General features: G+C 44.3%; 1 protein-coding gene across 1 annotated transcript; it reads right to left on the bottom strand.

Moving 5' to 3' along the window:
• Positions 1 to 24819: 24819 nt before the first annotated feature.
• Positions 24820 to 56323, bottom strand: TOMM40 (translocase of outer mitochondrial membrane 40). Its single transcript, XM_040327458.1, has 10 exons — positions 56216 to 56323; positions 53119 to 53322; positions 46284 to 46351; positions 44418 to 44510; positions 40007 to 40108; positions 38056 to 38161; positions 34295 to 34417; positions 31550 to 31626; positions 27695 to 27797; positions 24820 to 25874 (listed from the first exon to the last, which is right to left on the bottom strand). Exons 2-10 carry the CDS (start codon positions 53315 to 53317, stop codon positions 25735 to 25737), a joined length of 1011 nt encoding a protein of 336 aa, XP_040183392.1. The 5' UTR covers positions 53318 to 53322; positions 56216 to 56323; the 3' UTR covers positions 24820 to 25734.
• Positions 56324 to 72089: the final 15766 nt, after the last annotated feature.

Raw genomic sequence — 72089 nt, 5'->3', positions numbered from 1 at the left:
CCGAGTGCAGTACATTCGGCCAGGCTCGGCTTCGCTCGTAGTCACGCTCTGTGACGTTTTTGCGTGAGAAGTCGAGCCTGGCCGAATATACCCGGGTGTACTGCGCTCGGTATATGTCGGCGGAGGCTTCAAACTGAGCGCGGGAAGCGGGGATTCGACATGAAGACAGCGTGGGAGAAGCCGGGAGGACACCACTGAGGCCGCAGACGAACGCCGGACTGGACGAGGCCGCCGATGGACGCCGGGCAAGACACCAAAACTGTAAGTAGTAAAATGTAATAAAATGTTTTTTTACAGGATTTTAGGGTCAAAATTAGGGGTGCACTCTATACGCCAGAGCACGCAATACCCCGATAAATACGGTACTTTAATTTTTATTTTATTTTACAATTTAAAAAAAATGTATATACATCACTTTTATTCCTATTACAAAGAATGTAAACATCCCTTGTTACAGGACTAGTGTGTGACAGGTCCTCTTTATGGAGAGTTGCGGGGTCGATAAGACCCCACATCTCTCCTCCAGGCTGGAAAGCATGAGATCAGGAAAAAAAATTCACCGATCTCATGCTTTCAGCCACAATTGAGGCTTTGTTTACTTCCGGGTACCCAGGCGTGACGTCATAACGTCACGCCCGATCCTCCGACGGTCATAGAGATGACCGGTGACCATCTGGTCACCAGAAATCTCTATGCTCTTAATTCAGCGGCGGCCAATTGGTTCTCCGGGGCTCCGATTGGCACGGGAGAGCCCAGAGAAGCACCGGATGGTGGCGGGAGGGGGGATTTCCCCTCCGCCACCTATAAGAACGATCAGGCCGCGGAACCGCCGCTATGATCATTCTTATGGTGTGCAGAATCACACCATAAGAAGCTGCAGGCATCATTCAGATATCCCCCACTGAAGTCCAGGACGTCATATGACGTCCTATGGTACAGAAGTGGTTAATATTGTTTTCATATTGCCAGAGTTTGCATTTTAATTTTGCTGAAGAAAGGAAAATGTAGCTTCTCTGATTCATGTGTAAATTTATAGGGCGTCTCCACTTTTGTAGGGAAAAAAAATAGCCAATAAAGAAAAAATAATACAGCATATACAATTTATTAAAAATAAAAAAATATCATGTACATAAGTATTCACAGCCTTTGACATGACACTTGAAATTTAGCTTAGGTGCATCCTGTTTCCACTAATCATCTTTGAGATGTTTCTACAATTTAATTGGAGTCCACCTGTGGTAAATTCAGTTGGTTGGACAATATTGGGAAAGACACACACCAGTCTATATAAGGTCCCACAGTTAACAGTGCATGTCAGAGCACAAACCAAGCCATGAAGTCCAAGGAATTGTAGACCTCCGAGACAGGATTGTATCGAAAAGAAAAAAAAGAGAGATTGTATCGAGGCACAGAAAATTGTCTGCAGCATTGAAGGTCCCAATGAGCACAGTGACCTCCATCATCCATAAATGGAGGAAGTTTGGAACCACCAGGACTCCTCCTAGAGCGGGCCGCCCGGCCAAACTGAGCGATCGGGGGAGAAGGGCCTTAGTCAGGGAGGTGACCAAGAACCTGATGGTCACTCTGACAGAGCTCCAGTGTTTCTCTGTGGAGAGAGGAAAACCTTACAGAAGAAAAACCATCTCTGTAGCATTCCACCGATCAGGCCTGTATGATAGAGTGGCCAGACAGAAGCCACTCCTCAATAAAAGGCACATGATAGCCTACCTGGAGTTTGCCAAAAGTAACCTGAAGGACTCTCAGACCATGAGAAACAAAATTCTCTGGTCTGATGAAACAAAGATTGAACTCTTTGGCCTGAATGGAAAGCATCATGTCTGGAGGAAACCAGGCACTGCTCATCTCCTGGCAAATACCATCCCTACAGTGAAGCATGGTGGCGGCAGCATCATGCTGTGGGGATGTTTTTCAGCGGCAGGAACTGAGAGACTAGTCAGGATTGAGGGAAAGATGAATGCAGAAATGTACAGAGACATCCTTGATGAAAACCTGCCCCAGAGCGCTCTGGACCTCAGACTGGGGTGAAGGTTCATCTTCCAACAGGACTACGACCCCAAGCACACAGCCAAGATAACAAAAGAATGGCTACAGGACAACTCTGTGAATGTCCTTGAGTGGCCCAGCCAGAGGCCTGACTTGAACCCGATTGAACATCTCTGGAGAGATCTGAAAATGGTTGTGCACTGATGCTCCTCATACAACCTGATGGAGCTTGAGAGGTCCTGCAAAGAAGAATGGGAGAAACTGCCCAAAAATAGGTGTGCCAAGCTTGTAGCATAATACTCAAAAAGACTTGAGGCTGTAATTGGTGCCAAAGGTGCTTCAATAAAGTATTGTGCAAAGGCTGTGGATACTGGGCCATATTCTCAAAGATATCCGGCGGCGTAACATATCTCGTTTACGTTACTCCGCCGCAAGTTTAACGGGCAAGTGCCTGATTCCCAAACCACTTACCTGTAAACTTGCGGCGGCGTAGCGTAAAGTCCACCCGCGGAAGCACTCCTAATTCAAATGATCCTGGTAGGGGGCGTAGATCATTTAAATTAGGCGCGCTGCCGCGCCGATCGTACTGCGCATGCTCCGTCGGGTAAATTACCCGACGTGCATTGCGCTAAATGACGTTGCACGGACGTCATTTGTTTTGACGGTAACGTAAATGGCGTCCAGCGCCATTCACAGACGACTTACACAAACGACGTTAAATTTTCAAATTGCGACGCGGGAACGACGGCCATACTTAACATTGAGTACGCCACCTAGGGGGCATGTTTATCTTTACGCCGCGTATCGCTTACGGAAACAACGTAAAAACACTACGACGGGCAAGCGTACGTTCGTGAATCGGCGTGACTAGTCATTTGCATATTCTACGCTGACCGCAAAGGAAACGCCACCTAGCGGTCAGCGTAGATATTGCAGCCTAAGATACAACGGCGCTGGCCGTCGTATCTTAGGCATGTTTAAGTGTATCTCAGTTTGAGAATACACTTAAACATAGGACGGCTTTAGAATCGGACTTACGTCGGCGTATCTGCTGATACGCCGGCATAATTCTTAGAGAATATGGCCCACTTACTGTATGTACATGTGATTTTTGTTTTCCTTTTTAATAAATTTGCAAAGATTTAAAAAAAAAAACTTTTTTCATGTTGTCATTATGAAGTATTGTTTTGAAATATATATTTTTCCTGCACAATAAATAACAAATGTAATAGCTAATTAAGTAACACAATTCAATCAGGCTTTGAAGAAAAAAAAAAACATTTTGCATTAACGTGACTTTTTTTTCTCCACTGCTTCCTCTGTCGTTGGGAAAGAAATGGGTCTCTACATGTACACAGGCAACAATAAATAATAAAAAGTAACCTTTTCCATCCCATTAAAAAAAGTGCAAGATATATATTAGGTTTTTAACAAATAGACAGATTTTGCTAAATACAAAGAAAATGGATAGTATTTATTTAAGACTGCATGAGAAATTTGTCGTGTAAAGTTATTACAGTATGCGGCTCTAATACAGGGACAGCACCACCTAGTGTACTTGATGATTATTGTGGCTTGGGAAACCAATAATGGGCGCGCGATTGTGGCTTATTCTGCTGGACATCAAATTACGTAACTTAATTACCTTGTGCACGTCATTCTGCTATATGGTGGGTGGGAAGTGGTTAAAGTAGTACAAAATGCTAGGCGGTTTTATTTTTTTACCTCAATGCAAAGGTATTGAATTAAAATTTATGGAGGTCTGCTCAGTAAAACTCTCTGGCAGCAAAGGACATAATCTCATGTTTTGTACAATGACTCAGATCCTTCACATCAGCACCTCTTTTAACATTAGTGTCCTTATTTCCCTTTCACATTACAGTCTCTCCCCATCAACATCACAAACCCCCTTAACACAGTCCTCCATTTACATTAGTGTAGTTAGGCCCCCCTTCACATCACAGTCCCCCCAACAAACCCTGTTCACATCACAGTCCCCCAACACCTTCCTCTTTACATCAAAGTCCCCCAACACCGCCACCTTACATCACAGCCCCACCCTTACATTTTAGTCCCCCAACATCCCCCCCTTACATCACAGTCCCCCCAACATTCCCCCTTCCATTACAGTCCCCAACATTCCCCCTTCTATTACAGTTCCCCAATATCTCCCCCCCCCCTTACCTCACAGTCCCCCAACATTCCCTCCTTACATCACAGTCCCCCCAACATCCCCTCTTACATCACAATCCCCCCAACATCCCCCCTTCCATTACAGTCCCCCAAACCCCCCCCCCCCATACAGCACAGTCCCTTTTACATCAGTGTTATTGGTCCCCCTTTACATTACAGTCCTCTTTTTATCACAACCTCCCCTTCACATCACAGCCCTCCCTTCATATGAGTGCATGCATCATACATACTAGGGGAAGTACAACCATGGAGATCTGTAGTGGTGAAGGATGAATGAATGAATGAATGAATGAATGACTTTTATAGCGCAACTCATGCGAACTGAATCGCCTCTGGGCGCTTTTTCCAGCCAGATTCTGCTTGGCTGGTGCGGTCATTTTACCCCATAGGATCGTGACACACAGTCATACATATATATACAGGCATACCCCGCTTTAAGTACACTCACTTTACATACACTCGCGAGTAAGGACATACCCCCGAGTGTATGTAAAGTTCCTTACAAGTACTGTACAGACATTTTGCAGCTGCAGTAGAAGGAGCTGAAGCTTCGAGAGCATAGCCCGCTCTGTTCCAGTGTGCCCCTGACACCCCCACTACAGCCCCTGAGACCTCAACTACAGCTCCTGACACCCAAAATACAGCCCCTGACCCCCTACTACACCCTAGAAGTGAAAAAAGGTATTGTTTCACTTTAAGTACATTTTCGTTTTACATACATGCTCTGGTCCCATTGTGTACTTAAAAGTGAGGTAAGCCTGTACTGGGCCAATTTGGACAAGATCCAATTTACCTACCAGCATGTCTTTGGAGGATCTGGGGGTTTTGGTAGATCATAAGCTCAATAATAACATGCAAAGCCAAGCTGCGGTTTCCAAAGCAAGCAAAGTCCTTTCTTGTATTAAGAGAGGTATGGACTCCAGAGACAGAGATATAATTTTGCCCCTGTACAAATCATTAGTAAGACCTCATCTGGAATATGCAGTTCAGTTTTGGGCCCCAGTTCTCAAAAAGGATATCGGGGAACTGGAGAAAGTGCAGAGAAGGGCAACCAAACTGATAAGAGGCATGGAGGAGCTCAGCTATGAGGAAAGATGAGAGGAACTGAATTTATTCTCTCTTGAGAAGAGGAGCATATATATATATATATATATATATATATATATATATATATATATATATATATATATATATATATATATATTTATTTTATTTATTTTTATGGTTGAACAGGATGGACTTGTGTCTTTTTAACCTAACTATGTGTCTTTAGTCCCCTTTACAGAAAATCCCTCCGTTCTAATCATAGCCCCCCCTTTCACCAGTTCTACCATTGGCTGCTAGGACCACCCCACATCCTAGTACCCAATCACGTGCTTGTTAAAGCAGAACTAAACTCAGTGATACTCACCTTGGCTTCAGGGGTCCAACCACCACGAGGTCCCTTGCTGACATCTTTTCTCCAGCTTCTTCCAGGTGGTGGTCTTCGCCCACCTTGATTGGGTGGTGCAGGATGATGTCCCTCCCACACATGCACAGAAGTGCATTCATCCCAGCACACAGGCTCTGTGCTGGAAAGTACAGCCGTGGCCAAACGTTTTGAGAATGTCACAAATATTAAAGCAAAAAAGTTTTGTTTTTGAATGTCAGCAGCTACAGTCAGGTCCATAAATATTGGGACATCGACACAATTCTAATCTTTTTGGCTCTATACACCACCACAATGGATTTGAAATTAAACAAGATGTGCTTTAACTGCAGACTTTCAGCTTTAATTTTATTTACATCCAAATCAGGTGACCAGTGTAGAAATTAGGCTGGGTTCACACTGATACTAAATGACAGTTATACGACTTTCATCCTACTTTGCTCTGCGAAGTCAGTCCTACATTGGTCCGACTTGAATGAACAGGATACTACTTTGATCTAACTTTGTGATAGTCTGACTTATCTTTTAACCAATCAAAACAATCCCAGTGTGAGATAAATTCCTTTTACTGCTGCTGTAATCGCCATGTCGGATGTCAAAAGTCAGATGGTTAGGGCAAGGATCCTAATTTGATCTGACTTTAATGATATTCAATGGGCTGAAGTAGGATCAAAGTCGGACCAAAGTAGTACAGGGAGCATTTTACTTGTGTCGGACCAGTTAAGACGGCTCTCATAGGGAAACATTGATTTTCACACGTCATGTGACATGAGCTCCCAATGTCGGAGCGTTTGTCGTACCAGTGTGAACCCAACCTCACAACAGGTTGTATATGTGCCTCCCACTTTTTAAGGGACCAAAAGTAATGGGACAGATTAACAATCATAAATCAAACTTTCACTTTTTAATACTGGGTTGCAAATCCTTTTCAGTCAATTACAGCCTGAAGTGTGGAACGCATAGACATCACCAGACGCTGGGTTTCATCCCTGGTGATGCTCTGCCAGGCCTCTACTGCAACTGTCTTCAGTTCCTGCTTGTTCTTGGGGCATTTTCCCTTCAGTTTTTTCTTCAGCAAGTAAAAGGCATGCTCAATCGGATTCAGGTCAGGTGATTGACTTGACCATTGCATAACATTCCACTTCTTTCCCTTAAAAAACTCTTTGGTTGCTTTAGCAGTATGCTTCGGTTCATTGTCCATCTGCACTGTGAAGCGCCGTGCGATGAGTTCTGAAGCATTTGGCTGAATATGAGCCGATAATATTGCCCGAAACACTTCAGAATTCATCCTGCTGCTTTTGTCAGCAGTCACATCATCAATAAATACAAGAGAACCAGTTCCATTGGCAGCCATACATGCCTACGTCATGACACTACCACCACCATGCTTCACTGATGAGGTGGTATGCTTTGGATCATGAGCAGTTCCTTTCCTTCTCTTCCCATCACTCTGGTAAAAGTTGATCTTGGTCTCATCTGTCCATAGGATGTTGTTCCAGAACTGTGAAGGCTTTTTTTAGATGATGTTTGGCAAACTCTAATCTGGCCTTCCGGTTTTTGAGGCTCACCAATGGTTTACATCTTGTGGTGAACCCTCTGTATTCACTCTGGTGAAGTCTTCTCTTGATTGTTGACTTTGACACACACACACCTACCTCCTGGAGAGTTTTCTTGATCTGGCCAACTGTTGTGAAGGGTGTTTTCTTCACCAGGGAAAGAATTCTTCGGTCATCCACCACAGTTGTTTTCTGTGGTTTTCTGGTGTTGCTGAGCTCACTGGTGCATTCTTTCTTTTTAAGGATGTTCCAAACAGTTGATTTGGCCACACCTAATGTTTTTGCTATCTCTCTGATGTTTTTTTTTTTTTTTTTTCAGCCCAATGATGGCTTGCTTCACTGATAGCGACAGCTCTTTGGGTCTCTTATTGAGAGTTGACAGCAACAGATTCCAAATGCAAATAGCACACTTGAAATTAACTCTGGACCTTTTATCTGCTCCTTGTAAATGGGATAATGAAGGAATAACACACCTGGCCATGGAACAGCTGAGCAGCCAATTGTCCCATTACTTTTGGTCCCTTAAAACGTGTGAGGCACATATACAAACTGTTGTAATTCCTACACCGCTCACCTGATTTGGATATAAATACCCTCAAATTAAAGCTGAAAGTCTACAGTTAAAGCACATCTTGATCTTTTTATTTCAAATTCATTGTGGTTGTGTATAGAGCCAAAAAGATTAGAATTGTGTTGATGTACCAATATTTATTGACTTGGCTGTACTAGTTCTGTAGCTGCTGACTACATTTACCTGTCCAGGGAGTCGGCGATGTGCAATATTTGCAGTGTTGATCATTCTTTTTCAAGACCTCTGCAGTTCGCCCTGGCATGTGGTCAATCAACTTCTGGGCCACATCCTGAATGATGGCAGTCTATTCTTGTTTATTCAATGCTTGGAGTTTGTCAGAATTTGTGTTTTTTTTTTGCTCACTCGCCTCTTGAAGATTGACCACAAGTTCTCAATGGGAGTAAGGTCTAGGGCAGGTGTCTGCAACCGGCTCTTTTGAACCTTTGCCGCGGCTCCAGGGCACCTTTTGAGGGGGGGCAATGTGGCCACAGGCCTGAGCTGGCCTGTGATTCGGTCACGGCGCGTCATGTGACTGGCCACAGATCTGGCCTGTCTGTGCTCGCGGCCCGGGTGGCGCATGCACCCGCACGCGCCTGGAGTCTCCCGCCCGCCTGTCACGACGAGAGCTCTTCGCTCAGCCGCCGACATCTCCCCCGCAGAGGCTCCACTCCAGATCAAAAGACTCAGCTGAGCTTATCAGCACCGACTGTGGCCCCAGTGCGAAGTGAGAGACGAGACAACACAGACATCAGTAAGAGCAGCGTAGGTGAGGACCGGCATGTGTTTGGAAGTGTCTGGGACTGGGGGGGGGGGGGGGAGAGCGGCCTAGTCTAAGGCTGGGCATGTGGAGGTGGAATCTTATCTGATATTGTACAGTATGGCATGTGAAGGTGGAATCTTATCGGATATTGTACAGTATTGCATTTGCTGGACATGTGGAGGTGAAATCTTATCTGATATTGACAATATCAGATAAGATTCCACCTCCACATGCCCAGCAAGTTATTTTTATAATGACGAGGATGACATTGGGCCCTCATTATTAATTATTATTTACATCAGGCACTGATTATGATTTATGGTACACTGGGGCCCTGATAAATTTTCTATGGAATTTTGGGGCATCGGTCATTTTCTCTGGCACTTTGGGGCAAGTAATTAGTTTTATATGGCACATTGGGGGCATTGTTATTGGCTGTGTAATGTGCTGTTCAATTGCATTCTTTTTTTTGGTTGGAGTGCACGATCCTGTATATAGCATTAAGGTAAGAAACAATATATGCAGTGTTATATTTGTTTTAAATGTCGCAATGGTTTTGCGGCTCCCAGTTTTTTTTTTCCTTCGGAAACGGGTCCAAGTGGCTCTTTAAGTCTTAAAGGTTGTAGACCACTGCAACCTTCGATCAGCCATGGATCAAAAATGTCTATGTTTAGTCCTAATCAACAATGTTTCACGGAATGAAAGTGAGGGTAAATCTCAAATTTTACCGGAATAGCGAAGAAAACTTCCCTTCGAGGACACTTGTTTAAGAGGGAATCAAACATTGAACTGATATTCTCACTTCCTGTTAAAAGGGGTTGTACAGGTTTGTTTTTTATTTTCTAAATAGGTTCCTTTAAGCTAGTGCATTGTTGGTTCACTTACCTTTTCCTTCGATTTCCCTTCTAAATGTTTTTTTTTTCTTTGTCTGAATTTCTCCTCAGTAAACTTCACACCATCATCCAAGCGGTGGTTAGTCAGCCAGAACAGCTTATTCAGCAGCTTACTGAGGAGGAACAGGAAGTGAGAAATTCAGACAAAGAAATCAAAGAAAAAAAAAATTATTAGGGAAATCGAAGGAAAAGGTAAGTGAACCAACACTGCACTAGCTTAAAGGAACCTATTTAGAAAATAAAAAACAAACCTTTACAACCCCTTTAAGTCTACAGGACAGGAAGTGAAGGGAAATCTCCTTAATGAAATAAAACATGGCCAAAAAAACTACGAGTGGGTTTAACCCTACGATGGTTAATTTAATCTGTGTGCCGTTTCCCGGAGTTCAGGTTTCGTTTTTGTGCTACCAGATTCTGGATCTCGTCTTCACCTAAAGCTTATCTGTGATAACCACTTGATGACTGGCCTATAGTAAAAAAAAAAAAAAAAATACATCATTACTAGCTGCCATAACCCCAGTATTTTTTTTGTTCCTATGGCCAATTCTCTTTCAGATAAAAGCAGTTCCATGGGCAGATTTGCCATGGGATCACTTTTAGGAACGGCAGGAGAGTTACCCCTCCCCAGCCTCCCGATTGTTTCTGGGCTTACTTAATGGATCGGTGAAGCCTGGGAGTGATCTGATGTGGCTGTTAGCTGGGCATTAAGAAAAAAGAGACCAAGATGGCCACCACTTGTCTCTATGCCCTTGGAGGACCGGAGCAACATCTGATGTCATTTCCACTTGCTGGGCCATAGTGAGAGATTATATTATATATGAGAATGTTATATACAATTGATATTTTTTTTTTCTTGAGTGAAAGTTACAATAAAAAAAAAAGAAAGAAAGAAAAATATAAGGTAAAATGGAGACATTTTTGACCGCTCAATAAAAAGGAACAGTCATCCTTCTATAACAAGGAATGTTTTTTTCTTTGTAATAGGAATAAAAGTGATCACAAAAATAAAGGAACAGTGTAAAAATAAAATAAGAGGGAAAAAATGTAAAGCACCCAATCTCTGTGCTTGTACTGTACCTGTCGCCGAGAATGTGTTTCCAGCACGACAGCATCGCGCTGATTTTCGGCGACATGGTGCCGACATGTCGCTGGAATAGGAAAAGCACATTCCAGCGAGCGCGTCATAGAAGCGACGGGGATCCGACTTGGATTCCCGCCAATTTTAGCCGTGGCGTTTGGTATGAATCATGAGGGGGAACTCCACTCCAAATTTTAAATAAAAAACCGGCATGGGTTCCCCCCAGGAGCATACCAGGCCCTTAGGTATGGTATGGATTGTAAGGAGAACCCCCTACGCCGAAAAAACGGCGTGGGGGTTCTCCCACAATCCATACCAGACCCGTATCCAAGCACGCCGCCCGGCCGGTCAGGAAAGGAGTGGGGATGAGTGAGCGCCCTCAACATGGAGGGGTTGGGTGCTCTGGGGCAGGGGGGCCCTGTCCCCATGTTGATAAGGACAGGGCCTCTTCCCGACAACCCTGGCCGTTGGTTAGCGGGGTCTGCGGGCGGGAGGCTTATCAGAATCTGGGTGCCCCCTTTGATAAGGGGGCCCCCAGATACCGGCCCCCCACCCTAGGTGAATGACTGGAGGCAAAGTGTCAATAAAATAAACACACAGCACAGGGTTTTAAAATAATTTATTAGACAGCTCCGGGAGTCTTCTCCGCTCTACGGGGGGTCTTCTACCATCTTGTCCGCTGTCGTCTCGGCACTCCCCGGTTCTTCTCCCGCTCACTCTCCGGTGCCTTCTTCGGGGCTGGCCGGCGATATCTTCTTTTTAGCTCTCTTACTAGAGGCGGCGCAGCCCGCTCTTCTTTGCCGTCTTCTTATGTTGACGCGACGCTTCCTCCCGCTGTAATGCTGGGTGCATGGCTCGCACCGATTTATATAGGCCTCTTATGACGCCACAGTCCCATCATGCTCTGTGGGTCCCGGCTTCTTTTTTTTTTTTATTGTCGCTCGATTTTTGTCTATAGCGCAAAAAATAAAAACCGCAGAGGTGATACCAACAAAAGAAATCTCTATTTGTGGGGAAAAAAAAAGGATGCCAATTTTGTTTGGGAGCCACGTCGCACGATTGCACAATTGTCAGTTAAAGTGATGCAGTGCCGAATCGCAAAAAGTGACCTGGTCTTTAAGCTGCATAATGGTCCGGGGCTGAAGTAAATCTCTAATTTCCACTACGGCCTGTGTCCTCATGCTGTTATTGGAGGCGGATCATCCATTAATCAAGATGTGACATCCCACCCACTGTGCTCTTTTTTAGTTACTGGGCATGAAGGAGGAGGGAGGGACGGGGCTGTAATTTAGTGGTTAAAGTGTATTTTCCCCAAAAAAATTGCGCTTGAAAGACTGCTGCGTAAATACTGTGCAACATAAAATATTGAAATGACCGACATTTTATTCTCTAGGATCTTTGCAAAAAAATAATATGTTTAGGAGTTCCAAGTAATTTTCCTAACCAAAAAATTACTGGTTTAAACTTTTAAATCAAAAAGTTACAGAAAAGGCCTGGTCAGCAAGTGGATGAAGAATGGATTTGTCAGGTCACTATGGGCATCTTTTACCTTGTGTTTCTTCTTCTTAAATCCCCTTATTGTACCCTTTAGGCCTCACAGAATTGGCATGTAAAATCACATTACCATATAAATTAAAATTGGTATAATTATAGAATAAGGGCACTTTTTCTGAAAACAAACATCAGTGGATTCTGTGCAGATCTTATGTACATTTCACAGTATTAGGCAGCAGCTGTCTGGCATGTCTGTCACTCTCGCCATATGGGTAATGGAGCTGAATCACTGCCATACACATATGGCAATGAATTTCTGCTAATAACAACTATCATCTGTTACTGCATAAAATGAGTCTACGTCAAGTACTGTGACAGCTTACACTGCTCATGTACAGCCCCCGCTGTCTAAACACACAAGTAGCCTTTTTATGGTGTGGACCAGTACTTAAAGAAATGCCGTCTACGTAAAAATATTGGGTAGAAACAAACTATGCGCTAGACACAAATCTTCAGACTGCTGAAAATCGTCGGTATTTCAGACTGGTGGCTTGGGTTTATCTAAGATAGGGGGGGGGTCACCAAGATTGAGAAATCCACATAGCAGGGATGTCAAACTGGCGGCCCTCCAGATGTTCCGAAACTACAAGTCCCATCATGCCTCTGCCTGTGAGAGTCATGCTTGTAACTGTTAGCCTTGCAATGCCTCATGGGACTTGTAGTTTTGCAACATCTGGAGGGCCGCCAGTTTGACACCCCTGCTATAGAGTCAAGCAGAGCATCTATACGTCACCATTAGCCCCGGTTCACACTACAACAGTAATGGCGAACCTTGACATCCCAGATGTTTTGAAACTACATTTCCTATGATGCTCAACTACATTGCAGAGTGCATGAGCATCATGGGAAATGTAGTTCCAAAACATCTGGGATGTCAAGGTTCGCCATCACTGCACTAGAACGTGGTGAGGAAAACCTGCAATCCATGCACATTTCCAGCACCCCATTCAGGATGTACTGCCTGCGAGATCTGCAGTGGGTGTCAGTGCAATGTTGGCAACACATAGTTACATAGTTAGTCAGGTTGAAAAAAGACACAAGTCCATCCAGTTCAACTACAAAAAAAACAAAACAAAATAAAAAACACAGTAAAAACCTATACACCCAACTCCATACCCACAGTTGATCCAGAGGAAGGCAAAAAACCCCAGCAGAGCATGATCCAATTTGCTACAGCAGGGGAAAAAATTCCTTCCTGATCCCCCGAGAGGCAATCGGATTTACCCTGGATCAACTTTACCTACAAATCTTAGTACTCAGTTATATTCTGTACATTTAGGAAAGAATCCAGGCCTTTCTTAAAGAAATCTACTGACACCTCACATGCAGAATCGCAAACGCAGTGCTTTTTCCTGTACCAGATCGCATGGTACAGATAGGGCCATTTGAAGGAATTTGGGGGCCCCAAGCAAGGGGAGGGGGTGTTGCTGAGTTTCAAGTTGAGAAGCGGGGGGGTGTAAAAAATTATTCTGCTATAAACCAGATAAGCGGGGGGTCTGCTGCTGCCAAACATCGGCTAGTACGTCTTCTCACTGCCCCCATGTTCTTTTTTTTAACCCCCCCTCCCTACCGCATACAGCTGCTGCCGAACGTCAGCTAGTACTTTTTCTGACTGCCTCCCCTGCTCCCCCCCATGTTCTTTTTACCCCCCCTTGCCGTATACCGCGCTGCAGAAGATTCAGTTTGCTGTTCCCGGCCGGACTGAAAGGAAGTGAGCACGGAGTGTGTGCATTTCCTGTCAGTCCGGCCGTGAAACAGGAAACTGAATCTCCTGTACCACGCGGTTATGGTACCCGGCCGGACTGCAGAATTAGGAAAGGAGCTCGGCCACGTTACAGGCTGCAGCATTTAGAGGAAGCGGCGGGGCTCTGCTGGGGCCCCCAAGCAGTAGCTTGTTTTGCCTGTCCTGTTCTGACGGGCCTGGGTACAGAACAACCATGTGATGCAGTTACATTGAATTTCTAAACGTAGTGCATGAACTCCTTTGGTTCAATTTGAGCACATTCAAAATGTATGGGCTCCATTCATAACAATACTGAATCACATGTAAATTGCATTACAATGATTGTACAACCTAAGATTTGCCATTTATTGTTTAGTGCGAGAGCCAAAATGGATATAAACCAACACATTTACCAACACATTTGTTGGTAAATCTAACAGTGGCTTTCTGATTGGAAGACAATATGTGGGTACAAAGTACCAAAACTTTGTAGCTTGATAGCTTACCTAAACAGTGCATTTATTATGTATCCAATCGGGCATATTCTTGTAATGTAGAGCTGTTGGTAGATCTAAGGGTCATGGCACACCACAATCCTGCCACTGGCAAGAACTGTTCAGTAGAGGCACAGAGAAAATACCCACCTACCTCCATGCATTTCTCTCCTTGTCCAGATTAGCAAGCTATCACTACTCTGCCAAACTAGTAGTGAAGTAGATGAGTATTTTCTTTGCATAGCAATCCTGTCCTTGGCAAGTTGTCACCAGCAAAATGATCACTAGCGTGCCATGGCCCTAAAGAAGACTGAATGATCAGATTGGAATGTGTTCTGCATTACTTGCTCTGGTTGTAAACAGGCTCAGTAACACTAAAGCAGCCTTTTCTTAAAGTGGTAGTAAACTCTCCATTTATTTTTACCTAAAGGTAAGCTTATGATATAGCTCAGGGGTCTCCAGTCTAAACAAAGTTCCGGTTTATTGTCCTTCAGGTTCTCGGAGGGCCGGACTTTGGCCAGCAGGAGTGAACATAACATCTGGTATTAGGGGGAGGAATAATGCCCCATTAGTGGTGTCAGAGGGAGAAATGGTGCTCCATTGTCGGTGTCAGATGGCAGAATAGTGTCTCGTATCAGTGGGAGGGATAGTGCTCCAAGGGCAAGCAAAGGGCCGCCGTTTGGAGACCACTGATTAGCTTATCTGTAGGTAAAATGAATATCTCTTAAAGGGGTTGTAAAGGTAAATATTTTTTCACCTAATGCATCCGGAAGCTCGCTCGCATGAAGGTGGAAAGCTCTTGTGGGGGGGGGCCGAGACATCCGCCGAGGGACCCCAGAAGATGTGGATTGGGGCCACTCTGAGCTGCACAGTGGAAGTATAACATGTTTGTTATTTAACCACTTAAGGACCGCCTCCTGCACATATACGTCGGCAGAATGGCACGGCTGGGCACATGTACATCCTGTACTAGTACCCAGCCGTGGGTCGCGGCGCGCTCCCGGGACCCGATGGAGTCCCGCGATCGCTCCCCGGAGCTGAAGAACGGGGAGAACCGTGTGTAAACAGGGCTTCCCCGCTCTTCACTGTGGCAGCAGCATCGATCGTGTCATCCCTTTTATAGGGGGACACAATCGATGACATCAGACCTACAGTTGTAAACATACTTCAGGTCACACATAACCCCATCAGCGCCCCCTGTGGTTAACTCCCAAACTGCAATTGTCATTTTCACAATAAACAATGCATTTTAAATGCATTTTTTTTGCTGTGAAAATGACAATGGTCCCAAAAATGTGTCAAAATTGTCCGAAGTGTCCGCCTTTCACAGTCACGAAAAAAAAAACGCTGATAGCCACCATTAGTAGTAAAAAACAAAAACAATTATAAAAATGAAATAAAACTATCCCCTATTTTGTAAACGCTATAAATTTTGCGCAAACCAACCGATAAACGCTTATTGCGATTTTTTCCCCCAAAAATAGGTAGAAGAATACGTATCGGCCTAAACTGAGGAATTTTTTTTTTTTTTATATATATATATTTTTGGGGGGATATTTATTATAGCAAAAAGTAAAAAATATTGAATTTTTTTCAAAATTGTCACTCTATTTTTGTTTATAGCGCAAAAAATAAAAACCGCAGAGGTGATCAAATACCACCAAAAGAAAGCTCTATTTGTGGGAAAAAAAAGGACGCCAATTTTGTTTGGGAGCCACGTCGCACGACCGCGCAATTGTCAGTTAAAGCGACGCAGTGCCGAATCGCAAAAAGGGGCAAGGTCCTTTAGCTGCATTTTGGTCCGGGTCTTAAGTGGTTACATTTTTTTTTACTTTAGTGTCCCTTTAAATGTTTACCGTTTAGGAGATATTTTAGTGAGCAGCAGCTGGTGACATCACCTGTGCATGTGCTCTGAAGGAGCAGAATGCCCGACTGTGTGCCGGGCTTGAGACTCCTGTGCACGTGTATGGGCGTGACATCATCACGCCTCAACCATTCAAGCCGCAGCAGACCATGAATCCAGATGGAAGCCGCTGGACTGGTTACAGTGCGCCGCTGGAGGGCTTTGTTTCAAGAGAAGTCTTTCATAATGTGCAAGTAGGCAGTGCCTACTAGCACATTATGATATTGCCTTGTAAGAAGAAACTTTTTTTTTTTTTTTAAGAGTTTACTACTGCTTTAACCAAGGTTCCTTGAGCAAATTCTACCGATCAGATAAGCAATCCTCCAGCTGTTGTTGTGGAACTACACATCCCATACAGCATTGTAAAGCTATAACATTCACAGACATGACTAGGCGTGATGGGAATTCTAGTTCCTGAACTGGGAGAGCCGTAGTTTGGAGACCCATGCTCTAGATGTAAAGAGTGCCTCCTTGTCCTCTGTGATGACCTTTAAATGAATCACTCAACACCAAGTTCACTATATGGACCCCTTATGTATTTGTACATGTTTATCACCCCCCCCCCCCTTAATCTGCTCTTCTCAAGAGAGAATAAATTCAGTTTCTCTAATATTTCCTCATAGCCAAGTTCCTCCATGCCTTTAATCAGTTTGGTTGCCCTTCTCTGCACTTTTTCAGTTCCCAGATATCCTTTGACTGACCAATGCAATTTCTTTTTAAATCATTTTCCTTTTTTTTTTCCCAACATAACTTATTAAGAATAAGGCCAGTTGTGCACAGATGTAAGAATTTACTGATATTTATACTCAGAATCTTTTTGACAGAAAGATCCTGAGTAAAATGTTCTGTAAAGACCTTGTGTAAATAGACATGTACAGGCAAGTAAAATTCTTCTTCATTGCCAGTGTTGTAATATACTCATTTATGCCGACAAACATGCTTATAGATGCACAAACATGCATATGCACATAAATTACTGCACTCAAATGTAAAATGTTCTATTTGTGTTGTATGGCTCTGTACTCATTGTTGCATTACTGATCCTCACTCAGCTGTGCGCATTGTTCCATAAACAATGCATCTAATTTCACATCAGTAAAAAAAAAAAGGCGTTTTTTACTCCCGTGTGTAAGAGGCTTATCTAATATTGTGGTAACGAATTTCTGCAACTGGAACTTTTATGTCTATTTGCATACATTTGAACGTTCACTGGCTACATTGCTTGCTCCATTCTTACCATGTAGACTTGGTTGAAAAACTATTTTGGGTCCATGGAGTAGAAATCCCAATAAAGGAATATAAAACTCAATGGTAATACATATGATAAATGCCGCAAAAAGTATGATCCCCAAAAATTGGAAAGAAGTAGAAAGCCCAAAGATAGGTGAATGGTTTGATAAGATAGGAGAAATACAGAATATTTAAGACATTGTTACGAAGATACAAGGGTGGGGTTTGATAAGAGATGGGAAGAGTGGAAAAGGTTCAAGCTAACGAAATATGGTAAAATATGGTGAAATTAAGAACATGTAGTGAGGTATAGGTGGGGGGTGCATTAGGGGTATAAAAAGGTAAGATAAGGTAAAGTACATTTTTTTTTTACCTGTTTTCTCGTACTATGTATGTGCAAGATAAAATTGAATAAAAAAATATAAAGTAAAAAAAAAAAAAGAAGAAAAAGTTTTAGGGAATTTGTATGTATGTTTATTTGCACACATTCAAACTTTCATCTGCTTGCTCAATTTATAAAAAAATAAAGAAAAAATTGCGCTAATCATGTGAAAAGATAATTTTGCTCAATTTATATTTATTTTTTGTTTTGTTTATGTATTGACAGCATTTTTAGCAGTTGCTGGATTTGATCGCGCTGTGTTTTTTTATCTTTTTCATATTTTTTTACTTCATGAACAGCAGCATCAAGTATTCCACTATATGTTAGTTTATACAGCGCGGGTAATTTATCATTTCATATTGAGATAAAGAGCTCCCCTGGGTGTCCTATATGCCCAGTATGGCAGATTAAAAAAACAAAAATCTAAGGAATCTGCCATTCTTAGAAATACAACTTACTGTTTACACCAATGGCACGAGAGCTGTAGATATAATTATAGGCAGGGGTTCCCCCCCCCAAAAAAAGAAGTCCAACACTGCATACTAGCACTTTATGACAGACTTACCTGTAAAGTGGGTCCCTCCAGTGGCACATTGTCAATGATGACAGAGCTTCCATCTTTACCTGGTCTTATTTATGGGTTTGGGCGCTTCGGCCTTTTGAATGGCATCAAGTTGCAATCGCAGCACATCGCTCTGAATGGACGGCACACCAGAGTGCCGTCCATTCAGAGCCCAGTGCACCGGTGATGTCATCAGCCGCTACAAATGTGAATATCTCCTAAACGGTACGTGTTTAGGAGACATTCACTGTATGTACAGGTAAGCTTTATTATATGCTTACCTTTAGGTACAGATGAAAAAAGAGATTTTTAATACAGCTTACCTGTAAAATCTTTTTCTTGGAGTACATCACGGGACACAGAGCGGCATTCATTACTATATGGGTTATATGGAGTACCTTCAGGTGATAGACACTGGCAATCTCAAACAGGAAATGCCCCTCCCTATATAACCCCCTCCCATAGGAGGAGTACCTCAGTTTTGTAGCAAGCAGTATGCCTCCCAAAATGGTCCTCAAAAAGAGGGGTGGGAGCTCTGTGTCCCGTGATGTACTCCAAGAAAAAGATTTTACAGGTAAGCTGTATTAAAAATCTCTTTTTCTTTATCGTTACATCACGGGACACAGAGCGGCATTCATTACTATATGGGATGTCCCAAAGCAATGCTTACAATGAGGGGAGGGAGAACATCTCCAAGACAAAAGGATTTAATTTAGAGGTATACTCAAATCATAATAAATCCAACTTAGTTGAGAAAAATAATCTTAAATTTTAAATTTAACTCAAAAAAAAGAGGAGCCCCCGGAATCCGAGGGTCTCAAACTGCAGCCTGCAGCACTGCCTGCCCGAAGGCAGTATCAGTATTCCTTCTTACGTCCAACTTGTAGAATTTTGTAAATGTGTGGACAGAAGACCAGGTTGCCGCCTTGCAAACTTGAGCCATAGAGATCTGGTGGTGTGCTGCCCAGGAGGCGCCCATGGCCCTAGTAGAATGAGCCTTTAATGATACTGGAGGAGGCAACCCTTTCAAGCCGTAGGCCTGAGTGATTAATTGCTTAATCCACCTAGAAATGGTGGATTTTGCAGCTGCCTGCCCCTTCTTGGGCCCATCCGGTAGAATGAACAGCACATCTGTCTTCCGGATCTTCTTTGTAGCTTTAAGATAGGCCTTCATGGCCCTGACAATATCCAAGGTATGCAGCAACCCTTCCTTTCTGGAAGTAGGTTTAGGGAAGAAGGATGGTAATACCAAATCCTGGTTCAAATGAAAACTGGATATAACCTTCGGTAGGAAGGAAGGATGAGGGCGGAGAACGACCCTGTCCTTATGAAAAATAAGATATGGTTCCTTACAGGATAAGGCCGCCAGTTCCGAAACTCTTCTTGCGGAAACTATGGCAACCAAAAATACTAACTTCCTTGTCAGTAAAACCAAAGGAATTTCAGCCAACGGCTCAAACCGTTGTTTCTGTAAACTTGACAGAACAAGATTTAAATCCCACGGACAAAGCGGGGATTTAACTGGAGGTTTAATACGTAAGACCCCTTGAAGGAAGGTCTTAACCAGCGAGTGGGTGGCCAGCGGCCGCTGAAACCACACTGACAGAGCAGAAATCTGTCCTTTGATTGTGCTTAATGCCAATCCTTTATCCACTCCTAGCTGGAGAAAACTTAAAACTCTATCAATGGTGAACTTGCGAGGAAGCCACAGCTTGGACTCACACCAGCCTACATAGGCCTTCCAGACCCTGTGATAAATCACCCTAGAGACCGGTTTCCTGGCTCTGATTAGGGTAGAGATTACTTTCTGAGACAGACCTCTACCCCTGAGAATCAGGGATTCAGCTTCCAGGCCGTCAAATTTAGATGCCGTAAGGCAGGGTGGAGGATCGGACCTTGCGATAGCAGGTCTGGCCTTAGAGGCAGAGTCCAAGGGTCTCCCACTACCATCCTTAGGATTAGTGAGTACCATGCCCTTCTGGGCCATGCTGGAGCTACCAGGATAACTGGTATGTGCTTCACCCGGATCCTGCGTAGCAGGCGGGGTAGTAACTGGAGCGGGGGAAACGCATAAAGAAGTTTGAACTGATGCCAAGGACAAACCAGCGCATCGGTTCCGCAGGCCATCGGATCCCTTGAGCGGGACATGAACCTGTCTAGCTTCTTGTTGAGTCTCGATGCCATGATATCCACGTCCGGCACTCCCCATCTTTGGCAGAGTGCTTGAAAGACTTGTGGATGCAGAGACCATTCCCCCGGCCATAGAGTCTGGCGGCTTAAGAAGTCCGCCTGAAAATTGTCCACTCCTGGAATGAATATTGCCGATATGCAGGGCACATGAGCCTCTGCCCATAGGAGAATCAAGCTCACCTCTCTCTGAGCGGCTTGACTCCTGGTTCCCCCTTGGTGATTTATGTATGCCACGGCCGTGGCATTGTCTGATTGAATTCTCACCGGGAACCCCTGCAATTTTGACGTCCAAGCCCTGAGGGCTAGTCGAGCAGCTCTGAGCTCCAAGATGTTGATGGGCAACTGCTTCTCTGGCTTTGCCCAAGTACCTTGGCGAGTGCAACCATCCAAAATTGCTCCCCAGCCCGTCAGGCTGGCGTCTGTGGTCACTATCTTCCAAGCTACTGGGCTGAAAGACTTCCCCTTCAGTAGATTCTGAGGGTCTAACCACCAACACAGACTTTGTCGGACTCTTGATGAGAGCGGCAACGGGATATCCAAGGCCTGTGGCCTTCTGCTCCATGCTGACAGGATGGCTGCCTGCAGGATGCGAGTGTGGCTCTGGGCGTATGGTACCGCCTCGAATGTGGCCACCATCTTGCCTAGTAACCTCATACTTAGGCGAATAGTCGGTTCTTTCTTGCTTAGAACCAGTAGGATTAATTCCTTGATGGCTTTGACCTTCCTCAGAGGTAGGAACACTCCTTGTTGTTCTATGTCTAATCTCATGCCGAGATATTCCAACTGCCTTGTGGGCAGGAAAGCTGACTTTTCTCGATTTAGGACCCAGCCGAACCTCTCGAGGTATTGGACCGTGAGGGCCACTGCTCGCTCCAAGCCGGGAGACGAGTGGTCTATGACTAGGAGGTCGTCCAGGTATGCTAGGATCGTGACCCCTTGGATCCTTAGCTTGGCTAGGATTGGAGCTAGGACCTTCGTGAACACCCGGGGGGCCATAGCCAACCCGAAGGGAAGCGCCACGAATTGGAAATGACGCGAAGCCACCATGAAGCGTAGATATCTTTGATGTGGCTGATAAATTGGAACATGAAGGTAGGCATCCTTTATGTCTATGGACGCCATGAAGTCGTCCTTTTGGAGTGTGGCAGCTGCTGACCGCACGGATTCCATCCGAAATGAGCGGACTTTTAAGTATGCATTTACCATCTTTAGGTCCAAAATTGGCCTGACATCTCCATTGGACTTTGGGATGATGAATAGGTTGGAGTAGAAACCCAGCCCCTGTTCCAGGACTGGTACCTCTACTATTACTTCCTGGGAAAGTAGATGATCTAATGCCGATCTTAATGCGGCTCCCTTCTCCGGATCGTTTGGAATCCTCGACTCCTGGAAATGAGGAGGAGGAAACTTTAGGAAATCTAATTTGTAGCCCGTGGCCACGGAAGACCGTACCCACTCGTCGGGAATGCTGGCTTCCCAAATCTCTGAAAAGAGTCGCAGCCTTCCCCCCACCTTCGTGGGTGGGGGCGCCCCTTCATAAGGTCGACTTGGGGGCTGGTTTTGCTGGTTTGCGAAACCACTGCTTTCTGCCTCTAGCAGCCTGTCCTTGTGACTTGCTGTTGAAGCCGAAGTTTGCTTTCGCAGGAGGCCGTCGATACTGCTTGGCATTAGAGGGCCCCTGCCCAGGGGAATACTGTCGTTTAAACGCAGGCCCCTGCAACTTCTTCTTAGTTGGCAAGAGAGTACTCTTGCCGTTTGAAATGGTCTGAATGTATTTATCTAGGTCTTCTCCGAAGAGTCGTCCTCCATGGAAGGGGAACCCTACCAGGAGTTTCTTGCATGGGGGCTCAGCCTCCCAGCTCTTTAACCATAAGAGTCTTCTCATATGGACAAGGAATAACGATAAACGTGACGCTTGCTGGATAGAATCCTTAATTGCGTCTACCGTAAAACATATGGCCTTAGGGACGTCCGAAAATTCTTCTGCCTGCTGGGCAGGAATAAGTTTAAGCATCTGCTTAAATTGATCCGATAATGCTTGAGCGACCCCAATCGCAGCCACAGCTGGCTGTACTACTGCCCCTGCAGTAGTGAAGGAGTTCTTAAGTAGTGCTTCCAAGCGTTTATCAACTGGATCCTTGAACACCTGTATGTTTTCTACAGGGCATGTTAACGATTTGTTAACACATGAGATGGCTGCGTCCACTGCAGGAGTAGCCCATCTTTTGGAAAATTTATCTTCCATAGGATATAGGACAGAAAATCTTTTAGGTGGTAAGAAGATTTTATCTGGCTTGTTCCAATCTTGGAACAAAACTCCCTCTAATAGAGGATGGATCGGAAACACAGCCTTGCTTTGAGGCGCCCTCAGTGAGCCCAAAGCTGAAACCGTCGATACCTGGAGATCTGGTACTGGCAAGTTGAATGCCTTATGGACCAAGTCCGTTAATCCTTGAATCCACCAGCTCTCCCTCAGGGAGATTGCCCCAGACTCCTCTGTATCCGGATCTTCGATCCCTGAACCTTCTTGGTCCTTGTCCAAGAGGTCGTCCAATTCCCCTGAGGAAATGACCTCCTCTTCTGAGGGTCCGCGCTCGGGCGACGGAGATCTACTCCGTTTACTGCCCCGCATAGCTGCGGCTATCATTTTTCCCATTCTTTTCTCCATCTCTTTTAAAGAGGTGAGTAATACCTCGTCAGTGACCGTCTTAGGGTTGGACTGACCCGCGTCAGCTCCAGCCCCAGATCCCGATGGCCCCAAGGCTCCCTGTGGGGAAAGCAGCGGCATAATTTTGTCCGAGACCTCAGACTCTCTGGGGGAATCCCCACCTCTTGTACCCTCTGACCCGGATGCCATGGTACAATACCGAGGTACACCTGCTAGCTTATTGGTACTTGGGACTATAAATAGTTAATTGCCCAAACACCTGTTTGGGGGATAAAAAATGCTTCCTCTCCCCTAGATGACTTTTTTTTTTTTTTTCGTTTTTGCAAAATCTTTTTCTTTTTTTTTCGTTTTTGCTTCAAATCCAGGAAAGAAAAAACATTCTGTCCCCCTGAGTAGTATTGCAAGAAAAAACTATGAGATGGAAAAGAAACAGCCTATTCCTAGGCTTGAAAACAGTCTTCTGAAGACTGCAATATTCTTTCTGGCCACTGTGTGTCCTCGGCGCCCCGTGCTGCCGCTCTGGTCTTTCCTCCCCAGTTCCAAAGTATTGAATGAGCTGTATGGTACAAACAAGGAAGGGCCGCCCCTTCCTTAAGCTACTGACCCGCCCTCCCCCCCCAGCTAAACGGCGCCAATTGCGCCTATAATACGTGAACGCGCGCCGCGCGCGCGCCCGCCGACAGGGGGGGGGGGGGTTGGGACCTCTCAGCTCCAGCAAACTGCAGCCTGGAACCACGAGGAGGTCAGCGTTTTGCCTGCTTTGCAGGCTCTGAGGAGGAAGACTGAATGGAGCATCGCCTGGAGGCTTGCAGGTAAGCACAGCTCTCTGACACACACATATAGTTTTATATCACACAGGCCCCACTCAATGCTTTTCCAACACTACAAGGGAGGTCACATTTTATGGGGAATAATACACATAGAGCCATCCTATCTTTATGATATGTGACTAGTTTGCCAGATGCAGCGCATAACTTTAGGCATGTCCCCTGTGACCCCCCAGAAAAAACCTGCTAAGAACCAAGTTCCGCAAGTTTTCCCCTCACTTACCTGCTCCATGCCGCAGGACTTTGCCAAGCAAGAGGCCCAATCTTCCCCCATCTCGGTGGGGATGTCTAGACCTTCAGGCCCTGGGTTCCTATGAAGGATCCACTGTCCTGGGCCCATATAGCACTCTGGCAACAGAAAACATTAGGCACCCAAAGGTTTCTAAGTTCTGGGCCCAGGGTCCAGCTCTCTAAAAAGAAAAGCATTATGGGCTATACCCCAAGGGTTTGGGGTCCGGTTACTGACCACTTTAGCGCTGAGGCCTTTGGACAGAACCGGTTAGCTCACCTAATCCCAAGGATGCGGAGGCAAGCTAAACCATGACTAACACCTAAGACACTGGCGTAAAAACTGAGGTACTCCTCCAATGGGAGGGGGTTATATAGGGAGGGGCATTTCCTGTTTGAGATTGCCAGTGTCTATCACCTGAAGGTACTCCATATAACCCATATAGTAATGAATGCCGCTCTGTGTCCCGTGATGTAACGATAAAGAAAAGTGGATTTTGCTACCACTTTAGCAAGTGTTCCCTCAGACTTCAAGATGGCTAATGGTAAAATAAACCACACAGACAAAAACAAATCCCGTTGCGGAAGTCAGTTTATTGGTGCTGTACATGCCCGGTCATGACTTCGCTCTGGGCTCCACATCTGTTTTGTGTAAAAGATCAGTGTCATTATTCTCTTTATAACTTATAAACATGAATTTACATCCAAGCTCCTACAGAGAGAGGTCAGGAGGCAGCAGGACTGAAGCTTCCCTCCCCTCTCCAACAGCAGCACAAGGCCAAGGAGGACATAGGGCTCAAGCAGGTCCCATGAGAAGACCCTCTTCCTAGACATGATACCTCCCTACCCCAGAAGCCATAAGCTAGAGCAGAACAAGATGGTGGATCAAACACACAACATGGGGAAGATCAATCATCCATAGCATCACACTCAGACAGGCAAGTCACATTCATAACATGGATTTGTTGAGAAAACTGCATTAATGGCTTTAAAGGTACAAATAAAAATAATGAGAAAACAGTCTGAACAGGACACAGAAAGAAAACTCACTCAAACCAGACTAACTGCTGACCTCGTGATCCAATATCTGATGACAGAACTTTTTATGCACAGAGCAACCAACCCAATGTTCTCTCTCTATTCCATACCATACTTCAAACATGATTGGAAGAATCAGATTGGTTTCTACAGACAAGCTAAATTCTTCCTTCAGACTTTACCCAACCACGAGGTCCCTGATAAGAGACAAGTATGGCTTCCTCTCCACGCTAGGTACCTACATTAGATAATCGGGAAATTCCTCCACTGCCTTCCTTACCCCAATGATAAAATAAAGTCCATAAAAAAAAAAATGTGCCTGGCAGGAGTTTTGGGGTAGAAGGGCGAGTTAAGAAACTGGGGAGAGGGAGAAGGCAGTCAGAAAAGCAGAGGAAGAGGCCACATGTCTAGGTGTAGAGGGGAGACCATAAGCCGTGTGCGGTAGCTGATGTTAACCGATGGTCAAGCCGAAGCCGCACTGGAATTTGTTCTTCTTGTGGTTGAGGAAGGCTCCCATGGCTAGCGTGAGAGGAAGTGGTGGAAGTTTCTTTTCTAAAGTTGCCCCGACTATCCAATTGCTGTCCACTGAGCCTGCCAGAAAGGAACATACAAAGTTAGCCTAGGACAAAGGTGTAAAGGGGAAAAAATATACCAGGAACAAGGAGAAAAGAACGTAAAACACAAGATGCATCAGCTGTTCTGGTTTCAGTAAAACAAATTTACTATTTTGCATTCCATACAGAGAGAAAGGAACTGGTCGCATGTGTCATGCCTAATTTTCCTTTCCTGTGAACTCTAGATTTCTCTTTACAGGAGGCAAGAAAAAGTTGAACTAAAAAGAAACTAGCTCCACCTGCTGGCTACAAAGAATACAAAATATTATCTGGCACTGGAAAACTGCTATAAAAAAAAAAAAGAAAAACACACAATGGGGTTGATTGTGCAAAATCTGGTGCAGCTTCCCATAGAAACCGTCAGCTTAGTAAATCCCCCCTTACCCTCTCACCTTCTTCTGTGTTTGACTTTGTTTTCTTTTCCCGGCCACTGCCCCTCCCCCATCACCCACATCACCTCAATTTACACTCTTTATCACGGTTGACATCACAATGTATGCACTTCCCTCCCCAACCCTAGGTCTGGGCTCATTATACTAATTATTATCCTTACCTTATATATCCAAGCAGTAGGTCCATCCAACATATGCGCACCCCCCGGTCGCCTTACGGGACCCTGTGTGATGACGCCCGCCTCGCTCACGTGTGGGGTTTTTCTAGGTAAGCAGCTGAGCCCTTTGTTCCCCAATCTACCTTTGTAATTTTTGTTTAATGTATAACTGTTGATTGTTTGTTATTTTAATTCTAGACATGCTTCTGATGAAGCAGCGAAAGCCACAAAACTAGTCAAGATGATTGTCATGACTCTCAACCCACTGTTCTTCTGCCCCCCCTTGGGGATTATTATACAGGAGTTGTGTTGGTCGTTTATTTTTTTAATTTTCACTCCCTGTTGTGTTTCTACTGATGCTGTAATCAATAAAAATGTGTTTTAAATATTTTTATATCTGTGTTTGTACAATTTATATCCATATTTACTAGTACTGCGATAGTCCAACAATGGCCCCACATCCCCCCCCCCCTCTTTGGATCTCTGGTCTGGGGACCCTAGAGCCAATTTTTCTATACCCACAATCTATGTGCATTTCTACAGAACGAATAGCCAACAAGAGAGCAACAATGCTGCTCTAAATGTAGGAACTGTACGAGAGAGAGAGAAAGAAAAGAGTCTGAATTGACACAGGGAGCTGTGGCTCGGCTCTGGTGCCCCCACAGCAAGCTGCTTGCTATGTGGGAACTCAGCAGGAGGGAGGGGCCAGGAGCACAGAAGAGGGATCTGAGAAGAGGAGGATCTGGGCTGCTCTGTGCAAAACCATTGCAAAGAGCAGGTAAGCGTAACATGTTTGTAATTTTAATATAAAATAAAAACTGTACAATTACTTAAATTGTTACAGTGGATATTTTTAGATATATTCTGTTTTAAATGAGAGGCCATCATTCGACCTTAAATTCACCGACTGTTTTGTACCAGGTCTTTTTTTTTTTTAAACAGTGAAAGAAAAATGACTATTGGAAATATTAAAGATAAAACCTGAAGCAGACTTTTTAAAGCAGGGATATGCAATTAGCAGACCTCCACCTGTTGCAAAACTACAAGTCCCAGCATGTCTCTGTCTCTAGGTGTCATGCTTGTGGCTGTCAGTCTTGCTATGCCTCATGGGGCTTTTAGTTTTGCAACAGCTGGAGGTCCCTTAATTGCATATCCCTGCTTTAAAAAGAAAGGGAAAAAAAAAACATGGCATAACAGCAGTATTAGTCATATTGCCCTCTAGTGGCCTAAATTCTAACTGTTCATACCTTTAAACAGTAGGTTGGCTTTGGGGAGGTCCAGCTGGTAACCAAAGGAGACACTTGTGTCCTGCATCCTGCCGCTAGCTTCAAACTCCACTCCTACTTGAAGCTGATGAAAATAAAACAAAAAAACGTATAGGGTGAACACTGGCCAGTAATGGGGGTAAGTGAATTATTTATACAGAGACACACCATTTACACTTAACAAACCTATTGCTACAAATTTCCACTGCTATACAAAGGCTTCCATGGCCATTGACCTGAAAGTTTTTATTTAATCTCCCTAGATGCATAATTTAAACCTGCCAATGAAAGAAAATGGTGGCAGCCATTGTGGAGCTTTTTTTTCTTCAAATGCTCATTGCTTTGCTGTGAGACCCCTTGCACACAGGGTCATCTAGGTGCAACCTTCTCGCATTTTAGTGTCTAGTAGGGATGAGCTCTGGTGTGTTCGCACACTCCACGTATAGAGCCCGCCAGGAAGTTTCCATTACGCTGCGCTAATCACAGGCAGTGAGAGATTGTCCCAATACGCGGTTGCAGAGATGGGGAAATGTCTCACTGCCTGTGATTAGCGCAGCGCCACCTTCCTGGCGGGCTCTGCACGTGGCGTGTGCGAACACGCCGGAGCTTATCCCTAGTGTCTAGCCCCACTGCAGGCAGCCAGTCAATGGTAGACTGCGGCTGGATGGGACTTAACGCTGTACCAAGTGGTACACAAGTTTATGGCCCACTGCCTTCAGGGACAAAGGTTTCAGATGTTCCAGTGTCTTTTTTTCTTAATCAAAAAATCATATTACCCCCCAGTGACATTATAATCAGGCTTAGAAAGTTCTTGCAGCAGCAAGAAGCTTAGATCCTATTGATGTAGGCACATCCCCCAGAGCTACATTTCTCAAGAGCTTTTTCCATACACACGTTTGAGGTGGCTCCTGAAAGTCAAGGCAGTAGCTCGGTTTTTCTGATAAAGTAATCAAGGTATGCATGCATGAGGGATAGAGAGGGGTGAGTGTTTCTGGTTCTGCAATCCATTAGTCAGGGCTGAGATTTCTGTGCAGCAAAGCCATTGATGTCAGCCAAGAAGCATACTGGATGTTTGGCAGATCACCTATTTTTCTCTACTTGCAAGATTTGTAAACAGGGATAGAACATGGGCAAATGTGCATGTATTGATTTTTTTTTTTCCCCTTGACATACATTTTAAAGTGTAATGTGTAAAAATTATTTCCAATTTCAATACTGCAGTCTATAGCTGGGGTGTGTCCTTACAAAAAGTGTTTGTTAGGTCATATTTGGTAAAAGGATGCCATGAAGGGTCCTGCTTCATAAAGTTCTTTTTAAATACTTCATTAACTAGTAGCCGACCAGCCACCGTCATTATACGGCGGCAGGTCGGCTCTCCTGGGCGAGAGCCCGTAGCTATACGTCCTATCGTATAGCCGCCACTAGGGGGCGCGTGCGCGCCGCCGGAGGCGCGCGCGCGCGCTCCCCGCTCGCCCCCGACTCCCGTGCGTGTGCCCGGCGGGCGCGATCGCCGCCGGGCACACGCGATCGCTCGGTACAGAGCGGGGAACGGGAGCTGTGTGTGTAAACACACAGCTCTCGTTCCTGTCAGCAGGGGAAATGCTGATTTTCTGTTCATACAATGTATGAACAGAAAATCAGTGTTTCCCCTAGTGAGGCCACCCCCCCCCCCCCACAGTAAGAACACACCCAGGCATACTTAACCCCTTCCCCGCCCCCTAGTGTTAACCCCTTCACTGCCAGTGGCATTTTTATAGTAATCTAATGCATTTTTATAGCACTGATTGCTATAAAAATGCCAATGGTCCCAAAAATGTGTCAAAAATGTCCGAAGTGTCCGCCATAATGTCGCAATACCGAGAAAAAAAATCGCTGATCGCCGCCATTACTAGTAAAAAAAATATTAATAAAAATGCCATAAAAATACCCCCTATTTTGTAAACGCTATAACTTTTGCGCAAACCAATCAATAAACGCTTATTGCGATTTTTTTTACGAAAAATATGTAGAAGAATACGTATCGGCCTAAACTGAGGAAAAAAAATGTTTTTTTATATATTTTTGGGGGATATTTATTACAGCAAAAAGTAAAAAATATTCATTTTTTTCAAAATTGTCGCTCTATTTTTGTTTATAGCGCAAAAAATAAAAAACGCAGAGGTGATCAAATACCACCAAAAGAAAGCTCTATTTGTGGGAAAAAAAGGACGCCAATTTTGTTTGGGAGCCACGTCGCACGACCGCGCAATTGTCTGTTAAAGCGACGCAGTCCCGAATCGCAAAAAGTACTCTGGTCTTTAGGCAGCAATATGTTCCGGGGGGTAAGTGGTTAAGGTCTTTAAAAAATTAACTCTAAACTCTGGTTTAAAGAAAAAAAAATCCAAGCAGGTATGTATTCTTAAATCAAAAAGTCTCTTCTATTGCTCTCAGCCTCCTCTAAATGCCTTTTTCCCCTGCTGTTACTAGACTTCATGTTAGAGGGTGGTTACCTTTGTTCTCAATGGTACCACTGCATACAGGAACATAGCCATCCTCTCCTCTAGCTTATATAAACCAGGGATTATGAGATGTGTAGCGTGCATTAAGCAGTGTGCAGAACCGCAACCAATATATACTGCTTGTTCCAAACAAATGAAAGGGGGGGAAAGTCGAAGTAGCTTACAGGGGAAATTGCAAGGAGGCAGAAAAACAAAGTAAGAAATTATTTAATGGAAAAATGGATTACGGGCCATTAAGTAGTGCATGTGTGTGGGTTATTGTTTAATGTCACTTTAACCACTTAAGACCCAGACCAATATGCAGGTTAAGGACCTTGCCCCTTTTTGCGATTCTGCAGTGCGTCGCTTTAACTGACAATTGCGCAGTCGTGCGACGTGGCTCCCAAACAAAATTGGCGTCCTTTTTTCCCCACAAATAGAGCTTTCTTTTGGTGGTATTTGATCACCTCTGTGGTTTTTATTTTTTGCGCTATAAAAAAAATAGAGCGACAATTTAAAAAAAAAATGCAATATTTTTTAACTTTTTTCTATAATAAATATCCCCAAAAAAAGATTAATTTTTTTTTTCCCCCTCAGTTTAGGCCGATACGTTTTCTTCTACCTATTTTTGGTTAAAAAAAACGCAATAAGCGTTTAACGATTGGGTTGCGCAAAATTTATAGCGTTTACAAAATATAGGATAGTTTGATGGCATTTTTATTAGTATTTTTTTTTACTACAAATGGCAGCGATCAGCGTTTTTTTTCGTGACTGCGACAATATGGAGGACGCATCGGACAATTTTGACACATTGTTGGGACCATTGTCATTTTCACAGCAAAAACTGCTATAAAAATGCATTGATTACTGTAAAAATTACAATTGCAGTTTAGGAGTTAACCACTAGGGGGCGCTGTAGAGGTTTAGGGTGACCTCATATGTGTTTCTAACTGTAGGGGGGTGGGGCGATCAGGGAACAGACGATCAGTGTCACTGCCACTGTGAAAAACGGGGAAGGTGTGTTTCTCCCTGTTCTTCAGCTCCTGTGACAGATCGCGGGACACCGGCAGCAATCGGGTCACGGAGCTTCGGACCGGGTCGCGTGTGCGTGCCAGCGACCTACGGCTGGTCTCTTAAAGGCGACGTACCTGTACGTGCCTGTCCCCAGCCGTGCCGACGCATATGTGCAGGAGGCGGTCCTTAAGTTGTTAAGGGAACAGAGAGCGATTTTAAAACCACACTCACATCACAAGCAACATCCTCCCGCCACATCCTTACACACCTGCCAGAGATTGCCAACTGCAACCATTAACTGACCCGAAATTCTGCTCATACACCATTCAAATACATTGAAAAGTACCTGATCATTTGCTTTATGGTAATATGTTGCATGTGCTCCAGCTTGTCCTAGCGTTAGTGTCCCTGTCCAATTTGGAGCTACAAAGAAATCATAAAGCATTAATGACGCGAACAAGAAAAGAAGTTAAAACTAAATTATTAAAGCCAAGCATAGTAGCAGTTTACATGTAGGGGTATATTGGTAGGGATGCACCGATTCCACTCTTTTAGCAACGAGTACTGATACTTTTTTTTTTTTTCTTCTTTAAGTACTCACCAATACCAATTACTGATACCTATATTTGTGGCATTTAGAGAAATCTACATGAGAAGGAGCAGGGAGGGGGGGGGGGGCTCCATCATTATCACCATCTGAATGAGACCAAGTGATGAAGAAACACAGAACTCCCAACACTCAGCGCCCCACAACTACAAGGACCATGCTGTCATCCTACTCCACAAGACTCATCTTCTCCATCTTATGTTCCCCTCCTCCTGTAATCTATACAACATGTTTGAGTGCAGGAGTAAGCAACATAAAATATAGGGTATTAAGTGCAGAAGTCAAGAAGAGAGTGGGGTCTGGGTGTAGGAAGAAAGACAAAGTGGAAAAAATATAGAGATTCTATATGGCACTACAAATCACAGCATGGTAGAATCCCATTCCTCAGCTCACACAGCACAAGGAGATGTCCACCAAAGTGGTCACTATAGCCTGTTAGCCTTCCCCCATAAATATATGGTCAGCACAGGGTTAACAATGGGGTCCTGATTATAGTACAGCTGTATCCTAGTCCACACTTACAGGGCAGCACAGGGTTAAACCATGGGGCCGAGAGAGAAGGCATGGCCAGTTGCACATCTACCTCCCAGGTCCCATCCCAGTTAAATATTCACCTGGAGGGCTGAGGAAGGAAGCATTCCTGCATACCCACACTCCCCTATGATGGTACATCCAGGCTCTTCCTCCATCCATCAATGGCAGACTCCACATTGGGTTTACATTCATCTGTCAGCAGGAAGTCCAGTGACAAAATAAATAAGTTATCAGTTAAGGACACACCAGCCCTGCTTCTTAAAGCGGAGGTGCACCCGAAACCTTTTTTGTTTTAAAGTCAGCAGCTACAAATAGTGCAGCTGCTGACTTTGAAAAAAAAAATAGACACTTACCCGTCCAGTGCGCCCGCGATGTCGGCAGCCGAGGCATTGCTTGTCCCTCGGATGCTGCCGCTGCCATCCTCGGTGAGGGAATCAGGAAGTGAAGTGTTGCGGCTTCACTGCCCAGTTCCCTACTGCGCAAGCGCGATTCGAGCGGCGCATCGTAACTGGTCCCCGCTCTCTCCTGGGAACAGTGTGTTTCCCAGAAGACGATGAGGGGGAGGGCTGGTAGAAGACAGGAGGGGGGGGGGGGGTTCTGAAAAGCCAAAGTTCCATTTTTGGGTGGAACTCCGCTTTAACAACTGATAATTGCTGCATTCTTGTGTGTACAATTCACTTGTCAGCAGGAGAATCCCGCTGACAACTGAACATTTTCCGGAGTACCAATACTTGTGTAAATGCCTAGTATCGGCGCTGGTGCCAGCCTAGTACATGGCATTATACCAATGTTCTCCTTTGAGACATCACATCCTCAAGACGTCATTGAATCCAGAACACTTTTAGAAGCTTCCCTACTGCTCACCTTCTCTAATTTGTCAACATAAGCAGTCTAAAATTTAAGAAAATAAGAAATGGTGCGCTGTTCAGCACAAAATATATATAAAACTCCAAGAACATATATGAAACACAAATATAAAATTCCTTATGATATTCCGTGAAAGAGTGTGCTTGGTGATAACATATACAGTGAGTATACATGTTCTCCCTGTGCCTGCATGGGTTTCCTCCCACACTCCAAAGACATACTGGTAGGTTAATTGGCTTCTGCCTAAATCATGGGTGCTCAACCTGTGGCCCTCCAGCTGTTGCAGAACTACAAGTCCCATGAGCCATTGCAAGGCTGACAGTTACACCCATGAATCCCAAAGGCAGAGGCATGATGGGACTTTTAGTTTCACAAAAGCTGGAGGGCCACAGGTTGAGCACCCATGGCCTAAATTGTCTCTAGTATGTGAATGGGAGTTGGGGACCTTAGATTGTAAGCTCCTAGAGGGTAGGGACCTATGTGAATGTACAATGTATATGTAAAGCGCTGTGTAAATTGATGGTGCTATACAAGTACCTTAAATAATAATAGTTATAAAAATCCAATTCAAAAATACCTTTTATCCTTGGAATATAGAGTTTTAGAGTGTGGTGCCCATTCCTAAAAAGACAGCCAAGTGTCAGCCATCACCAGACACCTTTGGGTGCTCACCTTACTCTATTACCCATTACAGGTCATACTGCGCCTTTAAGATTTAGTATTATTGGCCTGGTGTGCCTTTTAGACTGGGCAAGCTCCACTTGGGACAGAATAATCAGGATATATAAAGGAATATGCTCATAGCATATTAAGCTTTCTTAGAAATGTATATTTGTGTATCATATAATGGTATTTATTAGAGCTCTACATTTTTTGCTGAACAGCACACCATTTCTTTCTTATATTTATTTTGAGTGGTAGGCATTTCACCATTTATTAGTGGTGCAGCAGTTCACTGCAGGAGTCCTGCATGGCACCTGCCATCTGCCCCATTCACACACTTAATGTGGATGGGGGGGGGGGATCCTTCCGGTGCGCTATGTGTATTTATTAAAGCATATATGTTGTATATGGAAATATTACCTGTGTATCTTCCTGCTAATGACATCACAGTCCCCTCCTCCCCAGGACGCCGATGATATACAAGTTCTCCTCCTAGTGCTAGATTAGGTGTGATGCTCTGCAGATAGTGTGCAACCACAATACCTAGAGAAAAAAAAACATATTTATTTGCTTATGGACTGCTGAAACACAATGAGTAATGTTATGGCAGGAAATTGACACTTTTTAATATAATGCACAATTTATTTTGACATGCACGAGTCATGTTATCTTGTGATTGAAAATATTTTGAAATAACATTTAGTCAATCATATTATGTTACCAGTGGTCTTTCAAATCTAGTATGGTATAAAAAAATAAAAATCAAATTTTTATTTTCTAATATTTTGTTATTCTCTGTGCTGCTACAGTAAATAAAGTCTTAAATCTGAACTCCAGTCAAAAAGATACCAATAAAGAATAGCTCATCGAAAGATGCAATAAAGCCAGCTTTTGCTGCAACATTAACCCTCAATTAAGAGATCTACCCTACTGTACTTATTTCTCTGAGCCCAGGTCCTCTGTACCCTCTCCCGGTATGTGGAGAGTGAACAGAGAAGCAGCATAGTGAGGAGTTGCTCTGTGTTATGATCCTATTGGCATGCACCTGGCTCCTTGTTCTGCTTCTTCATCTCATTCCTCATTCTGCGAGAGGCTGATGCTCATCCTCCTCTTTGTACTGGCGACCATAGTCACCGAGATAAAAAAAAGGAAAATCCAGAATTTTAGAGTTGTGCCCAGAACAATGGGACATGGTCAAATGTGGACACCTGTTCTGGGGGCAACTGCCCAAGAAGGGATTTCCCCTTACTTTGGGAGTTTCCTCTAACTTCCTGTTGCATCTGTGACAAAAGTAAAGCTATTGGGGGACGCCAGTGGATACCTTATTCTATTGATTTCAAAACACAACCCCCCCCCCCCCCCCTTTTGTCCAATTGTTAATGTAGTCACATAAAAATGTGGCAATATATCCGATTTAAGTTGAGGTAGGGGGGAGTGATGTAGGGTTGCCCAGTGTCAGGGATATAGGTATGGTCTTGTAACACGATTTGCTTGGGTTTGTGTGTGTTTCTTTTTTGTATATATGTACACTAAAACCTTGGATTGAGAGTAACTTGGTTTGAGTGGCACTCCTGGGCACCGACTCCCCCAAACTAGAGAAACTATGAAAAACATGGCACAGTGACATAGTCCTCCCATCCTTCCTGTCAAGTGAGGGTATCTGGAAAATGGTTCCAAATTAGTTATCTCCTCTAAGGACAAACTCATACAGGTAAAATTTTTGCACAGAATATACCAGCCCTCAAATTTTCCACTCGCCTACTCGCATTTTGCAAGTGGAAAATGAGGGCTGGCGAGGAGCTGGGCTGCCTGGGAGTGGGGGGGGACGAGCACCACCGGCAGGCGGGGATGATCCGGAGCCGAGTGACTGGAGATAGAGGAGAGCCGCGGAATAACCGACAGGAAAAAAAAACTAACAGCATGAAATTGTCTCCGCTCTGCTCACGGATCTCACACAGCCCCGTCTCCTCCTAACCCCGCGATAGACAGAATACATCCCAGCTTAGGACCCGCATTCTGTCTATCACAGGCGCGGGGTTAGGAGGAGGCAGGGCTGTGTGAGATCAGTGAGCAGAGCGGAGAGAATTTCAATGTAATGCTGTTACTGCTTTTTTTTACCGCTCGGTGATTCTGCTGCTCTCCTTTAACTCCGGCCACCCCTTCCATTTCCTCTGTCCTGGCAAGGCCACGGGGGGGCATGCAATGCAAGGCCGCAGTGGGGGGGGGGGGGGGATGCGAGGCCGCAATGATGGGCACAGGTCACGCTGAGGGGAACTGATAAAGTATTTGTTAATATTTATTTTTGTAACTTAATTTTGCATAAAACATTTAATTGTCATTTCATGAAATAATTTATGATGGCGTGATTAGGGATGGGATAGGGTAAGGGTTGGGTGGGGCAACTGGTGGCGAGTAACCCTTGAGACCTGGCTAGTAGCTCAGGACTTGAAATTTTGAGCCCTGGAATATACTATACACCCCAAAGAATTCACAGAATATTTCCCGATAGGGCCCCTCAGTGTCCTAGATGTAAAGCGCACATAGGAACATTTTTTCATATGTTCTGGGACTGTCCTATCATCTCGGCTTACTGGACGAAGGTATTTGGGGAAATAAACTCTAGATTGCAACTGTCCCTTGCAATGCTACCCGAGTTGGCCTTATTGGGCTCATGATGACGAACAACACTCTCATCACTGCAAATTACTGATTTCATACCTTCTCTTTTACGCTAAAAAAAAAATACTCCTTAAATGGATTAAGACGACAACCCCCCTTCTCTCTCCTCCTGGAAGGCACAGATTAGAGCTGCCCTACCCATGTATAGGATTACGTATATAAACAGGGGTTGTCAATGGAAATGCGAAAAAGTATGGGCCACGTGGACTTCGGCCTAGTACACTAGGAAGGACTAAATTTCCTAGCATAGATACTAGATGACTGTTTGGATTGTAACTACTGTGTAATTATTTTCCTATGACTGTGAACTTTTGCTGGACACCGTTTCTTGACCTGTACATGCACAAATTCTTCATGCAATGCTCTGTACCAATGGACATGCTTTTTAATTCACCTATATGACAACAATAAAGCACTTTTTTTTTTTTTAAACAAAAGTGTGTTGTGCAAGTTTTTTTTTTAAATACATTTTGGACTTGATAAACAAGCGATGTCTTGATATACAAGAAGCGTCACCTCGCAACTGAGTTTAAAAGAGAATAGAGGCACCTCCAAGTGTGGCAATATGGTTACATTTAATGAAGGTACTAAATGTTGTACCTCACATGGTTGATGATTAAAACGTAGTGGCGCCTCTCTGTTCTTTTATACTCTGTAGCTCCTGCTGGATTTTACTTCCAATTCCCTTGTGGATGGACATTTTATGGTTACACAACCCATCACATTGCTATAATATTTTTATATGGACTATAAACTGAAGGACTTATAAATAAAGGGTGGTGGAATGAATCATCTGAGTTTCCATTATTTTTTATGGGGACGTTCACTTTGATATACAAGTGCTTTGGTATACAAGCATGTTTCGGCAATGAATTCTGCTCGCAATCCAAGGTTTTACTGTATTGGAAAATAAACTATAAAGATTATCATTTTTGTATTAAATATTAAAAACATATTTGGCATTAAAGTTGAAGTTCAGCCAAAACCTACTCTCAGCCACATCCTAAAACGAATCTAACCTGGGAAAGGGTTATACATATGATATATGTACCTTTTCGGAAGCCGATCCGGTCTCCAGCAGCAGTTGCTGTGTAGCGAGAGAAAGTCGACGATGGTTGTTAAAATGCCTGGGAAGTGACGTCACCCATAGTGTTACTATGGGGTTTCCATTGTCGGCTGCCTCTCCTACACATGACCACACACCGAAGCGGTCAGCGACCGCTAGTGTGGGACCGGACCGGCTACAGAATATGCAAGTACATACATCTCTATAAAGAAGATCTCTTCTTTATAGGATTAGATAGATTAGTTTAGAATGTTTCTGAAAGTAGGTTTAGCATTCGATTTTGGCTGAACGTCCACTTTAAGGTGTAATAAAAACATAACATAACTGAGCATAAGAAATAAAAATATAGAACTTTATTAGTTTTGCCAAAGATCAGCTTTAAAACTTAGAGGATTGAGCAGAACACTTTGCTCTCATTTATTGATATTCTCCTTACCTGATCCCACTATTATGTCTGGGTTGCCCAATGTGACAGCAGCTGTAAAGTCTTGTCCTCTGTATTCTGTGTCTAACTGCCAATTCACAAACTTGGACAGCTGGGTCTGAGAAAGGAAGATGCAGATAACCCCTTTAAAGTGCATGTCTTCTTAAAGCTGTACTTAATTACTTTCAATATTATTCAGGGACTTTAAGAGCAGTAGTAGAGTAATACATTTCACCACTTGATCTCCGTAATTACAAAGCATGCAAAACTCATCTGGCTACATACTGGACACACCAGGGGAGAGCAAGGAGACCCTTCTACTGGAGTATTAAAAGGGAACCTTGATTCAACCCTCCAGTGTCCATGGAAACATTCGCTTTTACGGCTTTAAAACTGGGTTCACACGTGCTGCGGCCGCAGCTCACAGCAGCGGTCCGGCGAATCCCTGTTCACCGATTGAGGTGTAAATCAGGTCCGCATTTTTTGCCTGAATCGGAAACAAAGACAACCAGGACTATTTCCAAATGCAAACCATTGAGAGCCAGGCCCACTCTCCTGTAATGCGGGGAAATCTGTATCCAATTTGCATATGTGTGAACCCAGCCTTAAGCCCCTTTCACACACACACACACACGTCCGTTTTGACGGACTCCGCTTGCTCAGCAGGGATCGTTCCGTTGATCCCCGCTGAATGACTGGGCTGTCTCTGCACACTGTGCAGGGAGGGACCTGTCAGAGCTCCCACTATCCTCTATTGGGGAATCGGATGAAAACGGACCGCCTGTCCGTTTTTTTTATCCGATCTACCAGACGGATGGAAAATTAGGTTTCTATCTGTCTGGATTCAGCGGATTGGATGTCAGCGGACATGTCACTGCGGACATCAGTCTCTCCATAGACCTGCATGAAGAGTCCGTTCAGATCCACCTAAAAAACTGACAGGCGGACCTAAAGGGTCCGCATGTGTGAAACGGGCCTTAGAGTCCAGAAGCAGGAAAAAACGTGCATTTGTTATTTTTTTCCTGCAAGAGCCTGAAAAGCATTGTACCTGTGATCAGTGGATCAGGGGGTGCAATGTCAGGCTTCTGCAGACAAGCCCTGCAGCTTTCACCCCGTATCTGCATACAGACCGACTGTTTGAAAGCTGCAGGGCTTGTAAATGAGCTACAAGGGTGCAATCATTAGCGTCCTGACAGTTAATTCAAAACTACAAGCCGCCTGCTGCCGTGGCTGACTGTACTTGTCGTTATTTATTTATTTATTCATTCATTCACAGGAAACAGCCACACTGTTTTGGAATTGTGACAGCGGGTGCAAGAAGATGATCTGACTCCCATTTTTACACTGGAGTGTGTGTGTGGTGTGTGTGTGTATGTGTGTATGTATGTATGTATGTGTCAGAGCGTGAGGCAGCAGGAGCTGGAACATGTTACACGTTCCACCCTAAATACGTGTCTTTATCCTTTAGATACCCAGACCAAACAGTGAGTATTAGTGGCAGAATGATGAAGATGCCATACTGCAGCCATATCGCTTTACAAAAACCAATGCACATTTATAAAGCACAGCAATGTGCTTAGCTCTCTGCCAGCTTTGGGAGCCTGAAGCCAGCAGAGCACTATTAAATAAATGGAAGTTTGAAGAAAAAAAAGTGGGGAGGAAGGCCCGGTCATGTAATCTGTCAAAGTAACATGAGCAGCTCTTCTTCAATCATGGAGCTATGTTTCTTGTGTCAAGCAGGCAGATCTGCAGTCTTGCAGATTCAACATTGCGGTTTGCATTTTATTAATGGGCCGTAAGAGGTGGGTGTCACAAGTAGGGTATAGTAGGAAGCGGATAGCAATATCTGCTCTCTGGTATAAACGAGTCCCTTAGTCAATCAACTGACAAAAAGCACCCTGAATAAAGTGTTGCTGGACATGACAGCTTCTGGTATTAAACTATGCACATGCACTTTTGTTACCTGAATTGCAATCTTTGTTCGGACGCACTTAGTGAATTGATGGATTACTTGTGCGTTCAGGCTGCCGCCGTTATCTATGTCTCCAACTAAAACAGGAAATGCCTGGGAAAACAAAACACAAGAGCATAAGCAAGTCACCTAAACAAAGTGATTCAGTTCTTAACCTCGAGGCATTTCTGCTGAGCACATGTTACACACTTCTAAATCTTTTGTGTCACTGCAAGCTGGCTGGACAGAGGTGCAATTTACTAAGCTATAACACATGTGCTCTGATGGTTATCAACTTATGAGCTAAAGAAAGCCTCAAATGGGGCCCCTGTCATCACCAAATGGCCACCTATAATGTTTAATATATGTAATGCTTGAGTAGACTGTCAGAAACTGCAGACCTAACCGAATAGAGAAAATGAGGATCAGGGAGTGTGGACATGTTAAATTTTTTGCTGGGGATAGGCTGCAGAAGACAATATTAAACTGGGAATATATTACATGAGGCTACTAGAGATCAACGTTGCCACTACAGACTGCTGAGGTCTGCATATCATATAACAAAGGGCTGCAGTTTGGGCACCAGGGCTTTAAACCGTGCACAACAATAGAAGCAAGAGGTCCCTTCTGCAGTCAAGTCCCATCCCACCGTGGTCACTAAGTGGGCCAAGTGTAGGAAATGTCTTCCAAGGGAAGATCTCTCTCCAAAACCTTATCCCAATTGTAGGGAACCCATTGTTCCCTCCTGGTTTAAAAGATCTTGGATTCAGGGACTTGGACCACACAGGTGCTTGTAGAGCATTTTGATTTTTATCGCTTCCACTAGGTCAGTGGTTCTCAACTCCTGTCCTCAGGACTCACAAACAGGCCAGGTTCAGCAACAGCAGACTCATGTGGGAAATGATGAAGTGATGCTAACTCAGGGACATCTTAGTCATGCCACTCCATACCTTACTTTAGGCTAGATGTTTTAAAAAGGCAGTTAAAAAAAAAAAATTCACAGATTTCCTGATAACCGACATTGTTCTTACTTCACCATATCATGCCCAGGAAGAGGCATACATTGCATCTGGAAAGTAGTCACAGCACCTCACTTTTTCCACAATTTGTTATGTTACAGCCTTATTCCAAAATTGATTACATTAATTATTTTCCTCTAAATTCTACAAACAAAACCCCATAATGACAATGTAAAAAAAGTTTAAAATCCTTGCAAATTTACAAAAAAATAATCCCATGTACATAAGTATTCACAGCCTTTGCCATGACACTCAAAATTGAGCTCAGGTGCCTCCTGTTTCCACTAATCATCCTTAAGATGTTTCTACAAAATACTTGAAGTCCACCTGTTCAGTTGATTAGACACGATTTGGAAAGGCACACACCCGTCTATATAAGGTCCCACAGTGAACAGTGCATGTCAGAGCACAAACAAAGCCATGAAGTCCAAGGAATTGTCTGTAGACCTCCGAGACAGGATTGTATGGAGGCACAGATCTAGGGAAGGGTACAGAAAAATTCCTGCAGCATTGAAGGTCCCAATGAACACAGTGACCTCAATCATCTGTACATGGAAGAGGTTTGGAACCACCATGACTCTTTCTAGAGCGGGCCGCCCGGCCAAACTGAGCGATCGGGGGAGAATGGCCTTAGTCAGGGAGGTGACCAAGAACCTGATGATCACTCTGACAGAGCTCCAACGTTTCTGTGGAGAGAGGAGAAACTTCCAGAAAAATAACAGTGTCCACCAATTAGGCCTGTATGGTAGAGTGACCCAACAGAAGCCACGTAACAGCCCACTTGAAGATTGCAAAAAGGCACTTAAAGGACTCTCAGACCCTGAGAAACAAAATTCTGTGGTCTGATGAAACAAACATTGAACTCTCTGGCCTGAATGGTAAGCATCATGTCTGGAGGAAACCAGGCACCGCTTATCACCTGGCTAATACAGTGAAGCATGGTGGTGGCAGCATCATCTGGCTCGAGGGAAAGATGAATACAGCAATGTATAGAGACATCCTTGATGAAAACCTGTTTCAGAGCACTCTGGACTTCAGACTGGGGCAAAGGTTCATCTTCCAACAGCACAACAACCCTAAGCACACAGCCAAGAAACTCTGTGAATGTCCTTGAGTGGCCCAGACTTGAACCCAATTGAGCATCTCTGGAGAGATCTGAAAATGGCTGTGCACTGACACTCCCCATCCAACCTGATGGAGCTTGAGAGGTCCTGCAAAGAAGAATGGAAACTGCCCAAAAATAGGTGTGCCAAGCTTGTAGCATCATACTCAAAAAAACTTGAGGCTGCAATTGGTGCCAAAGATGCTTCAAAGTATTGAGTAAAGGATGTGAATACTTATGTACATGGGATTTATTTTTTATATACATTTTAAAATATTTCAAACTTCTTTCATGTTATCATTATATGGATTAAATTAATTATTTTCCTCAAAAATCTACATTTTGGAATAAGGCTGTTACATAACAAAATGTGGAAGATGTAAAGCACCGTTAAATACTTTTCGAATGCACTGTATAGGATCCCGACCCTTCCCTATTTACTCAACACAGGCATATGTATCCCAAACCTGTTGAAACCACCTCAATTACCCTGGGGAAGAGACAAGTTAAAGACAACAAGCCAAGTGAAGACTTTACTGCTTACAGCAAAAGCACTCCCAATAAATTGCCTTGGTTCTATCGGAATGAGTTTTCTTTTACTTCTGAATATGAAGCCCTTGTGTGTGCTGACATAAGTACACAAGTTATTTGAAAATTTTGGTTGCTACTTGTGAGGATGGGAATTTACATTCTCCCCCTCATCTTTTTTGTGCCCCCCTTCAGCCCCTTCTCCACATCTCATCCTTGAATATTTTGAAAGCCACTTGTACTTTGGTGGCCATATTCTTTCAGACACTTCCAGTTAGGTTCTCCGTTTTGCAGCAATTATTGATGCTGTGCAATGAGAGCATTTAGCTTGAAGGTTACCTGAACAGTTGTGATGTACCTAAATGTATATTCTACTGTATTAGGAACGTGCACAAGATTTGCTGCATTTCATTGGCTTTCTGTTCATAAAAGCATTGCATTGTCTCCCCTGCATGAGTTTCTGGTTAAAAAAAAAAAAAAACTGCAGCTTTCACCAATGTGGAGCAATGCACCTGTCATAGCTGTAGGTCATTTGTTTTTTTCGGCTTGGCTTTAGGAGGTATGTAGTGTTCCCCTATCCTGCCCTGTTGCTAGGACGCTACCATGATGCTGTTTAGTATACTGCTTTGTCCCCAACATCACAAAAGTGAGCTCCGATGCAAAACCACAAACATGCATGGTGTTCTATCTTCACTGTCATAGCAGTGCTGAGCTCAGACCTACTGTGATTGGTGAGGGGATAAAGAATGCACATGCAGGGTATTAACTGGGGGGGAGCGCTCCTGTGATTGTCGGGACAAACAGTTTAAGCTGGAAGCAACTTAGCAACCAGGCAGGATGGAAGAACACCATCTTTGGGAGTTTTTAGGCCAGGCTTCAAAAGGTACATTTTTTAGTCAAAGCTGTACGGTTTGCTTTTATTTACTGGCACCCCTTAACTGCACTGGCAGTTTATTGTAAATATGAACTAGCCTTTTAAATGAGGGTTTACTTAAAGGGGTTATAAAAGGTTCAAGCATTTATTTTTTTAAATAACCAACATGTCATACTTGCCTCCACTGTGCAGTTTGTTTTGCACAGAGTGGCCCAGATCCTCCTATTTTGGGGTCCCTCGGCAGCTGTCTCGGCTCCTTCCCGCATCAGCCAACCCCCTTCATGGGAAGCTCTCTACCAAGGGGGTTAGCTTGCAGACGCGCTACCGTGATACAGCCGACAGCTATAGCCGCCAACTGTATCACTCGGCCCAGCACGCCGCATCATTGGTTTGATTGACAGCAGTGGGAGCATCAGATGTTTTTTTCACCTTAATGCATTTAAGTTGAAAAAATATGAATCTTTACAACCCCTTTAAAATAAAGAGAAGGGTGGCCTTTATTATATCTTCCAGCAAGTAAGAATGTGTTCTAGGGGAACAAAGGGGACTGAAATGTGGGCAAAAGAGATCTATAAGAAGAATGCACCAGTAATTACAGGACTTTTTCTTCCTTTTTTTAAAAAAAAAACAGCCATGCAGAGAGAGAAAATCTACATCTGTGCTATGTATAAAACAAAATGTGCCTTTTCCAAATCAATATAACTTTTATATAAAATAATGTATCAGAAAAAATTAAATAACCAACACTAATGAAATAATTGTATCCATATCTTATTTACAAAGAGTAGATGGCCATTTAGTCATATGACACAATTACAGTATATATGGTAAGAATCTACAGCTTTATGTGAACTTTAAAAAACATTTTTAGTGCAGTTCAGTTAGAGATTATAATTTCACCTCTGCTGGGCTCAGCTGCTTTGTTCCAACATATGTGGCTCCAAAATGATAATTTGAATCCCCGACAGTACTGAGTGAGATCGTATGGTTTACCTGAAAGACAAAACAAGAAAAATGAGTTAAACCGATATGGTATGTGTGCCAGGCCATCTGTCAAAAGGGACTGAAAGCGGCTCTAAGTCACAAACTAATTTAAAAACTCTCTACATCAAGTAAATACTGTAACTATTACATTGATTCTGCATAAGACTGCCATCTCCTGTGTTATGCGACACCGCTCAACACTACAGAAGGTGCTGCTTGAGTCAGGGGCCATATGTGGAGATATACCATTAGTAATAAGCAAACCATTTATTTCCTACTATAGAAGGCCACTACCAGCCTGAAGAAAGGGTTCAACAGCCACAATAAGGACCCGATTGGACTACCCATTGTCCTTTACGAAGTGGCGGATGTCAGTCTACATGTGTCCATTGACTCCCATCGGCATCCGATCTGATCCACTAAAAACAGACAGATGGGAATACGTTCGCCATCAGTCTGGCAGATCGGATGACAGCCAAATGGAAATGGACATCCGACCACCCCATAGAGAACAGCAGGCTGTGTCACCAGCATAGCGATCCCCGCTGAGCAGGCAGATACGCTTGATGGATTCCGCTCCGTCTGAAAGGGGCCTAACTAACTGCTTATAAACAGGGCAGCCATCACACATTTTGGGGCCCCTTACACAGCTTTAGGCAGGGCCCCCCTGGAGCAGAGAACAGGGGGGGGGGATGCTGACGGAAAAAAAAACAAGTGTAATCCCTTCTCTCCTGATAATAAGCGGTGGGATGCAAAAATAAAAAAAACAGGAGGGGTCCATTGGGCCCTTTACAGGTGTAATGCAAAAAAATAAAAATAAAAATAATAATAATAATAATAATAATAATAATAAAAAAAAAAAAAAAAAAACGGGGAGGGGGGCCAGCCAGGCCCCTGGGGACCCTTACAGGTGTAATGCCTGTACCCCCCTGATGGCAGCCTTGCTTATAAAGTGTGAGCTGGAATTTGGATTCAATTTTGTTAGTAACACCCCCGTCCCCCCAGATAAACTACTTCAATTTAAAATTACAGTAAATCCTTGGTTTGAGAGCCTTTTGCAAGACAAGCAAAATGTTTTGGTAAATTTTGACTTGATATACAAGTAGCGTCATGTCACAACTGAGTGTAAAAGAAGAGAGGAGCCTTCCAAGTGTAGCAATATGGTTACATTTAATGAAGGTACAACATTTAGCAACATATTGCTACACTTAGAGTTGCCACTCTTCTCTTTTGTACTCTGTAGCTCCTGATGGATTTTGCTTCTAGTCCCCTTGGGGAGGCTTCTATTTGTGGATGGACATGTTATGGTTACACAACTTATCACATTGCTACAAACTTTTTATATGGACTATAAACTAAAAAGGACTTATAAATAAATGGTTGTGGAACAAATCATCTGAGTTCCCATAATTTCTTATGAGGAAATTTGCTTTGATATACAAGTGCTTTGGATTAAAAGCATGTTTCTGGAACCAATTATGCTCGCAATCCAAGGTTTTACTGTATCTCTCTTGCTCCTTCCAACAGGAAGAAATATATAGTATTTTTTTTACAAAAGTACCATGCAATCTGGTTACAGTGCATTTTAAAACAATGCATGCACTACTTTTGGTGCAGTATGGTACAATTTTAGCTTAATCAAAATGAATGGTCTAAAAATCGCACAGAACCACATGTGAATTGCACAGTTCGTTCCTGCACGAGCATGGTATGATCCGGCCCTAAATGCATCATTACGTATATCTTTATTTTTGATCATAGATACGCTTTAGTGGGCCTTACCTGGAAAAAGTTACTCAACCCTTTATTTACAGTAAGTTTCACACCTTCCATCTGCATGGGGAATAATTCTGTGAGAAGAAAACAAATCAGGGAAATACATACACATGAGTTTGGAATCTGACAAGAGACAGACACATGCTTTACAATTCATTTGCACTTAGGAGACAGTCTACTTTGGGTCAGTGATGCACTCCATCATAGTGATGCACCAATGAAATGCGCAGAGGGGAGGGGGGCTCAAGTTCTAACACTACCTGCAAATGAAACTTGGCCCATCCAGAATGGACTGGCATTTGGACACAATGGCCCAGATTCACAGACACTTACGCCGACGTATCTTCTGATACGCCGCGTAAGTGAACAGATGCGCCGTCGTATCTCTGCGCCTAATTCTTAATAGAAGATACGCCTCAATTTTGGCCTCATCCGACCGACGTATGGCTACATGATACATGTCTGACAGGTATACTTCCTTTACCACTTCCGGGAGCCTCAGCCACGAAAATTGACGTCACAGCTGGGGCTCCTTACCTCCTCCTTCCCCTGTCACCAGGCCAGTAAGAGAGGAGCGGGGCCTCGCGCATGCGCATTAGCAGTAGCCTAAAGGCTACACTGCCAGGTACCCTTACACGCAAGGGTGGCGAAAGCATCCTACAGCTGATAGAAACATCAGCTGTGGTGTCCACATCGCTGGACTTCAGGACAGGCAAGTGTCCTATTAAAAGCCAGCAGCTGCATTCTGTGTAACTGCTGGTTTAAAAAAAAAATATTTGGGCGGACCTCAGCTTTAAAAAGGTGTTTTTTGACACTTGCCTGCAATCTTGCCTTGCTAAATCCAATACGTAGGATCTACAAGGTTCCACTGTATGTGGGAATGTAGCCACACTCATCTGTGCACTCCTGAGGACTACATTCATACATGCCTATGCATCCAGTGCCGCCATTTAAATGCATTGGAAACCTCCCCATTAATTCTTTGCTGGCCCTCAGCATCTGACACTGGTATAGGGTAATGGATGAAAATGGGTCAGTGTACCCATTAAAAAGAGACACGTGCAATGGTTCCTGGGATTTGTAGTGTAGGGACAGCAGTGCACGTAACCGCAATATACGTGCACTGCTCGTAACTAGAAAACCAGAAACCAACACTGCTAAATAAAATGACCTTTAGGCCCCTTTCACACTTATACGACTTCTCCCACGATTTGGGACTGCAAAGTATCATGACAAGTCGTTTCCCATGATTTCCAATGACAACCATTCATATTAGTACGAATTCAAAGTAGTTCCTGCACTACTTTGGTCCGATTTTGATGCCACTTACACAGGTATTCCCTGAAATCGAGGTAAAAATCATGAATAGTGGCAAAATAACGCAGTAAAATCACAAGACTTTGAAGTCGCAGTAGTATGAAAGGGGCCTTACCCATATAAATTTTGCCTTTTTTTTCCCATATAATTTTTTATTATTAAATATACATACAATAATGTCAAAATAATCCATAAAGTATCAAAAATAGGAAAACGCACAAAACAAATAAACCTTGCACCTCTCGGACTAAAGTAGCTTAGCATATAATAAATAAAACTTTATAGACATAGATACATTTTACACATCAAGTTGATCACCACTAATATCAATCATTAAACTGTGGCAGCTTCCTCTATACAGCTATAACACACTAATTTCTTCTCTTCTACTCTTTGTTCCCATAGATCTCCTCTACCTCACTTGTTTCCACTAGGAAAACAATCACATACCGTATTTATCGGCGTATATCGCGCACTTTTTTGCCCTGAATATCAGGGCAAAATCGTGGGTGCGCGATATACGCCGATAGCCGCTTTCCCGCGCCGAGTTTTGAATACTGCGCCGACATATAGCGAGCGCAGTACACTCGGGTATAGTCGGCCAGTCTCGGCTTCTTCCGCGGTCACGTCCTGGACGTGAGCGCGACAGTTGCCGAGCCTGCCCGAGTGTACTGCGCTCGGTATATGCTGGCGCAGTATTCAAAACTCGGCGCGGGAAACGAGCGGGGAGGAAGCGAGGACGCCGCAGAAGGGCGCCGGACCCGCCGAAGAGGACACCGGACCCGACGAGGCCGCCCATGGACGCCGCGCAAGACACCAAAACTGTAAGTACAAAAATAACTTTTTCCACAGGATTGGGGGTCACTTTAGGGGTGCGCGGTATACGCGGGATCGCGTTATACCACGATAAATACGGTAGTTGATTACTAGTATCTAACAAACATGACCATATTTTATCAAACCTTTGTGGTGTACTTCTATGCTTATATGTTATTTTTTTCTCTTTTAAGCGTATAACTACGTTTCTCAACCCATTGTTTATGGGTTGGAGGATCAGCAGATGACCATTTTTGTAGAATAACTTTACGTGCCAAATATAGGGATCTTATCCACATAATATGCATCTCTACTGGTAACGTTCCATCGGGGATTATTCCCTGTAGTGCAAGTTTAGGTGTTCCTATTATCTCAGTGGAGCATAATAAATTGAAAGTTACAAATATCCCCCCCCTCCAATAATAAAGCTTTGGGCATCGTCAGAGCATGTGGATAAGAGAACCATTAAAAAAATTATGGGGTTTTATATTTTCCCCCAAGCATAGTGGGCCAGATTCTCAGAAGAAGTACGCCGGAGTATCAGTAGATACTCTTTCAAATTTCCCGCGTCGTATCTTTAGTTTGAATTCTCAAACCAAGATACAACGGTATTTGGGTAAGATCCGACAGGCGTACGGCTTTGTAAGCCTTCAGATCTTAGGATGCAATACTTCGGCGCCCGCTGGGTGGAGTTCGCGTCTTCTTCCGCGTTGGGTATGCTAATTAGCTGGTTACGGCGATCCACAAGGGTACGCGCGGTCGTCGCATTCTCTTACGTCGTCGCTAGTCGGCTTTTCCCGGCGTATAGTTAAGGCTGCTATTTCTTGGCTTATATTTAGACTTGCCATGTTAAAGTATGGCCGTCGTTCCCGCGTCAAATTTTAATTTTTTTTTTTGCGTAAGTCGTCCGTGAAAAGGAAAGGACGTAACGCACGTCGCCGTTCAAAAAATTACGTCGGTGCGACGTCATTTCGCGCAAAGCACGGCGGGAAATTTCAAAACGGAGCATGCGCAGTACGTTCAGCGCGGGAACATGCCTAATTTATATGATACATGCCCCATTTGAATTAGGCGGGCTTGCGCCGGACGGATTTACGCAATGCCGCCGCAAGTTTACAGGCAAGTGCTTTGTGAATCAAGCACTTGCCCGTAAAACTTGCGGCGGTGTAATGTAAATGCGATACGTTACGCCGCCGGAATTCTACGTGAATCTGGCCCAGAGTTTTTATGTGTGGCATAATGAGCCCTGTGTATGATATAAAGCTGGGACAACCTTTGGGAGGGTGAGAGGGATGTCCTGGGAAGCGTTTCCAGGGCATGTGTCCAATCCTCCTCATCTAGATCCTCTGTCTCCTTGCAACCTGACAAAACTATTTAATGTTTTTCAGTGTTCTCTATTATTTGTAAATTAGAATAAAGGTCTCCTATTAATCCTCGTTTTGTGCAAGAAACCAAAGTTGCCTTTGATAGTATTTTAGTGTTTATACTGTAGTTGGATTTTTGAGCTCTGAGTCTGTAATGTGTGGCGTATTTGAAGATATTGGTAGAAATTTGTATTCGTTAACTGATAACGATCTTTTAATATCTCAAAAGGAAGTAAAATGTCCCCTTCATATAACTGATACAGGAATATTATACCCGCTTTTTTCCAATCGATAATTCCGAAAGTCTATTCAGTTCATAGAGGTAGTAGTTGTCCCATATAGGCACATGTTTTGTATAGCCCTCATGTTGAGTAATAGTTCAGACTGCTTCCCATACCCTATGAATCAAATGAAAAGTAGGCAATTTTCTTTTATTACAAAAGTGGTGAGTTACCATTAGTTGAACTAAAGGATGTTTAAGGCCCCATGCACACGAGATGCTGCTAAACTCGAGTTCAAAGGCATTTGGGCATTTTTTTCAACTGCCCCTGAACACATTTAATGTTATCCTATGTGTCCATGCACACAATCACGTTTTTTGGCATTTTAAAGCAGTTGGGTTTATGTCCGTTTTTTCAGACGCAAAATTTTGGGTTCAGAAGCATTTTATTTTTGCGTTTTAAACTTTGGGAGGGTCTACAATGTCTTTGAGATAAGCACTGACAGCCGCAAACGCGGTAAAACGCTGCAAAACGCTGCGCAATTCGCGGCAAAAACTGGTGTTTTAAACGCCGGTTTTTGCCTTTGAAAACGTGAGTTTAGAGGTGTTTGTAATTGCTTCTCGTGTGCATGGGGCCTAAGTTGTGATATTATCTTCTGTGTAGGGTCCTGCATGTTCACTACCTCCCAGCTTTGCCAGTGTTGCAATAAAATATAATCTTGGGTTGGGTATTGGCAATTCCCCCCTTATCTATAGGCTGTTGTAATGTTTCCAATTCTAGGTTTTCTACCCTTCCACACAAAGTCCCTAAAAACGGAATCGATAGTCCTAAATAATCGCATTGTCAACCATATGGGGGGGGGGGGGGGGGAGTTGTGTAGTACATATAGAATCTGGGGCATCCACACCATCTTCACCAAGTTCGCCTTTTCTACCATGGACAATGGGAATTTACTCCACGTTTTGTTCAGTTGTCTAAATTTGACAAGAGGGAGTATATTCTTGTCTGTGTATTCGGTAATATCTGATGCAATTACCACTTCCAAATATTTAAAATGATGTAACCAGGGCTATCCGATGAACCTGGTGTGGATGCTCCAAACTCACAGGGTCCAAAAGCAGCATTACGGATTTATCCCAGTTAATATTAAATCCTGAAAAGATCCATACAATTCTATTAAAGGGGTGGTTCACCCTAAAAACTACTTTTTTTTATTACACTGGCCCCCCACATTACAATACGATTAAGGCTATTATTTTTTTTTTGATGCTGTACATACCTTTGTACAGCATATTCACCCGTGCCTTCGGGGTTGCGAGTCCCGCGGGAGTGGGCGTTCCTAACATGTCTGTGATTGACGTTTTGACCAAAAACGAGCTCCCCCACCGTCGCGTAAGCCGCGTCACGATTGGCGAAAGGAGCCGAACGGCGATGCGCATGCACAGTATAGCGCCGACTCGCCGTTCGGCTCCTTTCGCCAACCGTGACGTGGCTTACGCGACGGGGGGAGCTCGTTTTTGGTCAAAACGTCAATCACAGACATGTTAGGAACGCCCACTCCCGCGGGACTCGCAACCCCAAAGCCACGGGTGAATATGCTGTACAAAGGTATGTACAGCATCAAAAAAATAATAATAGCCTTAATCGTATTGTAATGTGGGGGGCCAGTGTAATAAAAAAAAGTCGTTTTTAGGGTGAACCACCCCTTTAAGGACAGGGATGGATCCGTATCCCCCAGAAACACTAGAGTGCCATCTTATCTTCGCCTGTAGATCTGCAAAATCCAACCACATTTGTAGAGGAGCGGATAGCCTCAACCAATGGTTACATTTTGCCTTTAGTTATACTTAACAGGCATAGCATAGAAAGAAGGGGAGCTGTAGCTCCCTCTGTCAACCACCCATGGCTCACTGGAGAATGAGGGATGAGTAAGGCTGGTAAATCCTGTATTTGCCAAAGTTAGCAGCAAAGCACAAAGGGCATAAAGAAGAGCTTTCCCTATCTATATGCAGGATTTGCCCCCTGTAGTGTGTTAAATGTATGGGCTGTAACAGTAGGAGCTAGTGTCACGGTAAAACGGACACAGGGTATGCACAGTCGAGATGTGCAAAACTACAGAGCATAGCTGTGGACTGGAGAAGACTGCTTTTGCAGCTTTCTCCAGGTTTTGATAATCCAGGCTTTGTTCATTACCAGCAGGGTGTGTGTGCTCAGGTGAGCACAGCCCTTTATAATGAGAATGTAGGAAGATCTCGTGGCTCCCAGTTGGAGACAGCTCCACAGGAAGTCTCCAGGAATCAGAGAGGCTGTAGGAGACAGCCAGAACCTTGTGTAGACGCTAAAGGGAAGCCGTCTACAATGAGGAGTCCGCTGGTCTGGGTGACCAGGACAGCGCGCAGAAGTACTGCTACAGAGAGTCAGGTGGGCTACCATTTTCTGTTGTGTATTTCATAGGGAAGAACCCCCTGCATGGGAAAATGCTTGTTTGGATTTTTATGTTGCCTTTTTAATAAAAATGTGCTACCATGCCCTTAAACATAGTTCCTGGCTGGAGTGAATCGCTTAAAAATCGCATATCCCACTTGAGCCAACAACCCCCAACCTTACAGGGCAGACAGATGCATGTGAGCTGTCTGCTAGGTTACCTGAAAAAAATTCACATCCTGTACACCAGGTCTAATCTGGCAAAGATCTGCGGCAGTTTTCTATATTGAAAACTGCTGCAACCCATGCGTTAATTGGGAGCAGAACCCACTGTAGTTTCGAATATACTCAGAAACTTGGCAGGGGGCACCTGCATAGACCTGAAACAACAACCCTAACTGCTTTGTTAACATGGCCCATGCCACTCGCACCAGTTTCCTTCACCAAAGTTTTGATAATTGACCCCCCAAAAAATATCTATCAGAGGAACACAAGAGGCTGTCAATACAGCACATCCAAAGGAAAAAGTATAAAAAAGGTAAAGTGGAAAGATCTTCATGTTTGTGTCATTTTCTATAATTTTATATTTATAGATTCTCATTTCATACTTTTTCCATGAGGGAAAGAGTCAAATTGCAGAAGTTGCTGCATTTTCTTAAATACCGTCCTTACGATTATAGAACTCAATGTCTGACTCACCTTTGCATTTGCGGTGACACTCTTCAAAAGTTCCGGGATTAGGTAACCGCTCCTCCTGAGGTTCGTTCTTTTCCGCTACTTGTCCCAAGACAGAGACGGGGGGCATTGTGAAGCCAGGAGGCACAGATACTAAACCAGGTCCCACAGAGGACCCTGCAGGTGGGGGAGAGGGAGAGCTGGCAGCCAATACATTCCCCATGATTACTGTGAAAACAAAGTAGAGGAAAATAAATAAGGTAAGAAATATTTAGGGAGGACATTTTTTTTAGTTAAAAATAAAGCAACTCGTTATACTTGCCTGCTCTGTGCATTCATTTTGCACAGAGCAGCCCAGATCCTCCTCTTTTGGGGTTCCCCGCCGGGGCTTCTAGCTTCTCTTACCTTTGAACAACCACCGCTAGAAAGCTGTTAGGGGGAGGGGGGTACTCGTGCAGGCTTGATCCTGAACCACACTGTGTGTCTATTGACACACACAGTGCAGCTTGGCCCCACCCGCAGTCACTGGGTTTGAGTGACAGCAGTAGGAGCCAATGGCCGTGAGGGGGGAGGGAGAGCATTGCTGGACAGACTGATTTGAGCCTGATTTATTTATATGTATTTAAAGGGGGGGGGGGGGTGCACTTAAAAGGTCCTTTACCTTGAGGCAGATATTGAATTAAGGTAAAAAAAAAAAAATGTATCAGACTTTACAACCACTTTAACAAGATGTAGATCTCAATCTGATGGCTGTAGTCTAGGGCCGAAACAACTAATCGATTATGAAATTGATCGATTACAATTTTCATAATCCGGCAGTAACATAATGGGGTTAAAAAAAAAAAAAAAAACTAAAATTAGCACCTTATTAGTACAAAAAAGCAAATTGCTACTGTAAATATCACTTTCCCTGTCCCACAGTAAAAAAAATGAACCCCTTACAGTAGCGATTATTTGCTCTTTTTGTACTTATTTTTGTTTTTTTAACCCCATTATGTTACTACACATCTCAGGCCTGGGTCACACCTCAGGCCTTGGTGCTTTTTGCAGAAACACACTACAGTTCATTTACATGTTTTCCTATGGGACACGGTCACATCCATAATTTCTTCAGCTGCAAGGACCTTTTAACGCAAAATGGTGCTATTTTGTTTTTTTTTGGTTCAATTTACTTCAATGGAGAAGCTGCAGAAAAGCATGTAATGTGTTTTGCTGCAATTTGTGTCTTGTAATCTGTCCAACAACTTGCCTACTGTGCACAGACGAGATTTTAGCTTCCGGCACTGCGTCGCTTTAACTGACAATGGTAGTGCGACGTGGCTCCCAAACAAAATTGACGTCCTTTTTTTCCCCACAAACAGAGCTTTCTTTTGGTGGTATTTGATCGCCCGTGCGGTTTTTATTTTTTGGTCTATAAATAAAAAAAGAGCGTCAATTTTGCTATAATAAATATCCCATTTAAAAAAAAAAATATCTCAGTTTAGGCCGATACGTATTATTCTACATATTTAAAAAAAAAAAAAAAAAAAAAGCAATAACCTGGTTTGCGCAAAAGTTATATTGCCTACAAAATAGGGGACATAATGATTTATTTTTTACTAGGAATGGCGGCAATCTGCGTTTTTTTTCGGGACTGCAACATTATAGCGGCCACTTTTGACACATTTTTGGCACCATTCACATTTATACAGTGAACAGTGCTATAAATATGCATTGATTACTGTATAAACGTGACTGGCAGGGAAGGGGTTAACCACTAGGGGGCGTGGAAGGGGTTAAATGTGTAGCCTATTGAGTGTTCTAACTGTAGGGGGAGGGGGGTGACTGGGGGAGGTGACCGATCTGTCTCCCTATGTACAAGAGACACAGATCGGTCTCCTATTGCCTATTTTGTAGACAATATAACTTTTGCGCAAACCTCCCGTATACCGCACACTTTTTTTGCCCTGAAAATCAGGGCAAAATCGTGGGAGCGCGATATACGCCGATACCCGCGCCAAGTTTGAACACTGCGCCGGCATATACCGAGCACAGTACACTCATGTATAGTCGGGCAGGCTCGGCTCCTCTCGCGCTCACGTCCTGGACGTACAGGACGTGAGCGCGAGAGTAGCCAAGCCTGCCCGACTATACACGAGTGTACTGCGCTCGGTATATGCCGGCGCAGTGTTCAAACGGTTCAGACATTAATGGCTGTGTGTTGAGTTATTTTAAGAGGACAGCAAATGTACACTGTTATCCAAGCTGTACACTCACTACACAACATTGTAGCAAAGTGTCATTTCCTCAGTGTTGTCACATGAAAATATGTAATTAAATATTTACAATGAATGTGAGGGGTGTACTCACTTTTGTGAGATATTGTGTATGTAAAGCGCTGCATAAATTGTTGGTGCTATCTGCCCATCCCCCCCATTCATAAGGCTGCCTTGTGTCCCCGTTGGGGAGATTTCCCACCACTTCCTCTCCTTGAGACACAGCTGGAAGTCAACCTTATCACACACTTAATATCCAGGATGTATATAGCGCCAAGCGCTTTACAACATGGGGGCAGACAGTACACTTACAATACAAACCAATACACTTCCTGTTTCAGGGTGACAACACCGCCCCATAGATCTAGGGAGTGTTGTCACTCCAGGACAGGAAGTGTACTACTAGCAGGAATATATAGAGGAATAAAAGTCCTGTAAAGGGAAAACTAATGCAGGCGGCACCCCTGAGCTGTAATAGATGAGGTTTGTATTGTTGGGATTCATGTATTTCTATACTGTGGGGTGTAGACCCCTCAGGGATGACCACTAATGAGCACTGGGGGGTATTATTAGGTAGGTAAGTCCTATGACCTGGTACAGTAATCAGTCAGGGTGTCACCTCTTTATGTAGGCCATTAGGACAGGCCCCTCCCCCACTGACCCCCCCCCAGCCTCAGCCCACCTTGTACCCTCCTGAGGAGGCCAGCTGCAGTCCCTGGTATCAGTGTGCAGCCTCCTCCCTCCACCATGTCCCATTCATACTTCGTGTGCCAGCCTATGACTCACCCAGGCCGCCATCCCCCTCCGCTATCCCCGGGTACCCCTTCCCCCCGACTCCCTCTCCTTATTTTCCAGCCCAGCCTCACCTTTCCTCTCCTCTCCTGCGCTCTCCGGGCTTTTTCACATACACTCACACACGATACGAGCAACCAAGGCCGCTGGCCGTCCCAGCCCCGCCTCTTCTTCTTTGCTATTGACGGAGACGCGCTACCACGCCCCCTCGCTCTCTGCTCATTGGCCCGCTTCTTCCGTCAATCAGCCGGCGTCTTGCGGCGCAGCCTAGCTTTGGTGCCCAGGCGTCCCGCGATTGGCCCGGTCTCGGCAACCTTGGCTTCCTATTGGTCGGGGCCCGGCACCGAGGTCGTAGTGCAAGGTCATGTGAGCCGCCCCACAGTTCCACGCGCTTACAGGCTGGGGCTGCCATTTTTTTGGGTGGTTGCCATAGTTACGGTGACGTAATTTTAGGCGCCTAGCGATGACGTTTTTTCAGGGTTAATTAGTGACATTGAGGGTCGTAGGCTTGTGTTCCCAAACTTGTCCACCAGTACTGACAATAAAGAGACCCTGTCAGGCTCGAAACAGCTCCTAATGGCAATTTAACTCAATAGAAGAACATATACCCACCGCTCCGCCCTGTGTGTCCTACCTTCGGTGCCACAGCCTCCGTCAGGGCCCATGCACATGGTGCTTAGAGCTGCAGCGATAAAGGCTCAACACAAGGAACAACAGAAAACAATTGTTCTCTATGTGCCCCATTCATGGGGATAACAATTCAGTGCAATGTGTATGGACGCGTTTCGGCAAAAGGACGTAAACTTAATCAAACGCCTCCTACCCACTGTATAGACCAGTGGTGGCGAACCTTGGCACCCCAGATGTTTTGGAACTACATTTCCCATAATGCTCATGCACTCTGCAGTGTAGTTGAGTAGCATGGGAAATGTAGTTCCAAAACATCTGGAGTGCCAAGGTTCACCATCACTGGTATAGACAAATGACGGCGGGCGGGTGGCTCTCTTGTTCTGAGACATTGTCAAATGACCCTGTCCCATTCTCGCCGTGATTGCGTGTGGAAGCTCGCAAGTGCGCCAGTCTGCAGTGCGCCATGTACCTGGGGGGATACTGTGCCGCCCCAAAGGGGCATAGAATTGTTATTTAGATTGTTTCTCTGAACAATTTTCTATGGACGGGTATGTTTAATTCACATGCTGCCATCTAGTGACCTTTTGTGGTAATGCACCTATTTTCCATGTTTCTTTCTCTGATCTATGACACACCAGTGGCGTCACTAGGGTTGGTGTCACGTCCCCCCTCAGTACAGACCCCCCTCCACTAACTACAGACCCCCCTCCCGCAGTATAGATTCCCCCTACCTCAGTACAGACCCCCCCACTAAGTACAGACCCCCTCCATCAATATAGACCCCCTCCTCCAGTATAAACCTCCCCCATCAGTACACACCCCCACCTCACTGCAGACCTCCCAGCAGTACAGACACCCACCCCCAGTGCAGGCCCCCTCAGTTACAGACACCCCCCTCAGTTACAGACACCCCCCTCAGTTACAGACACCCCCCTCAGTTACAGACACCCCCCTCAGTTACAGACACCCTTCAGTACAGTACAGACACCCCCTCAGTTACAGACCCCCTTCAGTACAGTCAAGACACCCCCTCAGTTACAGACCCCCTTCAGTACAGTCAAGACACCCCCTCAGTTACAGACCCCCTTCAGTACAGTACAGACACCCCCTCAGTTACAGTACAGACACCCCCTCAGTTACAGACCCCCTTCAGTACAGTCAAGACACCCCCTCAGTTACAGACCCCCTTCAGTACAGTCAAGACACCCCCTCAGTTACAGACCCCCTTCAGTACAGTCAAGACACCCCCTCAGTTACAGACCCCCTTCAGTACAGTACAGACACCCCCTCAGTCACAGACCCCCCCTTGGTGCAAACCCCCCCCCTAGTGCAGACTCCAGTAGTACAGACAGCCCCCCCCCCAGCATTAGACGCCTCCCCTTACCTTACAGACCTCAGAACAGAGCAGCAGATACACACAGCGGTGTGTCCCTCGAGCGCGGGCTCCTCCTCCTCTGTGGATGTAAACAGAGGAGGGGCGGCGGCTTCTTTCCTGCTCCAGTGAGGGACACAGCTGCGGCGCGAGCCGCGTGGCACACAGGGCAGCGGGCGGGCGGTGTTAGTGTGGTGCTGCTACTCACGGGTGTCACAGCAGTGTCACCCCTCTGGTGGATGTCACCCGGGTGTGGCCCGCCCCCCCCCCCGCACCTGGCGAGCAATGCCGCTGTGACACACTTCCTTACTATGTAATGCTTCACCCTTTCTTCCTGTGTTTGTACTTCCTGTGTAATGGAGGCAGCTACAGGTCACATGTCATAAGTAAGCTACAGACAGTATCATCTTTTGACCGCTGTTGTGGAAATTTCTATTAATGTATGTTGTCAGATGTACCCCAGTGTCGGTTTTGCTGTAATGCGCTCATGTGAGCATATTCACACATACAGACGTTGGTGGAAGACCATTGGCGCAAACACCTTCTCATGGACACAGCAGATTTGCGCCCTCCTTTTAGGGATGTTCATTTATGCCTCAGCAAGGGACTGGCCACTTCTTGTCGACTGCATTAAATGACTCCGAGTGGACAGATCTGCGTACATGGGAACTATAGCATAATTATACGAAAATTATGGTTATCTGATCCATGATTAAGTATAGTTTGCGGCAGTGGCAGCAGTGAGTTGGTTTGCACATGGCTTTGTACAGTGGCCATGCTTTCTGATTCTTTTGTCTCTCAGAGCATGGCCACTGCACCCAGCCGTTTGCACACATCACTGTTAGCATTCTAGTTGAAACACATGTCTGTGATTGGTTCTTTTGTATACAAAATGTCTGATTGGCTGTTTTGTGAAGCCACCACCTTCTTTGTTACTAGGGTTGCCACCTTTTCTTCAAGCCAAACCCAAACACTTTTCTGGCGAACAGCATTTTTTTTTTTTTTTAGTATACACTAGACCAGGGATATGCAATTAGCGGCCCTCCAGCTGTTGCAGAACTACAAGTCCCATGAGCCCTAGCAGGACTTTGACAGCCACAAGCATGACACCCAGAGGCAGAGGCATGATGGAACTTGTAGTTTTGCAACAGCTGGAGGTCCGCTAATTGCATATCCTGGCACTAGACGATAGGATTGTTAAAGACCTTGGAGTGGGAGTGGACGGGGGGGTAGTGAGATGGACAATTCCAAAAAAAAATCAATGAATACTTTGCAAAACAGCCTGTTTAAATGTTAGGTTAAATCAGCCCAGGAGTGGAGTATTGCTTACCTTATGGGGTTGGTGGGCCTGGGTATAATACAGGGGTGTTGCTAGAACTATACAAGACCTGGGGCACCTTTGGGCACCCAAACTTAAGCAGTAATGTGGCATGCACAGCACGTCACAGTGAACACTGAGTGCTGGCCCTATTAGAGAGAACAGTGAATGGGCTTAAAGGAGTATGGTTTAATAAATCAAACCTTTGTGAACTAATTTGATTGCTGTGCCACAAGAAATAGTCTCACAAATATGCATACCCATCAGCACTATTATTTAAAAAAAAAAAAAAAAAATGAAACGCTACCATTACATATCATTTTATGTGCACTGAAAATAAACAGACAGCTAACTCTGAGCCTACCTTAAAGAAGACCGTCATTAAAAAAGCCAGGGACTGATTAGCAACCAGCAACTGTGGAGACAATGATCACTTTGGTCAGAAGTATGTAAAGTACAAATTTTGTGAATAGTGCAGGAGTCTGTTAAAGGGGAGTTCCAGTCCCCCCAAAAAAATGTTTTAAGCACTGCTCTGTAACTGTCAAAACCTGTAAATGAACATTTCTAACTGGTCATACTTTTTGCGCTTTTACTTTCTTTAAAAATAGTTATTTACTTACTGATCTCAGAAGCAGGCAGTTTCCATTTTAGTTGTGGTCAACCGAAGCCCTCTCGTGTTCATTTCCTGGATTTCTGTGCAGTCATCTACCCATCATGCACCTGCAAATCTCGCACATGCTCAGTAATGCCATCCTTCTTCCTGACAGATTGCTATGGCAATCTCGTGTCTGCGATGTCTGGGTGGCCGGGACAGAGCAGCTATCGAACAGCCAATTATGTGGCTTCTTAAGAAAGGGGGCGGAGCCGCATCGCGCAGCATAATCTAACTGTGGGCAGGGAGAAAGAGGAGCTTTCAGCAAACATTCAGAGATTGTTTTATAATTATAAAACAGTTAGATTGTTTTATAATCTAACCGTGTGCAGGGGGAGAGGAGCTTTCAGATGAGCATCAGCGATGTCTGAGTGGGTGGGACAGAGCAGCTATCGAACGCCAGCCAATAGAATGGGGTCAGGGCAGGCCGATATGTGTATGCGTCTCCACTTCCTTTCTTAAGAAGCCACATAATTGGCTGGTGTTGGATAGCTGCTCTGTCCCACTCACCCAGACATCGCTGATGACTTCTGAAAGCTCCTCTCCCTCTCTCCCTGCACACAGTTTGTTATAAAACAATCTAACTCTTTTATAATTATAAAACAATCTAACTGTGTGCAGGGAGAGAGAGAGAGATGCTTTCAGAAGTCATCAGCGATGTCTGGGTGGGTGGGACAGAGCAGCCATCGAACGCCAGCCAATTATGTGGCTTCTTAAGAAAGGGGGCGGATCCATTTCCACATAGCGGCCCGCCCTGACCCTATTCTATTGGCTGGCGTTCGATAGCTGCTCTGTCCCGCCCACCCAGACATCGCCGATGATGTCTGAAAGCTCCTCTCTCTCCCTGCACAGTTAGATTATGCTACGCGTTGCGGCTCCGCCCCCTTTCTTAAGAAGCTACATAATTGTCTGTTCGATAGCTGCTCTGTCCCGCCCACCCAGACATCGCTGATGACTTCTGAATGCTCTTCTCTCTCTCCCAAGAAACGCAAGATTTTGGTAGGAGGCGATTAAGGGATACATGACGTCGATATCCCAGGAACCCTTGTGACAATCGCCTAGGCTATTAGGACCAGGAAGCTATGAGGAAAAACGGGGAAAAAAGGTATTTACCAGCCAAAAAAATGTGCCCATTGTGAAAACTATGTGCTAAGGGCATGCAGCACAGCCAAACATAAAAAAAATGGGTGGAACTCCACTTTAAGCTGACCATACTCAGTTACTTTTTATTCAGCCAGTGGGCTGAACAAAAAAAAAAAAATAACTCGATCCAAGCAAATAAAGTACTGTAGATGGAGGAATCTCCATATTGGATTCTTTTTTTTTTTTTTTGCTACATTATACACAGTTCTTAAAGTCAAGAATATGGAAAGAATACATTTATTGCTCAGTGTGCTGCTCTGATATTTCAATAGCCTATAAAGGTCTTGGTGACTGCAAAAAGCACATAAAGAGTTTAGTCCATAAAAGGAAATCAGCTGTAAGAGAGGGCAGAGCTTAACAAAGAATTTATTTTTGTAGTTTAAAAAGTGATCTATTTTTTTTTTTTTTTTTTATTCTCTTTACAAGCCAATTTTATTAATTTTGTATTGCATAAAATATTAAAAGCATCAGAATTATACTCACAGCACTAATTGTGTGACTAAGAATGTAACAGTAGTTTTATCAATATATATTTATAAATGATATTGGGTCTGAGATCAAAAGTAACATTTCTGTCTTTGCAGATGACACCAAGCTATGCAGTGGAATAACGTCCTTACAGGATGTCTCCAATTTACAAGCCGACCTCAATGCTCTGTCTGATTGGGCGACTAAGTGGCAGATGAGGTTTAATGTAGATAAATGTAAAGTTATGCACTTGGGGGCTAAGAATATGCATGCATCATACATACTAGGGGGAGTACAACTGGGGGGGTCTGTAGTGGAGAAAGATCTGGGGGTTTTAGTTGATCATAAGCTCAATAATGGCATGCAATGCCAAGCTGCGGTTTCCAAAGCGAGCAAAGTCCTTTCTTGTATTAAGAGAGGTATGGACTCCAGAGACAGAGATATAATTTTGCCCCTGTACAAATCATTAGTAAGACCTCATCTGGAATATGCAGTTCAGTTTTGGGCACCAGTTCTCAAAAAGGATATAGGAGAACTGGAGAAAGTGCAGAGAAGAGCAACCAAATTGATAAGAGGCATGGAGGAGCTCAGCTATGAGGAAAGATTAGAGGAACTAGATTTATTCACTCTTGAGAAGAGGAGAATAAGGGGGGATATGATCAACATGTACAAATATATAAGAGGTCCATACAGTGAACTTGGTGTTGAGTTATTCACTTTACGGTCATCACTGAGGACAAGGGGGCACTCTTTACGTCTAGAGGAAAAGAGATTTCACCTCCAAATACGGAAAGGTTTTTTCACAGTAAGAGCTGTGAAAATGTGGAACAGACTCCCTCCAGAGGTGGTTCTGGCCAGATCAGTAGATTGCTTTAAGAAAGGTCTGGATTCTTTCCTAAATGTACAGAATATAACTGAGTACTAAGATTTGTAGGTAAAGTTGATCCAGGGTAAATCCGATTGCCTCTCGGGGGATCAGGAAGGAATTTTTTCCCCTGCTGTAGCAAATTGGATCATGCTCCGCTGGGGTTTTTTGCCTTCCTCTGGATCAACTGTGGGTATGAAGTTGGGTGTATAGGATTTTACTGTGTTTTTTTATTTTGTTTTTTGTGGTTGAACTGGATGGACTTGTGTCTTTTTTCAACCTGACTAACTATGTAACTATGTAATCAATCATACAAAGTGAGAGAATATCACAAATGTAGAGAATACCTAATAATTCCTTCTTTATTTATATATGCATTCTTTTTATTTATTTTCGTTTTTTTTTTTTTTTAGTTCCGCTCAGTCAATAACTTTCTTGGTGACTTTCTCATGGAAGATGGACCCCCATGGTCTCCATAGAAGTTTTAGCATCATCTGCGGATAAATGATTCCTTTTTATAGGTTTTTCATGCTATTCTTCTTTTCTTTTTTTTTTTTTTTTTTTTTTATATATATTATCAATTTTTATAAAGAGTAAGTTAATTTTACAACCAAAAAGAGGATGGGGGAATACATAAATTGAGCCCAACGTTTCCCCCCCACCATCTCATGACTCCACTGCCCCTTCTTTACTAATTTAAACCTGATGCTGCTTGACCTTTCTATAGCTCTCTCAGATTTTCCGCATATCCCCTGTTTTTTTTTTAACTCTTTCCAGTTTGCCCATTTGTCCCTGTGGTCTACGTTTTCCTCGTCAGCCCCGTCCTTCCACTCCTCCCTCCTGTAAGTATCCTCCACAGACTCCATCCACTGCCACACTTGTGGGCTTTCTGCTTCCCTCCACTTTTTAGGTATCAAACGTTTAGCTGCGTTAAGCAGATGGGGAGTCAGAGATCTTTTATATTCTATTATGCTCTCTTCCCCCCCATGGAACAGAACTACCCATGGGTCTTCTGTTATCTCCTTCTTGATTATTACCTTGATCAATGGCAGAATTTTTTTCCAGTAGTTTTTAATTACCGGACAGTCCCGCCATAGGTGAGCCATCGTCCCCCCTTACTGCACACCCTCTCCAACAGTCTGCTGACTGCCCTTCTCTATATTTGCTCATTTTGTCTGGGGTAGCGTACCACCCCGTTAAGCATTTAAAATTCATCTCAGCAGTCCTTACGTCTATTGCAGAGGTATGGATCATAATAATTCTTGTTACTGATGTTTTTTCTCTAGGTGCTTCCAATTCTCTTTCCCATTTTAGGATCTCTAACTCTTCCCTTTTAAACAGAAACCTATACATTTTGGAAATGTTGCCTTTAGAGCTAACAGTAGTGCAAAGTTTTTCAATCAGTGTATATTCCTAACATGGTCGAAGGGGTAGCGGTAGGCGCTTAATGAAGAGCGACAGCTGCATATATCGCCATTCATCCAGCCTCATGGATTCTATCTTAGCTTTAATCTCGTGACGTGTCAAAATCTTACCCTTTTGAATTATATCCCTAACCTGAATTCTATTTTTAATCCAATTCCCTCCCACCTCTTTAGTCCCTGGTGCAAAGTATTCATTATCTTTAAGATCCATCAGTGGGGAATTCAATTTTGATTTCAATTGTTTGTGTAGTCTATCCCAGATCCGAAGTGCGTTAAATGTAATTTCATGTGCGGAAGTGTCTAAAGTTCTGTATTGTGGTGGATTCCAGATTATTCTCCCCAATTGTGCCCTTGCGAGTGCGCATTCAATGTTAATCCATCTTTTGTCGTGGTTTTCTTTAGCCCACTCTATTACCCGTGTGAGGAACGTGTGCAACGTAATATTTTCTGATGTCTGGGACCGCCAATCCACCCATTTTCTTATTCTGTTTTAGTACTTGAGCAGAGATCCTCTGTTTTTTGTTTTTCCAAATGTAGTTCATCAGTAGGGAGTTTATTATTTTAATATATGTCTGTGGCAATGCTACTGGGACCATTTGAAATTTATAAATTATTTTTGGAATTAAGACCATTTTCACGACGTTTATCCTACCGAACCATGAAATTGGTCGGTAATAAATAGTATTAATTTCTCGTTTAATTTCATTTAACAGGGGGATATAGTTGACTCTATACATTTTCTTTAGGGAGTTTACAAGTTTTATACCGAGATAATTTATCTCTTTTTGCCAGGAGAAATTGAACGCCGTTTGAAGGTATCGTTTTTCCTCCTTAGAGATATTGACGTTCAAAATCTCCGTCTTGGATACATTCATTTTAAAATTTGAGACCTCACCATACTGTATAATGTTTGTCATTAGATTAGGGAGTGTGTTTCTGGGGCTACTTATAAAGAATAGAATATCGTCCGCGAAGGCGGCCAATTTGTGCTCTTCTTCAACTTTGACTCCCGAAATCTCAGAGTTGTTCCGTATCATTGCTAGAAGGGGTTCCAGCGAAAGAACAAAAAGGAGAGGGGACAGGGGGCACCCCTGCCTGGTCCCATTCCTCATCTCTAGGGGTGTGGCTAGGGTCCCATTGATTTTAATCCTGGTGCACGGGTGGTAGTACACAGTTTTAATCCGCCTCAACATCCTCGGGCCTATTCCTATATTTTCTAACGTTTGAGTCATGAGCCCCCAGTCTACCCTGTCAAACGCTTTTTCAGCGTCCACTGACAGGAGTAGACCAGGGGACCCACTGTCCTTGATTTGGAGAAGGAGAGCCATGACCCCATTGTCCTTACCCTCTCTGCCAGGTATGAAGCCCACCTGGTCCGGATGTACCATAGTTGTCATTATCCCCTTCATGCGTTCGGCCAAAATCTTAGCATACAATTTTGTATCTGCATTTAATAATGAGATGGGCTGAAAGCCTGAGCAGAGTGTATTGTCTTTTCCCTCTTTTTTTTATTACAGTAATTGTTGCTTCCAATGCCTCCCGACTCATCTCATAGTCAGCCCCCAACCCATTAAAGTAGTGGCAGAGTCTAGGTATCTAAATGGAACTGAACTTTTGCAAGTGAAAGGTCGTAAAGCCGTCTGGCCCTGGGCTTTTCCCCTTCGCTGAGTTTTTTAGGGCGAGGCCTATCTCCTCCTCCGTTATAGGCTCCTCCATTTTTGTGGTTGCTTGATCTTCTATCTTGGGCAGGTTTGCTTTCTGTAGTACTGCTCTTATTTTGGCCTCTTTCTCGCCGGGGTTCCACTTCTTTTGTTGTATGGCGTATAGGCCTTCGTAGTAGTTTCTGAAAACTTCGGCTATATCCCTAGTTGAGTTGGCTAATTCTCCATTCTTTTTTTGGATCTTTTCAATAAAGTTTCTAGTTTTCTTTTTTTGTACCATTCTAGCTAAGTGCTTACTGGGTTTGTTCCCCCATATGTATCTTTCTCTGTCCCTTCTATTTAATAGTCTCCTTGTTTCTTGCTCTAAAAGTGCTCTATATTCATCTCTTTTTAGAGTCAATGCGTGGAGGGTTTCTCTTTTGACCCTGTGTTTTATGGTCTTGTTCCAACTTATAAATTTCTTCTATTAAAGTTTTTAATTTGCTGGTACTTTTTCTTTTTCCTTGCTCCCTCAGCAATAAAGATCCCTCTTATAAACGCTTTGTGAGCATCTCATAGGGATGCCCCCGACATCCCCTCCGTATCGTTCTCCCGGAAATAGAATTCCAGTTCCTTTTGGACTCTCCCTACCACCTCTTTGTCTTCAAGTAAACTTTCGTCCAGTCTCCACGCCGGTGGATTTGTTTTCTGTAGTGATGTACTAATTTTTATAGTTATAGGGGCATGATCAGAGATTGTCATGATCTCAATTCCTGTATCGATTACCCTATCAAGTAGTCTATGATCTATGAGGATATAATCTATCCTCGAGTATGTCCCGTGCACAGGGGAGTAAAAAGTGTAGTCACAGGTTTTGGGATGTAGGGTTCGCCATATATCTATCAATTGGTTATGTGACATTCGTTGTTTCAGTTCTTTTAATTGTTCACCATTAGTCCCCTGGACGAACTATCGAGTACAGGATCCATACAGCAATTGAGATCCCCCATTAATACCACATGCCCTACCTCAAAATCTTTTAATTTTCTTAGGATTTTACTCACATATTTGACTGGATTCACATTGGGGGCATAGACGTTTGCCAGGGTGAAATCCACCCCTCCTAATTTTACTTTCAAGAATAAGAATCTTCCTTCGGGATCAGTCAGTCTATCGCCCAATGCAAACCTTACATCACTAGCAAATCCTATAGCGACCCCACGTGACCTCTTTGATATTGTATCTCCATAGAACCATGTCGGGTAATTAGGGGAAAACATCTTAATGTTGGACTCTGATATTAAGTGGGTCTCCTGTAAGAAGACAACATCTGCCTTATAGTGCTTTAGTTCCTTAAGAACTTTGAGTCTCTTACCAGGAGAGTTCAGCCCTCTTACATTATATGAGAGAAATCTAATTACAGTCATCTATGGGAAATTTGAGTGTATTTACATCTTTCTTGTGGAGTCTCCGAGATGGTCCCCTTCCCCCCTCCCCCCAACACCTCCCGCCCCCCCTTCCCCTCCCTCCCCTTGGCCCATTCTTGGCCTAGGAGCCGCTGTTGGTATCCTCCTCCCCTTTACCATCGGCTCCCCTCCTAGTGGTGATGCTCAAGAGTACCCCATGACTGCCCTCCCGCCCGTCCCCTACCCCCTCCCCCCCGTCCCCTACCCCCTCCCCCCCTCCTGCTCTCCGTCTAGGCAACCTTACTTTTTTAAGCTACCTTGTGTTTTTAATTTATCAAATTCGCAGTCTTGTTCTTCAATTCTTTTTTCCGTCTCCTCCACTCTTTCTAAGAGTCCTCCTAAGTCCGTTCTTATCCTGTCAATTTCTGTTTTGATGACATTTTCCATCCTAAGCAACATCACATTCATCTCAGCTTTCGATGGCGGCAGTGTCTCCTGACCTATCTTTTCCAGTCTACTTTGCTCATGTTCACTTTCTGAGGTCATTTCCCCTTTAGAGCGTACAGCAGCCCCTGCCACAGCTTCATCTGTTCCCAGCAGGTCATGCCCCCCCGCTCCCTCTAGTAGAGGTACTGGTACCGGCAGCCAGGCCTCTACTTCCACAGCACCCTCCTCTTCTGTGTCCTGCACTGCCGTCCGGCGCCAGGCGTCGCTTTCCGACGCCTTCGAACGCACCACTCCCTTCCCCCCTGGAGACCGACGTGTGCGTTCCCTCAATGGGCTCCTGGCAAGGGTTATTGCCCAACATCTGCTTCCCTTCAACATTGTTGACTGCAACCCCTTCAGGCAGATGTTGGAGCAGGCCCAACCCCAATGGCGTGTCCCCAGCCGCCATTTCTTTGCCAGGACTGGTGTCCCTGCCCCACACCAGCACATTGTGCAGAATGTAACCCTGTCGCTGGATCACGCTGTCAGCGACAGGGTGCATCTCACAATGGATGGCTGGACCAGCAGGCATGGGCAGGGCCGGTACATCAGCTTCACAGCCCGAGGCGCCGGGGAGGGATCGGCGGCATCAGATTTTGTGGTGCCGCCCCGGGGTGTCCAGGGGAGAACTGCTGGTCTCCCTCAAGCCACTGTCTCCGCAGCTGCTGAGACTCCCAGCAAGCGCCCCCGTAGCTACTCAAGTGTGGGGCACGTGCGCTGTCAGGCCGTGCTCCAGCTTGTTAGTTTAGGGCACCGGAGACACACTGGACAAGAAGTGCTGACCGCACTTCAGGCTCAGGTCCAGAAGTGGCTGACACCCCGAAGGCTCCAGGCAGGTATGGTTGTCTGTGACAACGGCAGCAACCTACTCTCCGCCCTCCAGGCTGGCAGTCTGACCCACGTGCCCTGTCTGGCACATGTCCTCAACCTCGTGGTGCAGAAGTTCCTGCGCACCTATCCCGGGTTGAGTGACATTGTGCTAAGGGTACGTAGGATTGCCAGCCACTTCAGGCTCTCCCCAACCGCTACCGCGTCCCTGTCCAAGTTGCAGCGGGACAACAGCCTGCCCCTTCACAGGCTGATTGTGGACAGTGTGACGCGGTGGAACTCCACCCTCCACATGCTGGAGAGGTTGTGAGAGCAGCGAAGGGCGGTGAAGGAATACCTGCTGGAGCAAGGCACTGCCGGGCCATCACAAACACTCCCGTACATCACCAGTGCGGAGTGGGGGCAGATACACCAGGTCTGCCATGTGTTGGCCCCTTTTGAGCAGGCGACCAAGATGGTCAGCAGGGAGCATGTCGGCCTCAATGATGTGCTCCCTATAGTGTTCCTGCTGGACAGGGCACTAGATCGCCTGCTCGAAGCTGGGGAGAGTGCCTTGGTGGAGCAGGAGGAGGCAACACTGCTCCACCAAGACCAGGCCCAGGACGAGGAGGAGGAGGAGGAGGATGATGATGAGGAGGTTACTGGTGACGTCCTGGAGTCAGGGCCTGGTCAGGAGGGAGAGCCGGTGTTGGGGGCACCGATAGTCCGGGGGTTGGGCATCTCTGAGCGCGAGCAGCAGCGCCTCCAGCATGAAGAGTCAGACGTCATGGACCCGGGCAGCCATGAGGAGTCACAGCGGGCTGTGCTCTTCCCCATGGCTGCCCACATGCTGAGATGCCTCAGGAGGGACCCCCGGGTTAAGACTATCAAGGAGAGGGATGAATTTTGGATGGCCACCCTTTTAGATCCAAGATGCAAGGGGAAACTGAAGCAGTTCCTCCCAGCCAGCTGGAGGCAGCACCGGATGGAGGAACTGCAGGCACGCATAGTCAGCCGGTTGGAGCAGGCAACTCCCCGGCCTCCAGTTGTCCCCCCTCATCTCACCCAGCAGGTGGCTGCACCCAGCAGCAGCCGAGCAGGGGACCTAATGGGTGAGATGAGGATGTTCTTCCAATCTGAGCGACCCAGTACCAGCAGCAGCAGCAGTCACCACCAGCGGCTGGCCCGCATGGTGGCAGACTACATGGGGTCCGTCGGTGCTTCTGACAGTATGAGCACCGACGACCCCATGGAGTACTGGGTTGCCAGATTGGACACCTGCCGCGAGCTCGCTCAGTATGCGCTGGAGTTATTGTCTTGCCCCCCCTCCAGCGTACTATCTGAGCGGACATTCAGCGCGTCAGGTGGGGTGGTCACAGACAAGAGGACCCGTCTGTCCACAGACTCCGTGGACAGACTCGCATTCATCAAGATGAATGAGTCCTGGATCGGCGGTGACTTTCTGGCACCCGCCGTCGGTTCAGGACGCTGATGGGTCCCTTGTCATTCATTCCCTCTCCTTGGCTCTCCCTCCACCAAATCCATTGTTTTTTAACTTTTTAATTTATTTATTTATTTATGTATGTGTGTATATATATATATATATATATATATATGAATTTATTTATTATATAATCATGGTCTAATAGCTTGATATAGTTATTTGATGATAAATTTATTTATTTTATAATCATGTTCTAATAGCTTGATATATTAATTTGATGAGGAATTTATTCATTTTATAATCATGGTTTAATGGCATGATATAGTAATTTGATGAATGTATTTATTTTTTAATCATGGTTTAATTTATATATTATATTTAATCATGAAATTAAGAAAAAAAATCAGTACATTTGATTATAATTTATCGATTTATTTCACTGTTTAATAAATTCCCCTGAAATCCACACCATTATGTAAGAAAGATAAAACTATAATCATGAACCTTTCAGGACCTCACCATATATACTGGTGCATGACTGAGGTATTATAATAATATTTTTTTTTGTGACAAGTGATTAGATTGTCTTTTTTTCTATTACACATTAATACTGCAATGATTTTTCCATTATGAGTAAAGCTATTTTTTTTTACTCTGGACTGAATCATACAAATCCGTTAATGCACTTTCAAACGGTCTGCCTTTGCTACCAACATCTCACTGTTTTTTGACCTTATGGGGTCAGACGCCACTCTGTTGGAGCTCTTGTCTTGCCGACTTGAGCAACAAACCCAAACGGAGTGGGACAGTGGAGACAGTGTTTTTCAATCCATCATACGGCCTGTTGCAAAACGGTGCCCACCATCCTCCCCTGTTAGAGCTGACCATATGCAGGACATAAACAACTTACCTAATTCTATCCAAACATTTGAAGACTTCTATTTTTTGTCTGTGAGTGAGAAGTTTAAAGGCCGATATCAACATACTTTCAACCTTAATAGAAATTATCATTGCAGTAATTTTTTTAAATTGTTTTTTTTATTTTTTTTTTTTTTTTTTTTTTTATGAAATTCTAATCTTTATTAAGTTTCCTCATATTGTTATATCAATTAAATATATTATTACAATACCACAGTCATGCACCAGTATCACTGGTGATGTTTTTGACAGTAATTTTGTTTTATTAGGCATTCCCAATAACTGTTTTAATAAGCACTTTGCACTTTGATTTATTTACCTTTGAAACTCATAGTGGGCAGGTAGTGTTAAGGGCATAAATATTTCCATGCTGTGTCATTAAGCCACTATAAGGAGTCCTGATGCTGCTGCCACATTATTTTGAAAAGTAATTGCTCATCATGAATTTAAAAAGTCACGTATAGCATAGAAATAACGTTAATCAAACTTTTAAATTATGAGGCACTATGGTATAGTCAGGCTACAGCTACTTAAGGCCTGTGTCATTCTGCTTTTCAAATTTAATCACCATGATGCTACTGCAACTTCAAGCTTTTGTAATTTTGCCACGATATGGGCTCCTACTGCTAATGCCAAAAGGCTGAGTGATTATGTACCGATATATTACTCATACTGCTGCTGTCACCTTTTGTCCGAGTGATTTGCCACTTTCTATTACTACTGCTGATGGCACCTCTTGCCCAAGTGTTTTGCCATTTTTATTACTCTTACCGCTGCTGCTGCTGATGGCACCTCATGCCCGAGTGATTTGCCATTTTTATTATGCTTACCGCTGCTGCTGCTGATGGCACCTCTTGCCCGAGTGATTTGCCATTTTTATTACTTCTACCACTGCTGCTGTTCATGGCACCTCTTGCCCGAGTGATTTGACACTATATTGTCTACTATTACTACTACTGCTGCTGCTCACGACACCTATGTCACAAGTTATTTGCCACTATATACTACTATTACCACTACTGCTGCTGTCAAGTCTTGCCCAAGTGTTTAGATGCTTAGATGCTATCTAGTACTATTACCACTACTGCTTGTAAATGTTGCCTGTGTGATAATTACATTATATTTTAATACTACTGCTGCTGCCTTCATGCTGAGTAATGCTTCATGACCTCTCTGGCACAGCGGATCCACCAACAGCCTCCGCTACAAGCTACCAGACCGGATCGTAACAGCAAGTGTGACTAAAACACTGAACTTTTTGTTAAACCCTGGTTTGCGGCCTTTATACTGCAACCATTAGCCCTGGTTCACACTGGGTACGATTTGGAACGATTTGAGATGCGATTTGACATGTCAAATCGCATCTCAAATCGGC

Source organism: Rana temporaria, chromosome 10 (assembly GCF_905171775.1).
Source record: "Rana temporaria chromosome 10, aRanTem1.1, whole genome shotgun sequence".
Lineage (NCBI taxonomy): Eukaryota > Metazoa > Chordata > Amphibia > Anura > Ranidae > Rana > Rana temporaria.
Note: the sequence above shows the minus strand (reverse complement) of the source record. Positions and strands in the feature narration are given on the sequence as shown.

Bases quoted from the DNA above. Each gene is read 5' to 3' on its own strand.
- TOMM40 (XM_040327458.1), bottom strand. From the start codon at position 53,317: ATGGGGAATGTATTGGCTGCCAGCTCTCCCTCTCCCCCACCTGCAGGG. The intron at 38,162-40,006 runs GTAACAAAAGTG...TTCCTTTCTCAG, and splicing joins GAACAAAGATTGCAATTCAG to ACCCAGCTGTCCAAGTTTGT. The intron at 31,627-34,294 runs GTAATATTTCCA...ATTTCTTTGTAG, and splicing joins ATTAGCAGGAAGATACACAG to CTCCAAATTGGACAGGGACA.